General features: G+C 41.8%; 1 protein-coding gene across 1 annotated transcript; it reads left to right on the forward strand.

The window, feature by feature from the left end:
* Positions 1-27081: 27081 nt before the first annotated feature.
* LOC132883501 (C-type mannose receptor 2-like) lies at positions 27082-56371 on the forward strand. The gene is made up of 6 exons (XM_060917208.1): positions 27082-27163; positions 28208-28253; positions 48412-48798; positions 53289-53630; positions 54919-55013; positions 55269-56371. Exons 2-6 carry the CDS (start codon positions 28220-28222, stop codon positions 55374-55376), a joined length of 966 nt encoding a protein of 321 aa, XP_060773191.1. The 5' UTR covers positions 27082-27163; positions 28208-28219; the 3' UTR covers positions 55377-56371.
* The last annotated feature ends 6374 nt before the right edge of the window (positions 56372-62745 follow it).

Raw genomic sequence — 62745 nt, forward strand, 5'->3', positions numbered from 1 at the left:
AAATTCTAAAGGAAAATGTCAGGACATCTGTCCATGAACTGAATCTCAAGAGAAGGTGGGTCATGCAGCAAGACAACGACCCTAAGCACACAAGTCATTCTACCAAAGAATGGTTAAAGAAGAGTAAAGTTAATGTTTTGGAATGGCCAAGCCAAAGTCCTGACCTTAATCCAATCGAAATGTTGTGGAAGGACCTGAAACGAGCAATCCCACCAACATCCCAGAGTTGAAGCTGTTCTGTACGGAGGAATGGGCTAAAATTCCTCCAAGCCGGTGTGCAGGACTGATCAACAGTTACCGGAAACGTTTATTTGCAGTTATTGCTGCACAAGGGGGTCACACCAGATACTGAAAGCAAAAGGTTCACATACTTTTGCCACTCACAGATATGTAATATTGGATCATTTTCCTCAATAAATAAATTACCAAGTATAATATTTTTGTCTCATTTGTTTAACTGGGTTCTCTTTATCTACTTTTAGGACTTGTGTGAAAATCTGATGATGTTTTAGGTCATATTCATGCAGAAATATAGAAGATTCTAAAGGGTTCGCAAACCTTCAAGCACCACTGTAATGTTTTATATGCTAGGAATTTTTAATTCTGGTCTAATTCTATTTATTGCAATTGGATTCCAAATACTCCATCAGCATTCCATTCTGTTATGAATCAGAAAAAAATTATAAAATCACAGCACTTATTTTTTTTTTAAGTACTTCATCTACTTCAACAATGTTACATTGATCCATAACATTGATCCATAATTGATCCATAACAGTTGTAAATGTCACTTCATTCCACAAGGTGTCAATAATGGTGTAAGTGATCACTTATTGACGGCTCACGTGACTTCTCAAATGCGCGTTTAAATACAAGATGCCAATTGTCAAATGAAAGAGTAAGAAACAAAGTAGGTTTTGACAAGGATATCATGAAATCTCGGTCCATGATCTTTCCACCATACTTACCTGTGATGATAATGGCCAGGTTTTCTTCAAGTTGCTGATCGTGCTAAAAAAAATTCCATCTCAGGTAATGAGCTGTGTCATCAGACAAGATCAAGGGGGGAGGGGGTCTTCCGGTTGATTAATTAACCAGTAATAACTGTTGTAACTGAAAGCCACCTTTGTAAAATTTGTTTTTTAATTGGTAAATCTGAAAAAGGTGTTGATAATTATGGACTGCCGACACGGGCGCAGATAGAGGGGGGGACGGGGGGGATTCGTCCCACCCAGATTTAAATTCACCTCGTTCGGTCCCCCCCCACTTATACGGAGGAAAAAACGTCTATGCTGTCTTTCTTTGCATAAGGCAAACCTCACGGACAAATCAAAAGACTAATTACCATTCAGTTTATTGAGGTGCACAGCAGTACATACATAGTTGCAACTGCGCAGACTGCACAGGTTGTGAGCTCGAGCTTGGTTGCTATGGTTACCCACAACAAGTTTGACAGGCATATCAGGGACAGCTCCTCCTAGTTCAGGACCCCAACACGGCATGATGAAGGGTGCCAAAAGGCAGAAAACGATTGCATTGTTTTTTAAAAAAAAAAAGACTGTAAGTAAACTGTGCCTTACTTTATCATATCACCTTGCAATTTTTTGATAGTCTGTTCAAAGTAATGTCGTAGTGAAAGTAAAATCGTACGGAGTAGAGATGCCTTTCTGGTAGCCTCCTTCTTTCGGTGGTAGCCTGTAGATACAGTGCTCAGAAGGCAGTTTTAATGTTTAATCTGGCGTTCCCTGCCATAATTTCAGCGAGCATATTGTTTCATAAGGAAACTTTGCGAAGAGTTGTTGACTGACTGCTGCTCACGCAACACACAGGCAGTTAGAAAGTCAGGATGCACTGGTTTACACTTTACACACATACACGTAGCCCAGCCTCTCGCTATGTTTAACAGTTGGAACTTAGCGGTTTTAAAACTAGTTTTGCAGTTTCTGTGCGTGATGATAATGTGTAAACTTTGGATTTCCATAGGCTATGTACAGGTAGTTCCTGGTGATGGCAGTGAGGGAGGTGAAATAACATGTATACACACTAGCGTTCAAAAGTTTGGGGTCACCCAGACAATTTTGTGTTTTCCATGAAAAGTCACACTTTTATTTACCACCATAAGTTGTAAAATGAATAGAAAATATAGTCAAGACATTTTTCTGGCCATTTTGAGCATTTAATCGATACCCACAAATGTGATGCTCCAGAAACTCAATCTGCTCAAAGGAAGGTCAGTTTTATAGCTTCTCTAAAGAGCTCAACTGTTTTCAGCTGTGCTAACATGATTGTACAAGGGTTTTCTAATCATCCATTAGCCTTCTGAGGCAATGAGCAAACACATTGTACCATTAGAACACTGGAGTGATAGTTGCTGGAAATGGGCCTCTATACACCTATGGAGATATTGCACCAAAAACCAGACATTTGCAGCTAGAATAGTCATTTACCACATTAGCAATGTATAGAGTGGATTTCTGATTAGTTTAAAGTGATCTTTATTGAAAAGAACAGTGCTTTTCTTTCAAAAATAAGGACATTTCAAAGTGACCCCAAACTTTTGAACGGTAGTGTGTGTGTGTGTGTATATATATAAACACACACACACACACATATATATATATACACACACACACACACACACACAATTTATATATATATATATATATATATATATATATATATATATATATATATATATATATATATATATATGTGTGTGTGTGTGTGTATATATATAAACACACACACACATATACATATATATATATATATATATATACACACACACACACACACACACAATTTATATATATATATATTTATTTATATATATATATATATATATATATATATATATATATATATATATATATATATATATATATATATATATATATATATATAAATGGAATCATTTGCTGACAGCTCAGTCCCCCCCAGTTCAAAAATCCTATCTGCGCCCCTGACTGCCGATAATTGTAGCCGCTGATCTATTTTCTTCAAAAATAGCATACTTTAACTCTTAATGGAAAACATCACACATCTTATGCTTCATTTACCTAGAAAGTTGTAACCTGGCTGTTTTTTTTTAAGTTGAGAAACTTGCTCTCAAAATAATGAATAAGTAATTAAAGTCAACGACTATATATTTCAAAAGTCAATCCAAATTTTTTTTATTGGTTTCCTCATTTAAGTAGCTTTATTTAATGTCTGCAAAAGTTCTGTCAATTATTTTACAAACAGAACTCCCTGCTGCAACTCAAAATGGTATGTCCCAATACCATGTGACCACCATGATGTCATTTCCCCCTGTGGCAGTCAGGTTGAACACTCTGTGGGGTGTCCTTTCTCTCTCTCTCTCTCAATATTTTATCTTTAACACATTTTTTCATGAGTATATTAATTGACCCTCAACTATGTCGTATACATTGTTATGGTTTACAAAATTTTAGTGATTTGGATTCAATTGTTTGTTCAAATCTGATGTTAACCCGTTCAAGAAAATGAGATGTGGGCAGCCAGGCAAGGTCTGCTAATGAAATTATGGATCAAAATTGTCAACTACATTATAAGAAGAAGAACAACAACAACCACTTTTCTCTCTTGCAGTTTTCTTCCAATAAAACATGTTTAAAATAAGTCACAATTAAAATAACTGAGCAGCTTATTATATTATAGCCTCTTTCATCATAAAAAAGCATTTTGATGTAAATGTTAATTACCTGAAGTTTGATGAAGAGATTTCTTGTTTGATTGTTTTTATATGCAGTCATCATGTCATGTTTGCTCATCAGTGTGTACCGTTTTAAGAAGGGAAACATCACGGCCTGTCCAAATTATTGCTGTTCTGAACTTGATCATTTTTCTTATTGACGTAAATGTGCTTTTATTTATTTTTTAAACCTAATGAACTGTTCACATCACTTTTGTATGTTCGGGAGCATTATGGACTCTTTCTTGCAAATAATTTATACATTTCAAAGACAGTAAACATGAATTTTGGGCTATTTAAAAGAAAACTGGACCTAAAACCTTCGAGCTGGATCAAATCAGTTCATACATGTCAACCTTTGGTCAATCAAACCTGTATAACCAACCTCCAAAATCCGTATTTCCCTTATAAAATCCTTATAAGATGCAAATTAAAATAATTTACCTACATTTTGAATGATAATTAACAACGATATATCCAAGTTACTTTTTATTCAATATTAATAACAATAAACCTTCAGAATGAATAACTCCAATGTTTGACAAAAACACAAAGTGTCACTCTAATGTTCTGAATTGTACTCCATGCAAGGCCGGATTAACTATGTGGGCCTGCGGCACAGTGCCCAGGGGCACTAACCACTCACAGCCAGTGGGGGGGGCACCACATGACAGAAACTTTAAAAATATTTTTCATGAATGTTTGTACAACCCCGATTCCAAAAAAGTTGGGGCAAAGTACAAATTGTAAATAAAAACGGAATGCAATGATGTGGAAGTTTCAAAATTGCATATTTTATTCAGAATAGAACATAGATGACATATCAAATGTTTAAACTGAGAAAATGAATCATTTAAAGAGAAAAATTAGGTGATTTTAAATTTCATGACAACAACACATCTCAAAAAAGTTGGGACAAGGCCATGTTTACCACTGTGAGACATCCCCTTTTCTCTTTACAACAGTCTGTAAACGTCTGGGGACTGAGGAGACAAGTTGCTCAAGTTTAGGGATAGGAATGTTAACCCATTCTTGTCTAATGTAGGATTCTAGTTGCTCAACTGTCTTAGGTCTTTTTTTGTCGTGTCTTCCATTTTATGATGCGCCAAATGTTTTCTATGGGTGAAAGATCTGGACTGCAGCCTGGCCAGTTCAGTACCCGGACCCTTCTTCTACGCAGCCATGATGCTGTAATTGATGCAGTATGTGGTTTGGCATTGTCATGTTGGAAAATGCAAGGTCTTCCCTGAAAGAGACGCCGTCTGGATGGGAGCATATGTTGCTCTAGAACCTGGATATACCTTTCAGCATTGATGGTGTCTTTCCAGATGTGTAAGCTGCCCATGCCACACGCACTAATGCAACCCCATACCATCAGAGATGCAGGCTTCTGGGGGCGTCGTGGCTCAGGTGGTTAAGGCGCCATACCATGAATGCGGGCGACCCGGGTTCGATTCCGGCCCGAGGTCATTTCCCGATCCCTTCCCGTCTCTCTCTCTCTCTCTCCCGCTCATTTCCTGTCTCTACACTGTCCTATCCAATAAAGGTGCAAAAAGCCCAAAAAAATATCTTTAAAAAAAAAAAAAAAAAGAGATGCAGGCTTCTGAGCTGAGCGCCGATAACAACTTGGGTCGTCCTTCTCCTCTTTAGTCCGAATGACACGGCGTCCCTGATTTCCATAAAGAACTTCAAATTTTGATTCGTCTGACCACAGAACAGTTTTCCACTTTGCCACAGTCCATTTTAAATGAGCCTTGGCCCAGAGAAGACGTCTGTGCTTCTGGATCATGTTTAGATACGGCTTCTTTGAACTATAGAGTTTTAGCTGGCAATGGCGGTTGGCACGGTGAATTATGTTCACAGATAATGTTCTCTGGAAATATTCCTGAGCCCATTTTGTGATTTCCAATACAGAAGCATGCCTGTATGTGATGCAGTGCCGTCTAAGGGCCTGAAGATCACGGGCACCCAGTATGGTTTTCCGGCCTTGACCCTTACGCACAGAGTTTCTTCCAGATTCTCTGAATCTTTTGATGATATTATGCACTGTAGATGATGATATGTTCAAACTCTTTGCAAGTTTACACTGTCTAACTCCTTTCTGATATTGCTCCACTATTTGTCGGCGCAGAATTAGGGGGATTGGTGATCCTCTTCCCATCTTTACTTCTGAGAGCCGCTGCCACTCCAAGATGCTCTTTTTATACCCAGTCATGTTAATGACCTATTGCCAATTGACCTAATGAGTTGCAATTTGGTCCTCCAGCTGTTCCTTTTTTGTACCTTTAACTTTTCCAGCCTCTTATTGCCCCTGTCCCAACTTTTTTGAGATGTGTTGCTGTCATGAAATTTCAAATGAGCCAATATTTGACATGAAATTTCCAAATGTCTCACTTTCGACATTTGATATGTTGTCTATGTTCTATTGTGAATACAATATCAGTTTTTGAGATTTGTAAATTATTGCATTCCGTTTTTATTTACAATTTGTACTTTGTCCCAACTTTTTTGGAATTGGGGTAGTACACTTAAAATGGTTATACACTTGACATTGTTAAATAGTCATATATAATTCATTATGAACACTAATTTCATGAGAACAACAACAACAATAATCATAATTCTGAGCAAGAGTGGCCGATGTGACCATTAACCCCCCTTTCCTCAACCTGTCAGTTGAGCCAGTCCACCTCCGGTGAAATGTATCAATTTTTTAAAAACCGCGGTAGAAATGAAAAATGGACAGACATCAATTGAGTGGTTGTGCGAAGAGAAAATTAAAAAAAGAGAGACTCCAGGCGTGTAGCTGCAATTAAAAAATGTTCCAGTGTTCGATCGTTTTTTTATAAAAACATCAACTGCTGTCACTACCAGCGCTGAAGCCGAAGCTAGTGAAATCAGCGATGCTGGTGAAGGAAATGGCCCTGCTAGCGCTAGCCGGGGAGATGCTACAACCACAGCCAGTGTTAGCCGAGGGGTCAGTGACGACGAGGATCCCCATGAGGAAGATGGGAGCGAGGGAGACCCCGGGGAGGGGTCCGTACTGGATGTTATTTGAATTTATATTTCGAATTGAGACATTTGAATATGTTGCCTAGATCGATGCTATTTTAATTGATACACATTTTGAATTGACACATTTGAATAGGCTGTATTGTATATAGATGGATGATGTTTAAATTGCTGATGTTGTTTGAATTGATACACATTTTGAATTGAGACATTTTAATATGGATAGAATAGAGTATGGATGCTTTGAAGGTTTTTATTGAGACATACAAATATATGCTGCTCATTTTTGAATAAGACATTTCAATATGCCTACATGCATATTGTTGGTTGTTTTCAGTGAATTTGATGGGCTGATGTAGCCTACTTAATAAATTTTCAATGAGGAAGAATGACCTTGTTTATGTGTACTATTGTTTATGTATATGCTACTATTTTTGACAGCAAAGGGCAAGGTTTGAGAGTGTGCAGGAGGTTACTGAACGCGTGCGCGCAGGGTGGTGGTGGTGGGGCACTTGAGGTATAGTGCCCAGGGGCACCGCATTGGCTTAATACGGCACTGACTCCATGACAGCTTTTTTAGCACTCTGCACCATAGACCGCGGAACGCATTTGAACAAGGGGGGGCACAATCGCAAGAGGGTGTCACCGAAATGTTAGGTCGGACATGATGCATATAGGCTACATTATACACGGACACGCACGTAATGCTATCAGTCATGACAGCCAGCACAGAACCGCGCAGATTAAAATGCACAAGAAAAGCACCTCGGTGGTCGGTGGTAACTCAACTTAAACTGCTTGCTTGTACCAGTACTAAAGCACTATAGAGAGAAACACTGAACACAGAGAAGTGCACTCGGCGGTGCTCGGTCAGAGGAAAGTATGGGAATATGCCTGCAGTTTTGTCAGAGCTGTGTGTGTCCGCGAGTGCGCGTCTGTGTGTGTGTGCGTGTGCGCGCGTGTGCGTTTCCACAATATGCCAGCACATAACTGCGCAGAATAAAATGCCAAAACAGCCAACACTAATAACCCCAGCATCAGTTATGACTTTAGTCCACAATATGCCAGCACAGAAGTGCGCAGAATAAACTGCCAAAACAGCCAACACTAATAACCCCAGCATCAGTTACGACTTTAGTCCACAATATGCCAGCACAGAAGTGCGCAGAATAAACTGCCAAAACAGCCAACACTAATAACCCCAGCATCAGTTACGACTTTAGTCCACAATATGCCAGCACAGAAGTGCGCAGAATAAACTGCCAAAACAGCCAACAGCACAGAAGGCTATACATAGATTAATCCATCGGTCATGACTTTAGCCCACAACATGCCAGCACATAACTGTGCAGAATAAAATGCTAAAACAGCCAACAGTACACAACAAAAGCACCTCAATAGTAGGCTAACTCAACTTAAACAACTTGCTTGTATCAGTACCAATGCAGTATAGAAACATTGAAAACAGAGGAAGCAGTGCACTCGGCGGTGCTAATAGAAGTAACCAATGACTTACCCTTAAAACTTCCCAAAGGCCTGCCTGCGTCTAGACCGTGGGTCTCATGGCTAAGTTGAGGTGGACAGTTAGCCTCAGCGAGGTTTGGTTGAGTTAGCCTTTGCTCAGTCGAAGAACATTCTTCTCTTTTGCTTTGGTCCACGGTCGAAGGTTGGGGCACAGCTGTGCCATCGGATGGTGCTTCGGTTTTAATTTGCTTTCCTTTAAAATATTCAAAAATCGGTTTTTGCCTTTTCATTTTCTTGCTCTGTCTATTCCACACTACAAACAATGATGTCTACTACCACAATCACAACTTCCGCGCGGTGTTTTTTCAGCGCTGCGCTGTGCTGTGTACATTTTGCAACATTTCACACACGATGTATACACGTTGCTCAACGTCAAAAAATATTGTTTTAGGAAATGTTTAAGCAAATGCTTGACTAAATTACAGCATGGGTTGGGTTTAAGTTTGATTTTGTCGACATGTTTTGAGTTGAAAAACACTCGCAGGCCAACATTTTATTTATTTTTTTAATAATTTTCAAAAGGTTACCCGGGCCACGGCCCCCCTGGCCCGGGCGGTTCTGCGGTCTATGCTCTGCATCAATACCTCACTAGGCTGCATGTCACAGCAAGTGTCTGTGTTGATCTTGCCAGAGTGCCCATTCAGAATCTTTTCAGTCGCTATTGAAAGTCGCTCAGGTGGAAATACGCTTTTCAAACAAAATGTTACTTCCCGGTTGGCGGGATTCTCGCAATGCGGTGTGCGCATGATCAAAAGTGGAACGAAGTCTCGCTACCACAAGATAACGTGCGATTTCATAAGACTCTTTACTGGCTGTTTGTGCTTTCTGTGGTGTACAGTACGTTTGTAAATGTTATGCGCTCTTTTATCATCGTGGGAATTGATTATAGCTCTAAATAAATATTGAAGTTTTTTTAAAGAATCCATATAACTTTATTTGTACGCCCGTATACTACATTTATTGAATCAAATCCGTATAAAATATGGACATTCTTTATAGGTTGACATGTATGTTAGTTGGATACACCAAAATATTTCCATCCAATCTACTGTAGAGAATGGATTTAAACCGACAACCTTAAAGGGACACACTGGCCAAAATAAAAATGGAACCAGTGACACATCTGTAGTGAACATCTCCACTCAGGTCTTACAGTGATGATCATACAGTAACTTCATACAAGACTGGAACACCAGACTGAACTAAGTGAACAGGAATGGATTGTAACAGAGACATCTTTAATTTAGCCATGAGAAAGCTCTACAGTGTATATATTCATGTATTCATTCATCTAGCTTTATCGTGCATGGCGTGGAATAAAATATGGCAACAGGTCTCGTCCCAGGCCCCCAGTTTGTGAGTATATGATACAACGAGGAGATGAAATGAAGTTCAAACTAGAACTGAATTATTATGTATTATGATAACAATCAGCTTCCATGAGTTTTTTTGCAGTTAAAAATAAAAGAACTGGAATAAATGAAGGAATTTGTAGTGATATCACAGTTCAGTCATCAGAGTGAGTTCCTGCTGTGTAGTGCTAAATTTAGTGTTAAATGTAGAAAGGTTATTATAGTAATACGAATGTGTAGTTCTTCAGTAACAGCACAAATGAATTAAATCCTGATTCTGTTCTTCAGATCAAGCAGAAACTGAAAGAAAGTGGCAGTGACCTGGAGGAGGGTGCAGCTGGACAGAAACATTTGCAAGAAAAGGATAGCTTATACAGTGGTGCTTGAAAGTTTGTGAACCCTTTAGAATTTTCTATATTTCTGCATAAATATGACCTAAAACATCATCAGATTTTCACACAAGTCCTAAAAGTAGATAAAGAGAACCCAGTTAAACAAATGAGACAAAAATATTATACTTGGTCATTTATTTATTGAGGAAAATGATCCAATATTACATATCTGTGAGTGGCAAAAGTATGTGAACCTTTGCTTTCAGTATCTGGTGTGACCCCCTTGTGCAGCAATAACTGCAACTAAACGTTTCCGGTAACTGTTGATCAGCCCTGCACACTGGCTTGGAGGAATTTTAGCCCATTCCTCCGTACAGAACAGCTTCAACTCTGGGATGCTGGTGGGTTTCCTCACATGAACTGCTCGCTTCAGGTCCTTCCACAACATTTCGATTGGATTAAGGTCAGGACTTTAACTTGGCCATTCCAAAACATTAACTTTATTCTTCTTTAACCATTCTTTGGCAGAACGACTTGTGTGCTTAGGGTCGTTGTCGTGCTGCATGACCCACCTTCTCTTGAGATTCAGTTCATGGACAGATGTCCTGACAATTTCCTTTAGAGTTTGCTGGTATAATTCAGAATTCATTGTTCCATCAATGATGGCAAGCCTTCCTGGCCCAGATGCAGCAAAACAGGCCCAAACCATGATACTACCACCACCGTGTTTCACAGATGAGATAAGGTTCTTATGCTGGAATGCATTGTTTTCCTTTCACCAAACATAACGCTTCTCATTCAAACCAAAAATTTCTATTTTGGTCTCATCCATCCACAAAACATTTTTCCAATAGCCTTCTGGCTTGTCCACATGATCTTTAGCAAACTGCAGACGAGCAGCAATGTTCTTTTTGGAGAGCAGTGGCTTTCTCCTTGCAACCCTGCCATGCACACCATTGTTGTTCAGTGTTCTCCTGATGGTGGACTCATGAACATTAACATTAGCCAATGTGAGAGGCCTTCAGTTGCTTAAAAGTTACCCTGGGGTCCTTTGTGACCTCGTTGACTATTACACGCCTTGCTCTTGGAGTGATCTTTGTTGGTCGACCACTCCTGGGGAGGGTAACAATGGTCTTGAATTTCCTCCATTTGTACACAGTCTGTCTGATTGTGGATTGGTGGAGTCCAAACTCTTTCGAGATGGTTTTGTAACCTTTTCCAGCCTGATGAGCATCAACAACGCTTTTTTCTGAGGACCTCAGAAATCTCCTTTGTTCGTGCCATGATACACTTCCACAAACGTGTGTTGTGAAGATCAGACTTTGATAGATCCCTGTTCTTTAAATAAAACAGGGTGCCCACTCACACCTGATTGTCATCCCATTGATTGAAAACACCTGACTCTAATTTCACCTTCAAATTAACTGCTAATCCTAGAGATTCACATACTTTTGCCACTCACAGATATGTAATATTGGATCATTTTCCTCAATAAATAAATGACCAAGTATAATATTTTTGTCTCATGTGTTTAACTGTGTTCTCTTTATCTACTTTTCAGACTTGGGTGAAAATCTGATGATGTTTTAGGTCATATTTATGCAGAAATATATAAAATTCTAAAAGGTTCACAAACTTTCAAGCACCACTGTAAATAAATAAAATTCGCAATTCATCAGGGTTTCAGTACTGTTTCTAATAAAGACTCATCAATGTCCTCATTTCCTCTTGATGAAATGAATACCATTGCTATCTTAATGGTTAATGGTATCTTAGCTTTAATTACTTGTGGGTGAAAAATCAAAGGAAAAAATGCAACATTATGTTGATGTGTTGGTAAGGTTTTCAGCCACCACCAGCCTCATTATGCCTTGGTTTACATTCCACAAGTAAGCAAAGCACTGGAGACCAGAGGTTTAAGCTGAGATACATGAAAGGTAGGGTGAACACGTTGCATGGTGAGCGGTAATGCGAGTCTAATAGAACATGGGTTGATTACCTTCTTGATAAGGAAGGGTCCAAGGAACCTGGGTGCTAGCTTGCGAGAGACGGTCCTAAGTGGCAGGTGGCGCGTGGAGAGCATAACTCATTGACCATAACTTGTTGACCTACTTGGTATGTGGGTGCCTTGGAGTGATATTTGTTGCCCTGCCTCTTGGATGCGAGTGCAGAGCGAATGAGTCTTCTCCAGGCCAATGCCCACGTCCTCCTGCAGTGGCATATAAAGAGCTGGGCTGAGGGTACAGCGACCTCCTCCTCTTGGCTGGGGAACAGTGGTGGTTGGTAACCTAGTGAGCACTGGGACGGAGAGTGTTATGTGCATATTTGATTCAAGGTAGGTACCTGCTCCAAGAACTGGCATCCCTGGATGCCATGCACCTGAGTGCAACCTCCAAAGCCTGGTTCGCCCGTTCTGCCTGGCCACTGGTCTGTGGGTGGAAGCCTGAGGAGAGACTACAGGTGGCCCTGATGAGTTTGCAGAAGGCTCTCCAGAACTGTGCAGTGAACTGAGGACCCCGGTCAGAAACAATGTCGGTAGGCAGACCACATAGGCAGGAAACGTGGTGGACAAGTAGATCTGCGGTCTCTTTGGCTGAGGGGAGCTTGGGCAGAGGAATGAAATGGACAGTCTTAGAAAAATGATCAATAACAGTGAGGATATATGTGTTGCCACCTAAGTTGGGGAGTCCTGTGATGAAGTCCAGGGCGATGTGAGACCAAGGTCGATGTGGAGTCGGGAGGGGTCTTAGCAAGCCAGCAGGGGGTCAATTGGCTGTCTTGTTCTGGGAGCATGTGTTGCAGGCTGCCACGAACTCCTGGACATCCTCCTTGATGGATGGCCACCAAAAGCACTGCTGGATGAGGGCCAGGGTTTGGGCGGCTCCCGGATGACAGGCCAGCTTGGAGCCATGACCCCATTGCAGCACCTGAGTTTGCACATGACAGGGAACAAACAGATGGTTATGAGGAATATTGTTGGGGTTACCTTCACCAGGGTCCTGCTCCAGGGTGTTCTCCACGAGCATCTCAACCTCTAGAATGGCAGCTCCCACCAGGCAGCGTGGAGGAAGGATGATCTCGGGCAGCTTGGACTCCTCTTGGTGGGAAGAGAACATCCTGGACAGGGTGTCAGGTTGGCCATTCTTTGAGCCTGGGTGGTAGGAGAGTGTGAAGTTGAATCGGGAGAAGAAGAGAGACCAACAGGTTTGACGAGAGTTGAGATGTTTGGCAGACTTGAGGGACTCCCAGGTTTTTATGGTCAGTCCAGACTAGGAACGGGAGGTCAGACCCCTTGAGCCAGTGCCTCCACTCCTCCAAGGCTAGTTTCATGGCCAGTAGTTCTCGGTCGCCGATGTCGTAGTTTCATTCGGCTGGGGATAGCCGGCGGGAGAAGAAGGAGCATGGGTGGACCTTGTTGTCACTGGCCCTCTGGGATAGTATAGCTCTGACCCGTGACTCGGAAGCGTCAACCTCAACAATAAACTGCTTGGTTGGATCGGATATGGTGAGAACGGGTGCTGTGGTAAACCTGTGCTTGAGCATGGAAAAGGCCTTCTCTGCTTCCTCCCCCCCACTTGAATTGGGTCTTGGTCGAGGTCAGGGCCTAGAGAGGTCTGGCCACCATGCTGAAGTTGCGAATGAAGTGCCTGTAGAAGTTGGCAAATCCTAGGAAGTGCTGGAGCTCTTGTCTCGAAGCTGGGGGGGCCAGTCAGTGACTGCCTCCAGCTTGAGGGGGTCCATTTGAATCTTTGCCAGAGCGATGATGAACCCCAGGAACGAGACAGAGCTTTGGTGGAACTCGCTCTTCTCTGCCTTAACGAACAGCTTATTCTCCAGCAGGCATTGAAGAACCTGCCGGATGTGACCCCGATGTTCCTCCAGGGAGCGAGAGAAAATCAAGATATCGTCCAGGTAAACAAAGACAAAGATGTTAAGAAAGTCCCTCAAGACATCATTAACCAATGCCTGGAATACCATGGGCGTGTTAGTCAGGCTGAAAGGGACTACAAGGTACTCATAGTGGCCTGTGGTGGTGTTGAAGGCCGTCTTCCACTTGTCCCCTTCCCTGATCCTAGCTAGGTGATAGGCATTGCGTAAGTCCAGTTTAGTGAACAACTTAGCTCCCTGGAGTAGTTCGAAGGCTGTAGTCATGAGCAGTAGTGGGTAGCAGTTCTTGACTGTGATGGCGTTGAGACCTCGATAGTCAATGCAGGGGCGGAGCGACTTGTCTTTCTTCTCCATGAAGAAGAATCCCACCCCTGCTGGGGAGGAGGAAGGGCGGATGAACCCAGCTGCCAGAGACTCAGTGATGTATTTCTCCATGGCTTGTCTCTTGGCGGGGGAAAGAGAGTAGAGACGTTCCTTGGGTGGCGCTGTCCCAGGCAGGAGGTCGATACCACAGTCAAAGGGCCTATGAGGGGGAAAGGACACTGCTCGGGTCTTACTAAAGACAGGCTTGAGGTTCAGATATTCCGGAGGCACATGAGAAAGGTCGGGAAACTCGCTGGCTGAGGGCTGAGGTGGTTTGGTGGGAGGCAGAGTGGAGTTCAGGCAGGAGGCCAGGCAGGAAGGACTCCAGCCTAAGATGGTGTGGTCAGTCCAATTTAAGTGGGGGTTGTGCTGCATCAACCAGGATAATCCAAGAATAACAGGAACGTGAGGGTTGTTCAGGACATGAAGTTGTATAGTTTCGGAGTGATTGCCTGAAATCCTTAGAGTGAATGGGGTGCTGAGGTGAGTGATGGTGGTCAAGCCAGTGCCATTGAGTGTCAGGACAGTGAGACGGACCTCAAGGGCGAGTAATGGGATTCCAAGATCCTTGGCGGTGGCGGAGCAGATCAGGTTCCTGTCCACCCCTGAGTTGACGAGCGCCTGAAGATGGTGATGCTGGTTGTTGAGAGTGATGATGACGGGGAGTAACGGTTGGTCGGCAGGGGACTGGTTCCGAGCATTACCCACCAGGGCCCCTCAGAGGAAACCCACGCAGACACGGGGAGAACATGCAAACTCCACACAGAAACCCAGAACCGTCTTGCTGTGAGGTGACAGTGCTAACCACTACACCACAGTACCGCCCAGCAAATGAACCAATCTGAAGCTGATCCTCGGCCAGTGATTCCTGGGTCCTTGGACAACTGGACCTTCATCAATCCAAGATAGAAAGTTTGGTGTGGTCATGTGTCATGTTGCCTAATAAAATTGGAAAAACAACTGTTTTGTCCTACATCAGACATTTTGTTGGTTACTGCTGAAATTCTATTATATGAATTTGTATTGTTATATTCTGCAGTGGGGCGGCACGGTGGTGTAGTGGTTAGCGCTGTCGCCTCACAGCAAGAAGGTCCGGGTTCGAGCCCCGTGGCCGGCGAGGGCCTTTCTGTGCGGAGTTTGCATGTTCTCCCCGTGTCCGCGTGGGTTTCCTCCGGGTGCTCCGGTTTCCCCCACAGTCCAAAGACATGCAGGTTAGGTTAACTGGTGACTCTAAATTGACCATAGGTGTGGATGTGAGTGTGAATGGTTGTATGTGTCTATTGCCGCTTTTCCACTACAAACGCGGCTGAGTCGGGCTGAGCCGTGCCGTGCTGAGTCGGGCTGAGCGGGGCTATTGGAGTTGCATTTCGACTACAACCGCGCTGAACCGTGCTGGCTGGAAGTGGGTGGACACATTGGGTGGAGTTAGCGAAAGTGGGTGGACGTCACGTGATGTCGTTAAGCAGCGCAAACAGTGACATCAGTGAGCTTTTAAGCGGTAGTCTCACAACCCGAATAGTAAACAATAAACATGGAGGACATGGAGTCGTTAGTGTTGCTGGTCTTGGTGCTGTGGCTTGTTGTCACCAACAACGCGGACAGATACTGGCAAGAGCGTATAGATGAGGCGAGGCGCATAAGGCTTCAGAAATTCTCGTAATTCGTAATTCTTCTCCTTCCGGGTTTGCAGTGTTTACAGATCCCAGCGTGCTCGCGGGGTGTGTGTGGGCATGTGAGGACACTCCTCCTCACCAATCAGTGCACAGGGGAGTGTCTGCTCACGCCCCCAGCCTCACTCGGCACGGCTTGGCTCGCTTCAGCCCCACTCCAAAACGGTGCGAGTTTTAGGGGCTAAGCAGGGCTGAAACGAGCTGAGTCGTGCTGGTTTTTGGTAGTCGAAACGCGAGCCGTGTCGGGCTGAAGTGAGCTGAAGCGAGCTGAAGTGAGCGGAGAAAGGGTAGTGGAAAAGGGCCATATGTGTCAGCCCTGTGATGACCTGGCGACTTGTCCAGGATGTACCCCGCCTTTCGCCCGTAGTCAGCTGGGATAGGCTCCAGCTTGCCTGCGACCCTGTAGAAGGATAAAGCGGCTAGAGATGATGAGATGAGATATTCTGCAGTTTAATTTCTGTGAATGCCATTGTTTATACTTCATGCTCATACATGTCTTTAAGTTATAAGTAGTCTATTATTGTCATTAACTAATTTTGTGTCAAATAGCACATTTTGTGTCGAGTTTTAGGCCTGTTTTTAACACAATGTGTGTAACCAAGGACAGCACATAATGTTTACACATTACACATGTTTAAACATGTTCATGTTAACCTCCCTGACAGTATTAAAATCATTCAAATAACACAAGCGTTGTCCCAAACCTCACTCACTGATGTGTAAGAATTTAGCATTTTGTGTCAGTTTTAACAATGTTTTCTCGAAGAGTGTGCAAAGAAGCTACATATAATAGCAACCATTTAAAAAAAAAAAAGATCTGAGATAGGGGCGGAGCTAATGGGGGTGGGCTGGGCCCTTGCCCCCTGGGCCTTGGGCCCTCCCCCTAGCCGTACAGGGCCCCATCCTTTGACATTCAGGCCCTCCCAATAAATGTGCCTTACATGATTTCATTGGAAATTCCTCAAAACCTACAAGTTTTCACATGATTACAGACTAGTTGACCTATATATCTCTCATTTTTGCTACACATTCTTATCATGGTTAAAAAAAAAACCCTGTGAAATCAGGATAGTTGAGGCTTTTCTTTGATTCGAGATAACTGTGAACACATCCGCTTCTGAACTGGAGGGCCGAATTATTAGCTGCATTGAAGGGAATGGCTTAGATCTCTCCAGATGTTGTGGACAGGGTTATGACGGTGCAGCGAACATGAGCAGAATTTATTCTGGTGTTCAAGCGAGAATAGCGGAGCGGGAGCCCCTTGCTTTGTACGTAAACTGTGCGGCTCATTGTCTGAATTTGGTACTGAATGATTCTGTCAAAACTATCCCAGAGATTAGGCAGTTTTATGATGTGGTTGCCAACAGTGTTAAGAGATGGGCATTACTTGGCAACTTATTGAGCCTAGAGAGCAGGGACATAACCTTGAAACGCCTCTGCCCAACCTGCTGGTCCTCCCGCTACAATGCGCTTGTTGCGTTAAAGTACAGATATGGAGACGTCATTAAAGCTCTCACTTACAAGCGAGAAAACAAATGAACGAGATGAGGCAGATGCACTTAAAAAGGCCATTACTAAATTTCAGTTCATATTTTTAATCAGCCTTCAGACAAAGATTTTGGAGTGCACTAATGCCATCTCAAAGTTACTGCTGGAGAAGACCATTCAGTGCGTTTACATGCACATAGAGAAAATCGAATTTCTGCCGTTGCTCGACTGAAATCGAAGTTCTAAATGCCATGGAAACACCTTAGCTAGGCTGAAATTGAACCGAACTTGATTTCTCGTAATTGAGCTACACGACCTAGATTATGCAATTTTAGCCGAGCTACTTAGTGCATGTAAACCCTATCGAGCTACGTAGTCGAGCTACTTACTTCAGCACTGCCCCTTCCGGAAGTGACGAGTGACAAGACCACAAGCGGGAAACACAACAGCCTCGGTCGGCATGACACTTCACCTTAGCCGCCACTTTATTAGGAACACTTGTGTCTGGGCATGTCTCATCTCATCATCTCTAGCCGCTTTATCCTTCTACAGGGTCGCAGGCAAGCTGGAGCCTATCCCAGCTGACTACGGGCGAAAGGCGGGGTACACCCTGGACAAGTCGCCAGGTCATCACAGGGCTGACACATAGACACAACCATTCACACTCACATTCACACCTACGGTCAATTTAGAGTCACCAGTTAACCTAACCTGCATGTCTTTGGACTGTGGGGGAAACCGGAGCACCCGGAGGAAACCCACGTGGACACGGGGAGAACATGCAAACTCCACACAGAAAGGCCCTCGCCGGCCCCGGGGCTCGAACCCAGGACCTTCTTGCTGTGAGGCGACAGCGCTAACCACTACACCACCGTGCCACCGTCTGGGCATGTACGCACCCATTTCCAATTAGTTGGTAAGTTATTAGCATGTTAGCAGGCTAACAGTTAATATGTTCACCATTACAGATCAACTTCAACTTAGTGGCCATTTTATTAGGAACACTTCTGTTCGTACATACAAACATTCTTCTTGTGAACACGGAATTGATAACTTTGTTTATACTCTTGAATAGCTCTTCTTCATGACGACAACCGGAAGTGTACCAACACGATGGGGCATGTAGCGCCACCTGTGGCTCGGGTGCACAATGTACCTCACACAATAGCTCGATTTCCTTGTGTGCATGTAGAATTGGATTTCTCTGGCACCCCTGCTGGGACCCTTAGCTCGATTACCGACAGTAGCTCGATTTGGATGTGCATGTAAACGCACTGATTGATCTCCTCAGAAGTGTCTGCATTATTGCATTATATACTCTACAGGAGTACAGGGAGCAGTTTGATGAGGCAAAGGCTTCCACTCTGGCATTGGCTGTGAAATGGGGCAGTCAAACTCAATTTGTAGCCACCAGGTTGAAAAAAGTGAAGCGCCACTTTGATCACCTTAGCGAAGGCAGTCGGCTTTCCGATGCAGAACATTATTTTCGGGTGAATGTGTTCTATGCATGCCTTGATATAATCATTCAGCAGCTGTCACAAAGGTTTGTCAGTTTAAATCGGACTGCTCATTTGTTTGAGGCTATTCATCCAAATACACTCCAGCGTGCCAAAGACGAGGAGCTATACGAAGTGGCCCGTCAACTGTGTGATCACTATAGTCGGGATATTGACTCCAGCTTTCCTGGTCAAATAGTGTCATTTAGGGCTTGTTTCAAGCAGCAGATAGCGAGACACACATCTGTAACTTTGAGTTACAGAACTTCTATATGCTGATGATGTTGTTGTTGTTGTTTTCTCTGAAAGCATAAAAGTGAGCTTCAAGAAACACTTGAGATCTACGATAATACTTTCAAGCGATACGGCCTATGTATGTCATACAAAAAAACTGAGACCATGGCTTTTAATGTCAGTGAGAGTTTGAAAGACCAGAAGAGCCTTATTATGGTAGATGGGATTGCACTGAAAAACGTAAGGCAATTTCGCTATCTTGGACACATGATACCAAACACCAGCAATTCTTCGGCCTTTCTTCACCAATGCATATCCTCGGCCTTTGAAAAATGGAATGAACAAACAATTTCTGACGAACCGCGAGATATATCTTTCTACATGTATAAAGATATTAAACGCGTGCGTACGGAGCAGATTACTATATAGTGTCCAAGCATGGCAACTCTCATCAGCAGAGGCCAAGAGACTGGACGTTATTTGGAACAGTTTTCTTAGGAAAATGGTTGCTGGCGGGTTTGCCAGGAAGAACACAGATCCTACTATAGGACAAGTGGACTGGGCCTTTAAAATCTCTAACTCCCATCTCCATGAGATGACCCAGAGCCAACGAATTGAAGAATTTTGCTATATTCAACATCTCCATTATATTGGTCATCTATGTAGAATGGACAATACTTCCCTTCTTAAACAGGTCCTATTCGATAAAAAGCAAAATTAGGGTAAAATGGAGAAAATATGGAACATTGAAAAAAAGACAATTGATAAAAACATGCATGGACAAAAAGGACATCATGCAACTTATACAAATACAACCATCTTATTAAGTTGCAAGCCCCATGACTGTCCATGTGTCAAGTGGGAAAATATGATGATGATGTGCTTAGCCTGGCCAGATTGCTGGTAGTAGATCATCCAGCAGTAACTTTTACATTTAGTGAGGTGTGCAGGGCCCTCTTGCTTTTTCTCACTCTCCTCGTCTCAGTTACGACAGCAGAGCGCTCTTTCTCCAAATTAAAATTGATAAAAAATTATCTCAGGAGAGCAATGGGCCAAGAGAGACTCTGTGGATTGGTCATTTTATCAATTGAGAATGAGCGAGCAAGAGCGCTTAACATCCCTCAAATAGTCGACGAATGCCTTTTTAATGAAGAACGCAGGTTTCCGTGTCGGCTTTGTAGTTGAAGACATGCTTACACAATGAGGGTGTATCATTCATGATTGCTGGATTTTTGTTGTTGTTGTTTAGTGTCTATTTGGAATATAATAAAAAATGAATGGAAAATACAGGCTCTGTAGACCTATAAAAAAAAATAAAATAATAATAATAATAAAAAAAAAAACTTTGAGCAAGTTCTGTTCTAATATAGCCTGTTTATATGCCGCAGGCCTTCTGTTTGTTTGCAATTTCGCCATGGCTAGGTCCAAAGGCTACGTTCTTAAAAACTGCTTTTTGTTAGATATAGCCTGAGTAGGCCTATATGCCGCAAGCCTTCTAATTTGTTTGTCTGCAATTTCGCCATGGGGGGGGGGGGGGGGGGGGGGGGGGGCTGATTGGTGTTTTGCCCTGGGGCCTTGTGTGCAGTTGTTCCGCCACTGATCTGAGACAGATTAAAGGCAGGACCCAAGACAGGGAGAAGCTCTTCTGTTTGAATATATTTTACTAGCAAACAAAAAACTAAAGCTGCTCTCTGATGTTGTCTTCAGCTGTAAAACAAGCCCTTGCAATTGCAACTACAAACCATCTCATATTTAACATACAAAAAAAGTCACCAGTCTACACGGCACAATCAAACATTTATCATTATGCACTTGTGGGCTACATAAAGCAGAGCAATGCACATTCACTCCTACAGTCACTACATTAAATGCAAAAAAACATGCAAAATTCAATAATAATGAAAACTGTATATATTCCACTCGGTTAAAAAAAGATCTTTGAATCAGGTGAAAGGGAAATAAATCAAGTACTGTCTGCCCTGTTCTTCCGCAAGTCAAATTTGGGTGTTGTTGCTGGGACTGAGGAGCGTCCCAATGTAGATATATTTATACCTATATTAATTTTGTACAACCCCAATTCCAAAAATGTTGGGACAAAGTACAAATTGTAAATAAAAACGAAATGCAATAATTTACAAATCTCAAAAACTGATATTGTATTCACAATAGAACATAGACAACATATCAAATGTCGAAAGTGAGACATTTTGAAATTTCATGCCAAATATTGGCTCATTTGAAATTTCATGACAGCAACACATCTCAAAAAAGTTGGGACAGGGGCAATAAGAGGCTAGAAAAGTTAAAGGTACAAAAAAGAACAGCTGGAGGACCAAATTGCAACTCATTAGGTCAACTGGCAATAGGTCATTAACATGACTGGGTATAAAAAGAGCATCTTGGAGTGGCAGCGGCTCTCAGAAGTAAAGATGGGAAGAGGATCACCAATCCCCCTAATTCTGCGCCCACAAATAGTGGAGCAATATCAGAAAGGAGTTCGACAGTGTAAACTTGCAAATAGTTTGAACATATCATCATCTACAGTGCATAATATCATCAAAAGATTCAGAGAATCTGGAAGAATCTCTGTGCGTTAGGGTCAAGGCCAGAAAACCATACTGGGTCCCTGTGATCTTCGGGCCCTTAGACGACACTGCATCACATACAGGCATGCTTCTGTATTGGAAATCACAAAATGGGCTCAGGAATATTTCCAGAGAACATTATCTGTGAACATAATTCACCGTGCCATCCGCCGTTGCCAGCTAAAACTCTATAGTTCAAAGAAGAAGCCGTATCTAAACATGATCCAGAAGCGCAGATGTCTTCTCTGGGCCAAGGCTCATTTAAAATGGACTGTGGCAAAGTGGAAAACTGTTCTGTGCTCAGACACATCAAAATTTGAAGTTCTTTATGGAAATCAGGGACGTCATGTCATTCAGACTAAAGAGGAGAAGGACGACCCAAGTTGTTATCAGTGCTCAGCTCAGAAGCCTGCATCTCTGATGGTATGGGGTTGCATTAGTGCATGCGGCATGGGCAGCTTATACATCTGGAAAGACACCATCAATGCTGAAAGGTATATCCAGGTTCTAGAGCAACATATGCTCCCATCCAGATGATGTCTCTTTCAGGGAAGACCTTGCATTTTCCAACATGACAATGCCAAACCACATACTGCATCAATTACAGCATCATGGCTGCGTAGAAGAAGGGTCCGGGTACTGAACTGGCCAGCCTGCAGTCCAGATCTTTCACCCATAGAAAACATTTGGCGCATCATAAAACGGAAGATACGACAAAAAAGACCTAAGACAGTTGAGCAACTAGAATCCTACATTAGACAAGAATGGGTTAACATTCCTATTCCTAAACTTGAGCAACTTGTCTCCTCAGTCCCCAGACGTTTACAGACTGTTGTAAAGAGAAAAGGGGATGTCTCACAGTGGTAAACACGGCCTTGTCCCAACTTTTTTGAGATGTGTTGTTGTCATGAAATTTAAAATCACCTAATTTTTCTCTTTAAATGATACATTTTCTCAGTTTAAACATTTGATGTGTCATCTATGTTCTATTCTGAATAAAATATGGAATTTTAAAACTTCCACATTGCATTCCATTTTTATTTACAATTTGTACTTTGTCCCAACTTTTTTGGAATCGGGGTTGTACTAATTTTGTGTAAGTGTGTCACACCTGTGCGCCTTGGCATGTGCATCAGAAGAAGACGACTTTGTCACATGCACACTCAAGCACAGTGAAATTCATCCTCTGCATTTAACCCATCTAAAGCAGTGAACACACGCACGCGCGCACACACACACACACACACACACACACACACACACACACACACACACACACACACACACACACACAAAAGTGAGCAGTGAGCACACACACACAGAGCAGTGGGCAGCTATGCTACAGCACCCGGGGAGCAGTTGGGGGTTAGGTGCCTTGCTCAAGGGCACTTCGGCCCAAGGCTGCCTCATGTTAACCTAACCACATGTCTTTGAACTGTGGGGGAAACCCACATGGGGAGAACATGTAAACTCCACACAGAAAGGCCCCCATCAGCCACTGGGCTCGAATCTAGAACCTTCTTGCTGTGAGGTGACAGTGCTAACCACTACACCACCGTGCCACCCTAAAAAGCTCAACTCCGGTGAGACTCAGCCCCACAACCTTTGAATTACTCCTCCAGTGTTTGACTAGAAGGCCAATGCACGATCCATTGCACCATGGAGCCACCTAAGATTGGCATCAGATAGACTCTCGGGCGCAGTCCAGACAGCGCGGGCTGTAAACGACTCGTACCCGCATAGGATTAAGGCGCAATCAGCGTGCCTATATAAAAATTGCAAAAACACGCTTACTTTGCAAAGTATTGACTTGCATTGCTGACACATTACCGAGCCTTATTTCCTTGTTTGGGTTCCTGATCCCTGATTTCCTTTTTCTCGTCTTTGATTCTGCCAAGGCGGCACGGTGGTGTAGTGGTTAACACTGTCGCCTCACAGCAAGAAGGTCCGGGTTCGAGCCCCGTGGCCGGCGAGGGCCTTTCTGTGCGGAGTTTGCGTGTTCTCCCCGTGTCCGCGTGGGTTTCCTCCGGGTGCTCCGGTTTCCCCTACAGTCCAAAGACATGCAGGTTAGGTTAACTGGTGACTCTAAATTGACCGTAGGTGTGAATGTGAGTGTGAATGGTTGTCTGTGTCTATGTGTCAGCCCTGTGATGACCTGGCAACTTGTCCAGGGTGTACCCCGCCTCTCGCCCGTAGTCAGCTGGGATAGGCTCCAGCTTGCCTGCGACCCTGTAGAAGGATAAAGCGGCTAGAGATAATGAGATGAGATGAGATGATTCTGCTGAGTCTATGATAGCCTGTTTGTGCCTCCCTCGACCTATTGCCTGTTTCACTGTTTTACAATTTTGCCTGCCATTCTGGATTGTTTACCTGTCTTCACTTGTATTAATAAACACACCTTCTGCACTTACATCCATCTCCCAACCATCTCTGACAGAATACTACGCACTCCCTGACAAAGAGAATGCACATTCACCTGTTCATACGTTGTGTTCAAGAGCAAACTAATGTTAATTGCATTAGAACAGCCACCGTCAAATGGTGTGGTTGGAGTGTTGGACTCGACTCAAATTTTTTTAATGACTTGGACTTGACTTGGACTTGAACACTGGGGACTCGATACTGGACTCGGACTCAAGGTTTAGTGACTCGACTACAATACTGAATGCAGAGGACAAATTTCACTTTGCTTGAGTGTGCATGTGACAAATAAAGGCTTCTTCTAATAAATTAATAATGCAACAACCACTTTTTTTAAGCATAATTTTTACACAAAGCAATAGCTGTTATCGCAGCTCATTTCCTGTTTCCCCCAAAATAAAATCTATACACTTCCTGTTAAGAAACAGAAGGCTGTAGCTACACATTCTTCCAGACCTGAACTATATTTCCTTAAATGTATTTGTATTAAAAGGATTGCTGTCATGAGAAATAATTGCATTAAGCTCGCTATGGCTATATGAGGTACATCATAGTGAGCTATACAGCAAAGTTAGATAGTTAGCAAGAAGAAAAAAATTATTCCACCTTATGATGCTGAATAATGAGTAGAACTTATAATACCAAGTACAAACTCAATGCTAATGAAAAATGCCACACAATTACATAAAATATCTCACGTTAAATTTCGGTCTTGAAAGCTGAACAACCACACTTAAAAAATTCCCTGCTGGATTGGTGTCATGTAAATTAGCTGCCCGTGACACCTGGACATTAAAGTGAGCAAATTTGTCTAAACATCTAAAGTTAATATGGAGTAAAATATGCAGTTTAACAGCTCTGTTAGAAACCAAATTAAACCAATATTAAAAATAACAGCAGTAGAAAATTAAATTTTTAAATGTAAATATACATTCACCAACCACTTTAACAGGAACTTGTTGTTGATTCTAAGATCCCTGTTCTTGGCTGCAGGAGTGGAACCCAATGTGTTCTTCTGCTGTTGCATGCTAAGATGCTTTTCTGCTCACCACGGTTGTAAAGAGTGATTATATGAGTTACTCTGTCCTTCTTGGCAAAAAAGCTTGAACCAATCTCGCCATTTTCCTCTGACCTCTCTTATCAACAAGGCCTTTGTTTCCACCCACAGAACTGTCACTCACTCAATGTTTTTTTTGTTTTTCGCACCATTCTGTGTAAATTCTAGAGACTGTTGTGTGTGAAAACCCCAGGAGATGAGCAGTTTCTGAAATACTCAAACCAGTCCATCTGGCTCAAACCAATGCCCATACCACAATAAAAGTCACACTTTGAAACCACAGTTTTTCCCATTCTGATGTTTGAAGTGAACATTAACTGAAGCTCTTGATTTGTATCTCATCTCATCATCTCTAGCCGCTTTATCCTGTTCTACAGGGTCGCAGGCAAGCTGGAGCCTATCCCAGCTGACTACGGGCGAAAGGCGGGGTACACCCTGGACAAGTCACCAGGTCATCACAGGGCTGACACATAGACACAGACAACCATTCACACTCACATTCACACCTACGGTCAATTTAGAGTCACCAGTTAACCTAACCTGCATGTCTTTGGACTGTGGGGGAAACCGGAGCACCCGGAGGAAACCCACGCGGACACGGGGAGAACATGCAAACTCCGCACAGAAAGGCCCTCGCTGGCAACGGGGCTCGAACCCGGACCTTCTTGCTGTGAGGCGACAGCGCTAACCACTACACCACCGTGCCGCCCTCTTGATTTGTATCTGCATGATTTTATGCATTGTGCTGTTGTCAACGGATTGCTGATTAGAGAACCACATCAAACAGCAGGTGGATGGGTGTTCCTAATAAAGTGTAGGTTAAGAAGCAATTTCAAGTACAACTTACCTCATGAATTTTTGCTCTAGCTGTCCCTGGCATGAAACTTCTCCCCATCAAAATGATGGTTTTGATGTTATACAACAACCAGATGTTTTTATCTGCAAGGTAACATAACTACAACTACATACAGCCAGCAAGCTCTTTAGCCAAAAAGCAAACTGAAACTGACAGCAACCACTTTTTCACAAAACACAAATTGGACCACAAAAACGTCATGAACGAACCATACATACCATCTGTCTAGGTTTGCATACAGTTTATTTGTGGGCTGCTTTAAAGGGGTCCAAGTTCACACTCTGGCTGTGCTGTTATTGGATTCTACAGAATAATAAATAACTAGCAATTTCAGTGATTTAAGATACTGTATTTCCATATTTGGGTGACACGGTGGTGTAGTGGTTAGCACTGCTACCTCACAGCAAGAAGGTTCTGGGTTTGAGTCCAGTGGCCGACGGGGGCCTTTCTGTGTGGAGTTTGCAAGTTCTCCCTGTGTCTGCGTGGGTTTCCTCCGGGTGCTCTGGTTTCCCCCACAATCCAAAGACATGCAGGTTAGGCTAATCGGTGGCTCTAAATTGACCATAGGTGTGAATGTGAGTGTGAATGGTTGTCTGTCTCTATGTGTCAGCCCTGCGACGATCTGGCGACTTGTCCAGGGTGTACCCTGCCAATCGCCCATAGTCAGCTGGGATAGGCTCCAGCTTGCCTGTGACCCTGTACAGGATAAGCGGTTACAGATAATGGATGGATGGAGTATTTCCATATTCTATTCCTATTGAATCTATTGTAAAAGATGCATGCAATGTTCATTCATATTTATTCAATATAAATAATCCCAGCTTTCTAACAAGCTATGTAAATAAAAGAATTTCACCATGCTGTAATGTCTGTGTGACAAATAAAGGCTTATTCTAATAAACTACAGCTCATCTGAATAACCTCATTTGAACTCTTTCCTTGTTTCACTTGTGATGTGAATGACTGGCAGCATTTCCATTCTCTTTGTTTTTGTTTGAAGAAGGAGACTTATGTTCAAGCCAAAATGGAAATCAGTAAGAACTTATGGAAATCTAAGATCTTAGTACTGCATCAGTCATGCACTCTGGAAAAACAGAACGGGTTTGTGTAAGAGATTATACCCTATAAAGGTTCAGGAGCAACTGAAGAAAGATCGGTCTTCAAATTTGACAGGTACGTTTCAGTGTTGCATGCTTGTCTTTATTATTGCTAGCTTGGTTATAGTTTGATGGCTCTGTTTTGCTTTAAATAATATGGTTATAAATATGTTGTCAGTGCACTATTAATGAAACTTTTCCACCAATTTTAGTCAAATATGCTGTCATGGAGGAAGACTATGATGACCTATGTCAATTATCACTTTCCTGATATTTCTCACTAAATTTCTCACTTTTATCCTAACACAGATGTGTCTGTCAACGTAGAAAGCTTTTATCTTAATGTGAACTAACCTACTAGCTAACTTAATTAGACCTGTTTATAAAAGAAAAGAATAGCATTGCCATCCCTGCTCTGTTACAGACTACGCGCACCATCGTTCTTTGGTTTTACTGCTCTGATATTCCAACGTGCTAGTGTGTGAGGGTATAATCATCACACTTTAAACAAGATCACACAATTTAATCACACAATTTCCTCAATCTGTGACCCACAATCATGAATTAGTTACACATTATTTATGAATTTCCTCAGGTCATCCCAGAGGAACAATGAACTGCAAAACTAGAAACTCCTATGGGTTTAATGTATACTACTGCAGCCCTGCTGCTGTTATTTTCCTTTGTGTCAGATTAAATTAAATTGTGAATATCCTGTTTGAAAAGACAACATTTACCCTGTACTGTACAGGCAGGACAGAACCTTCAGATGATTTCACTTACTTTAGTTCTTTACTGTGATGACTTGAATTGCATTCATTTTAATGATCACACTTGTTGAAATTATACATGCTAAGGTCGGCCATCCTCACACTCTCTATTAAACATTTAAATGCCATAACATATTAAATATGTGCAAGGAGTTTGTTGCTCGCTATACACAGCAGCAACCAACATAAACAGAGTTATAAAATGTTCTTTGATGCTCTGGATTGATTAATATGAAGTAGATATCAGTATTGGTATCAAGAAGTACCAAAAACATCAGAGTACTCGTGCTGAAAAAAACGGTATTGATGCATCCCTTGTTTTAAACATCATTCTCTTTTCTATTCTCCAGCCAGTCACCATCATGAAACCCTGGCTTTTTCTTCTGAGTATCAATGGTGAGCATTTTTTTTTTAATGCTCTTAAAATGAAATAGATGAACTATTGAGAATTATTATTATTATTATTATTATTATGAGTAGTAGTAGTAGTAGTAGTATATGTAGAATAGAATAGATTAGACTTTTATTGTCATTGTCTCATGTTCCCCACTGTACAATGTTCTCCATTCTACAAGCATATGGCATCCCTTTTACCATGGTCGATGCAATCAGGGCGATGTATGTTGAAAATTCTGCAGTGGTCATAACTCCAGATGGTTTAACTGAAGAGTTTTCCATCAATTCAGGCGTCCTTTAAGGGGACCCTTTAGCTCCCCTGCTCTTCATCATTGTCCTAGACTATGCACTGCGTCTAGCAATCCGCTTGAACGATGGCCTCACACTCAAATGCTGAAGAAGCTCTCACCATCCTGCTGTCCACCTAGCTGACCTCGACTTCGCCGATGATATTGCTTTGTTAGAGGACTCTGTGAGCTCTTGCGAAGATCTTCTACACCGAGTAGAATTAGCTGCCCAATCAGTTGGCCTCCAGCTAAATGCAAGCAAATCTAAATGGATGCATTTTAATCCTTCATCAGAGCAATCTCTCCATGCATTGGACAGCTCCGAAATCGAGAAGGTAGAAGACTTCCAATATCTTGGCAGTTGGACAAACACTGCGCATGACATCAACACCAGAAAGGCCAAAGCTTGGGGTGCCCTTAATTCTTTAGCCAAGGTTTGGGCTTCCCCTCTCTCTAGAGAAACAAAAACCAGGGTCTTTAAGTCCTTGGTCGAATCTATCCTTCTCTATGGATCTGAGTCATGGTCTCTTATGAACGCACAAGAGAAGTCTCTGGATGGCACCTACACATGTATGCTTGGCAAAGTTTTTGACATCAGTTGGAACGAACATTGGACAAATGATTGGTTGTATGGCTCCTTACCGCACCTATCAGCACCCGCCCACCCGCCAAATGCGGGTAAAATTTGGCTTTGGCGGGTAATGGCTTTAGTCTCACTAGCCACTTTGGCGGGTGGGTATATTCTGTGGTATGACAATATATTTTAATTGTAGTTTTCTCTGAAGGCATCTGATATAATAAACGCATTGCAATGTAATATTACGTGCCTACAACTCCCATGAGCACCTGCATAAACATTCTGACACAACATGTTAGAATTGTTTAGAATGTTCGTTAACGTCTCAGATAAAATCAATGATACAGTAACCTGCGGTTAATGAATGAAGCAACAAAGTTGCTGACGACTAACAAGCGCACTATGTGGCAGCATATAGCTGGAGTTTCAAACCCTGCTGCTCAGGAAAAAAGGGGCAGAGATGAGTAGGGCTGGAGCAGCATTTTAAAATCACCGAGGTCCGTGATGTGCACAGCGCGCGCCGAAAAATGTTCGACATTTTTAAATGAGAGGGGTGAATTACACGCCACACAAGAGATCTATTCCTGAAATTACTTTTAATGGTGTTTGAACTGAATATCATCAGTTTTGAAAAAAAAAAATCATGTATGTGGCAAGAGTAAGAATAATTTAAGCTTGTTTAATGGTTTGATCTGGCCCAAGCAATGAGGATAAAAGATACCCTAACCATGTAGCCTATGTAACTAAGATACATTAACAATGTGGCATCCGTTACACCTCATCTCATTATCTCTAGCCGCTTTATCCTTCTACAGGGTCGCAGGCAAGCTGGAGCCTATCCCAGCTGACTATGGGTGAAAGGCGGGGTACACCCTGGACAAGTCGCCAGGTCATCACAGGGCTGACACATAGACACAGACAACCATTCACACTCACATTCACACCTACGGTCAATTTAGAGTCGCCAGTTAACCTAACCTGCATGTCTTTGGACTGTGGGGGAAACCGGAGCACCCGGAGGAAACCCACACGGACACGGGGAGAACATGCAAACTCCACACAGAAAGGCCCTCGACGGCCCCGGGGCTCGAACCCAGGACCTTCTTGCTGTGAGGTGACAGCACTAACCACTACACCACCGTGCCGCCTCCGTTACACCTACACAAAAAAAAATTCTGGGAAAAAAAAATCAGTATACACCACCATGTTTTAGGCAAAGTTATCCAAGGCAAACATAAGTTGAAACTTTCCACTCTATTGCTTTGGCTTATCGAATGATGTATTTTTTAACTCACAAACAAGGTAGGCTACAACTGCGCTGCTTCGAAAATGTAAATTTAACAGCTTCATGAAAGTGTGATGATGGTTCCCATGAAAAGCACGTGTCTCCTGCACTGTGTTCCTCCCCCAAGTTGCGCACTCATTAACCCCGCCGACAGTAGTCGGAGGGGTTATTATTTTCACCTGCGTCAGTCTGTGTGTGTGTGTCTGTCTGTCTGTGTGTCTGCAAGATATCTCAAGAACCAATGGATCGATTTGGACCAAATTTTGTACATGTGTTGCCAATCACCCAGGAAGGAAACCTTTAAATTTTGGAGGTCAAAGGTCAAAGGTCAAGGTCATGGCAGAACTTCGAAATTTTCGCCCAATGTATTTTAATAGGGAAAAGGCGGGGTTTGCACTCGTTAGAGTGTCCCTGTCTAGTTCATTTTTGTGTTCTTGGTCTCAGAGCCGCACGAAACAGACACAGAAGACAGAATCAACGTTTAACATAATTAACAATGCACTTTTTACGGAAACATTTTAATGTTATTCTTTATTTTTTTATCCAGTTGCATATTTAGCCTACAAATATATTTTCAGCTCTTAAAAATGACCGAGGTCCGGACCACGGGGGCCTCATAGCTGGCTACAGCTATGGAGATGAACAAGACACTAATAGGAAGATAAGACAGTTCAATGACAAATGGAAGTTAGGGTGAGATTGGCTAGTTCATCGCAAAACCGAAAATACCATGTACTGCGAAGACTGTAGAAAGTACGGCAAAGACAGGCACCAGTAATTTTAAACTCAAAACTATAAAGGACCACGAAAAGTTAAATGCACACATCAGTAGTATAACATCAAAACCGGCGAAGATGGCTGGTTCACTAGAGGAAAGCATTGCTTTCAAGTCCCTGGCTGTCATGAAGTCGGCTGAGCTGGAGAGGATGGAGCTGCTGTTTAGAAACGTTCACACGATTGGAAAGAAGTCAAGTCAAGTTTATTTGTATAGCGCTTTTAACAATAAACATTGTTGCAAAGCAGCTTTACAGAATTTGAACTACTTAAAACATGAGCTTATTTTATCCCTAATCTATCCCCAATGAGCAAGCCTGCAGTGATGGCAAGGAAAAACTCCCTCAGACGACATGAGGAAGAAACCTCGAGAGGAACCAGACTCAAAAGGGAACCCGTCCTCATTTGGGCAACAACAGACAGCATGACTATAATATTAACAGTTTTAACATGAAGACAGTTTCGTTGATGTTGTAACTCTTCATTGATGGAAACTTGAGTGCAAAACTGTTCATGACAACTGCAGTCCTAAAGTTAGCAAGTCAACTGTAGGCCTCAGCCATAAAAGCATTACTGTAAGAGTCCAGAGCGTCCTCCAAGTGTGACTTTCAACTGTCCTCATGGGGCCATCCTCCACAGGAGCGATGTGATGAGACTCCAACCAGACACAGGGCACCAGGATGGATCAAGCAGGTCCGAGGGGCAGAAGAGGTCAGCATCTCGATCCCAGGACCGACATGTAACTCAGAGGGACAGATTGGGGGGGAGGGAGAAAACACAGGTTCTTAGGTATGCTCTAAAAATGACACAAGTATTAAGTCTGTGTGGTAGGCTCGCAGAGACGAGAGTCTTGACATCAGGCATAATACACAACAATGGCATGTTAATATGGTTAAAAAATATCATGACCTGCTTTGGCTGGATGCTTGATTGGGTGATGGGAGCACACTCCTCAGCAATGATGGGATGCAGATGGGACCCTTAGGGCTGGCCAAGACAATTCAGTTACATTTCACCGGGTCTGGGACATGCGATAGAATGTCTGACGGCCGATTCCCTGCAGGCTACGATAGCCAGTCAAGGTCTCCACCCTCTCCACCAAAAGATTTCCTGTTGACTCCATGTAACTCAGAGGGACAGATTTGGGGGGAGGGGGGGAGAGAGAGAGGGAAAGAAAATACAGGTTGTTAGGTATGCCCAATGTCACCTGAATAAGTAGGAACAGTATACATATTGCACTGAGTACAAGCAGGGACTCCGGCAACTAAGTATGACAGCATAACTAAAAGGGGAGAGCCAGAAGATAACACAGGCATGAGGGAGCCCCGGGACATAAAGCAGCTAGCCACTACACCGTCAACAAACTCGAGTGAGCAAGCGAGTGGGGACTGACAGCATCCATACATCCCAGTTAACCAAACACACTATGTCTGAGGACCCTCCAGATCTACACCTTTACCTCATAAACACCATTAACAAAAGGCTTGACTAAACAGATATGTTTTCAGCCTAGACTTAAACACTGAGACTGTGTCTGATTTCCGAACATTACTTGGAAGGCTGTTCCATAACTGTGGGGCTTTGTAAGAAAAGGCTCTGCCCCCTGATGTAGCCTTCACTATACGAGGTACCAGCAAATAGCCTGCATCTTTTGATCTAAGTAGGCGTGGCAGGTCATAGAGGAGCAGAAGTTCACTCAGGTACTGTGGTGTGAGACCATTCAGTGCTTTAAAGGTCAATAGTAGTATTTTATAATCAATACGAAATTTGATTGGGAGCCAATGCAGTGTGGATAAGACAGACGTGATGTGGTCATATTTTCTAGTTCTAGTAAAGACTCTTGCTGCTGCATTTTGAACTAACTGGAGCTTGTTTATGCACTTATTGGAACATCCAGACAGTAAGGCATTACAATAATCCAACCTGGAGGTAACGAAAGCATGAACGAGATTTTCTGTGTCATGTAGTGACATTAAATTTCTTATCTTAGCAATATTTCTGAGATGAAAGAAAGCTATCTGGGTAATGTTATCAATGTGAGTTTCAAATGAAAGACTGGGGTCAATAATCACCCCGAGATCTTTTACTGCTGCACGTGAAGAAACAGAAAGGCCATCCAGAGTCACTGTGTAATCAGAAAACTTACTTCTAACTGCATGTGATCCTAGTACAAGTACTTCAGTCTTGTCAGAGTTAATCAGAAGGAAATTAATAAGCATCCAGTGTCTAATGTCCTTAACACATTCCTCAATTCTATAAAGCTGGTGTCTCTCATCAGGTTTTGCAAAAACATACAACTGTGTGTCATCAGCATAACATTGGAAACTAATACAATGTTTACAAATAATATCACCCAGAGGTAACATATATAGAGAAAAAAAGCAGTGGACCCAAGACAGAATCTTGTGGAACACCAAACTTTACCTCAGTACGTCTAGAAATATCACCATTTATATCAACATACTGATAACAATCAGTTAAATAAGAGCTGAGCCAAGAGAGGGCCATTCGCTTAATTCCCACAACATTTTCTAGTCTATCCAGAAGAATGGAATAATCATACAGCGAGAAGTTGATCTCGCCCCCGCTATCAACTTATGGCCTGCTGGAAGCCTCAGGTCACGAAGACCATTTTTCATGGACCATTCAGACTCATCTGATGATGAATGTCATGAGGACATTTAATGTCTCTCTCTACACATGTTCACACATGCATCACACTCACTCAGTCACACACACTATTATTAGATTATACATAATAATACTTGATAATACACACATATCTCATCACATTATCTCTAGCCACTTTATCCTGTTCTACAGGGTCACAGGCAAGCTAGAGCTTATCTCAGCTGACTACAGGCGAAAGGTGGGGTACACCCTAGACAAGTCACCAGGTCATCACAGGGCTGACACATAGACACAGACAACCATTCACACTCACACCTCCAGTCAATTTAGAGTCACCAGTTAACCTAACCTGCATGTCTTTGGACTGTTGGGGAAACCGGAGCAAACCCACGCAGACAACATGCAAACTCCACACAGAAAGGCCTTCACCGGCCACGGGGCTCAAACTCAGACCTTCTTGCTGTGAGGTGACAGCGCTAACCACTACACCACCATGCCGCCCTACTTGCATATCGAAACATCAAATGTTTTTTAATGATAAATGCTTTGAATTGGACTTTTTATATCAGAATCAGTTCAGTTGTACTGAATGTTATTTTTCATATTATACGATATTTCATATTGTAAGGGGCTTGAATTTGAGTTCAATAAACAGAATACTCTGTTTATATTTTTGTCTGAATTGGTTGCATGTTTTCATATAGGGAGCTACCTTAACAGCACTGAATACTTGAGTGCTACTGTAAAGATACATTATATGCTGCCATTCATAATTAAATCTAGATCTTCCAAACTTTAACGTATCATGCTGAAGAAAAAACTACGATTTCCTGGCAACAAAATTGTGGTTAGTGAAAAGGCTGAATGGCTAGTGACTCTGGGAAAACCACTAGCCACAGTGGCCGGTGAGCAAAAAAGTCAATGTAAAGCGCTGGCACCTATCATCATTAATTGCCAAGTGCCGTCTGGCATTGTGTGGTCATGTACTCCACCATGATCAATCCGCAGCTCATGTCCTCCTATGGGAACCTGAGGCGAGGCATAAAGTTGGCCGGCCTCGTACGACCCTAACGACAGTCCTCGAACGTGACACTGGTCTACCATCAGATCTGCTTGGGATGGCCATGCTCAACCAGCAGGCCTGCCATGGAATATCGCTTCAAGTCATTGGCTTGCCGGATGACTAATCTCAGTGGGGTACAATGAAATTGTGGGAGCTCTACCCAAAACAGTGTACAGAAACAAATAATAGAGTAAATAAAAACAATAATAAAATAAATTAAGAACACAACATATAAAAATTGGTGGCATTTTCAAATGTGCAATACGAGTTAAAACTTTAGATAATAAAAAAGTTCTTAAAATAGTGCAATATTCCTTGGAGCAGGTGAAGGGGGGGGGGGGGGGTGCATGCGTGTGTTTGTGTGCATGTATGTGTGAGTGAATTGAATTGGGGGGGGGGGGGGGGGGGGTGTTATGGTACGTATGGCCCAGGGGAAGAAACTGTTAGAAAGTCTGGTGGTGTGGGAATTGATTGACTAGTGCTTCCCAGAGGGCGACAGGTTAAACTGGTGATGGGCTGGATATGAGGAGTTTGTGGTTATTGAATCAACCCTTCTGAGGCAACGGGGCCTAGAGATATTGTCCAGGGAGGGCAGAGAGTAGCTGATGATTTTTTTTGTGCCATGTCTATCACTCTCTGTAGGGCTTTGCTGTACAGCCTGCATACCACACACAAACAGTATATGAGCACGGTCACCACAGAGGAGTGGTAGAAAGCCAGCAGCAGCTTCTTTTTGGGGGCCAAGCAGCAAAGCTGCGAAGGCACCCATAGGGATTCTACTGTTTCTTATTATTATTATTCAACGTTCTTCCGCCTCTGCAAGTCTATGGCAGCCCATAGAACCGTCTGGTAAAAAGTTGGGAAATTTTGCACACCGATTCTAGACAGTGTCAACATTACTCTCAGCAAATTTCAGGCCTCTCCCTCAAACCCCCTAGCGCCACCAACAGGTCAAAGTTGCAGGTACATTTCTGCTTGTAACTTTTGAATCGTTGGTCCGATTTTCAAAAACTTGGTATCCCTGGAATCCTTGGGTCAAGACGAATCCAACGCACCCCATGACGTCATTTTCCGCCCATATAGTTTTCCCGCCATTTTGAATTTTGTGAAAATCACTTAAAATGCTTCTCCTCCCTCAATTTTTGAACAATTTCTCCCAAACTTGGTAAATCGCAACTTTGGACTAAGCTGCACAAGAAACCTACCCAGTTTTTAGAATTTCTTAAGCGTTTGGCCGTGGCAGCCAATCAAATTTGGCTGCGAAGACGCGAAACAGGAAGTGTGCTCATTTCTCGGCCACCCTTTGGCAGATCTTAACGAAACTTGGTGGCATTATGCAAGACCCCTCCCCAAAGGGCACCAAAACATTTGGAACAAATTGGCTGCTAGGGGGCGCTATAACTAGGAAAAATGTCTTTTGGTTCATATCTCATGATGCGTTTTGGCTAGAAACAAAATTCCACTATGTCAGGAATCCTTGGGTCAAGACGAATCCATTGCACCCTATGACGTCATATTCTGACTTGAGGATTTTCCGCCATTTTGAATTTTGTTAAAATCAATGAAATTCTATGGCAACGCATAGAACCATCTGACTAGAGGCTTTTAAACTTGGCACACTGATTCTAGGCTGCCTCAAGGATCTTGTCACCAAATTTCAACTCAGCACCTCAAACTCTCTAGCGCCACCAACAGGTCAAAGTTGCAGGTACATTTCTGCTTGTTACTTTTGAACCATACGTCTCATCATCAAAATCTTAGTATTGCTGGAATGCTTGGGTCAAAAGGAATCCAACGCGCCCTCTCTCGTCATATTCCACCCAGTAGATTTTCCGCCATTTTGAATTATGTGAAAATCAATTTAAATGCTTCTCCTCCCTCAATTTTTGGAGAATTTCTCCCAAACTTGGTAGATGGCAACTGGGGACTAACGTGCACAAGAAACTTACCCGGTTTTTAGAATTTCTTAAGCGTTTGGCCGTGGCAGCCAATCAAAATTGGCTTGCAGATGCAAAACAGGAAGTGTGCTCATTTCTCGGCCACCCTTTGGCGTATCTTAAGAAAACTTGGTGGCTTTATGCACCACCTCTCCCCAAAGGGTAGCAAAAAATTTGGAACAAATTGGCTGCTAGGGGGCGCTATAACTAGGAAAAATGTCTTTTGGCTCATATCTCATGATGCGCTTTGGGTAGAAACAAAATTCCACTGTCTCTGGAATCCATGGGTCAAACCAAATCCATCGCATCCTATCACGTCATATTCCGACTTGAGGATTTTCCGCCATTTTGAATTTTGTTAAAATCAATGAAATTCGATGGCAACCCATAGAACCGTATAACTAGAGGTTTTCAAATTTGGCATACTGATTCTAGGCTGCCTCAAGGGTCTTGTCACCAAATTTCAACTCACCACCTCAAACTCTCTAGCGCCACCAACAGGTCAAAGTCGCAGGTACATTTCTGGTTGTTACTTTTGAACCATACGTCTGATCATCAAAAACTTAGTATATCTGGAATGCTTGGGTAAAACCGAATCCAACGTGCCCTGTCTCGTCATATTGCACCTGGTAGATTTTCCACCATTTTGAATTTTGTGAAATCAATTAAAATGCTTCTCCTCCCTCAATTTTTGACCAATTTTTCCCAAACTTGGTAGGTGGCAACTATGGACTAAGCTTCACAAGAAACTTACCCGGTTTTTAGAATTTCATAAGCGTTTGGCCGTGGCAGCCAATCAAATTTGGCTGCAGAGACGCGAAACAGGAAGTGTGTTCATATCTCGGCCGCCCTTTGGAGTATTTTAACGAAACTTGGTCGCATTATGTCGCACCCTTCCAAAAAGGCCCACAAAAAAATTGCAACAAATTGGCCGCTAGTGGGCGCTATAACTAGGAAAAATGTCTTTGGGCTCATATCTCATGATGCGTTTGGGCTAGAAACAAAATTCCACTATCTCTGGAATCCATGGGGAAAGACGAATCGACCGGACCCTATGACGTCATATTCAGCCTTTAGGATTTTCCGCCATTTTGAATTTTGTAAAAATCAATTAAAATGCTTCTCCTCCCTCAATTTTTCACCAATTTCTCCCAAACTTGGTAGAAAGCAACTTTGGACTAAGCTGCACAAGGGCATTACCTGGCCCAAGTGCATTCTGCTGGCCTTACAACTAGGCTCATATGCTGCTTGGCCCCCACATTGCTGCTTGCAGCTATATTCCAGGTTGTTTTTTCTGAGCTCAGGCAGGAAATACAGCCACTGCTGTGCCTTTTTCATGACAGCTATGGTGTTAATAGTCCAGAAAAGGTCAGCAGAGATGTGGGTGCCCAGGAACTTGAATGAGCTAACAATTTCCAAACATTCTCCACTGATGAAGAGAGGGGCAGGGGTCTGTTCTGTTCTTCCTGAAGTCAATGATGAGTTCCTTTGGTTTTTTTTGGTGTTCAGCAAAAGGTTGTTTCCTGAGCACCAGGTGGCCAATTTTTCCACTTTGTCTCTGTATGCAGTCTCATCTCCATTGGAGATGAGCCCAGCCATGGTGGTATATTTCACTAGGTGTTATCGAAAGACCCGTTGACCTGTCTTTTTGATGGCCAATACTAGAAGTCGACGGGTAATTTTCTGCAATGGCGGGCGTGGGTACAATAGTACCATGCCTCACGCGGTGCACCAAAATTATGTAGGTGCAATTGCACTCCTCACACAAGGCACCAAATTATGTAGGTACAATACCAATCCTAACATGAGGCACCAAAATTATGTGGGTGTAAGTTATTAAATCAGTCTCATAAAATATCAGTTCATTAATTTTACTAATCAATATTTCTATTAATTATTAAATTAATGAATGAATTACTCTAGTGATACACTAGATCACTGAAAGCAATGTGAACTCTTTGATGGCAGAGGATGACTTCAAGTAATACTGCAGCACAACAGACAAGACAGTCTCTTGTAAATATTTAATTTATTAAAATGACAAAATAAAACGAGAATAATACTGATCAGGCACATTCACTAATACTAGCAGCAGGTTAACAAATCAAGGCCCAAAAATGGTGATATGAGATAATAAGATTTTTTTTAATCTTAGGTATATATAGGCACATAAATAAATAATTATTGGCCCATGTGGGGATCAACCCCACAATCTTGGTGTTATAAGCACCACAGGCTAACCAGCTGAGCTGACCAACCCTTAGCTTAAAGTCTGAATATTCAGATGTGTATAATAGTGTGCGCGGTAAGAAAATGTTGGAGGAAAATTAAAAAAAGAGATAAGAAGAGATAAAGCATGCAAAATCTATCTACCAGAGTAAAACTAAGAAATACAATAACATATGATCAAACCAAAGTTATGTGATTATTGTGTGCACGCTTCAAACAACCTTAGGTTTAAATAGCACTTTTCACATAAACTAATCAAACTAAGACTAACATTGCCCAAAATGCCAGCCTTAGTTGGGACCACTCTCACATAGCAGCGTGAAGGAGTTTCTCAGTGATTCTCCATTTGGTGTACTCTGCTAGAAGAGTGGAGCCGTTTCAATGTAGTTTAAATCAGCTTTGCTGTGTTGCAAAAATCCTTCCCAGGTGGGCTCTCATGATTCAGAAGGTCCTTGGTCAGAAGTTCGTTGGTTGAAGACGTGGAGGAAACTTTGTAACAGTGGCCAGTGGCTCATACAACCACACGTTTGTTGCTTTGTTCTTCGCTTCCATTTTGCAGGCTGCAGTGTCTACTTTGAAATACCGACAGGATGTCGATCAGAGAGAGCGCACCAGTCCAAGAGAAGAAGCCTGAGTAGCGAGGCACGTCTGTGGTGCCAGTCCGAGAAGATAACTGGAGGCAGAGAGCACGAGGCCAGAGAGTGTGAGGCGCATCTGCACACGTTGGAGAGGCAGAGAGAGCAGCAAGTCACGTCCAAATGCACCCGTCTGAAAGAGCCAAAAAGCCGAAAGAGAATGAAATTCACTAGCTCCCCCATTTTATGGGCAAGCTTGCATCACAATCTGCGTGGCGCAGTGAAAGATGAGATGAAGTGGATATCATCCGGGGCAGAAACTGAGGGAATTATGGGAAATGTAGTTGCGGAGATGTGCCGTACCTACACAGGCTTTAAAATTCCCATTCGGGGATCCTTCTGAACGTGTTGTGCACGCACGCTTGGGACCCAGTCATTATGGGAAACACCTGATGATGATTTGAGCGCAATCAGCATGCTGTTTTCACAGAGACTATGTGAAGTATTCTGTCAGGTATGCAGCGGTAGACGGGTCTAAGTGCAGGAAGAGTGTTTGTTAGCAGGCGTGATATTTACAAAAACGAAATCGAAAGCAGAGTCATAAACATGACTACAAACAAATGTGACAGTAGCTGTGTCTAAAATCACTCACTCTTTCACTACTCCATACTCACTATCTAGGGAATTCTATATAGAGGACAAAATAGTGAGCTCATTGGTAAAATTAAAAAACGCTTTCGGACACTACTCCGCCGCGCCATTATTTACATCATTACTGTTGCACAATTAAAACGTGCCGATCAATCGGCTGGTGGGTTTTCAAAATGATAAATACATGCATGTATTCTTGTGATAAATACATATTATACTGAGCATATTTCCCACATTAATAAATACAAAGTACTCTGTGTCTGCTGCATCTTTCAGTTCTTTTAAATCAAGGCTAAATACTTTCTTCTTTGCCGCTGCCTTTTATTAAATCAAATTTAAGGCTTTTGATTAATTCCTTGCTCTGCACTGTAATGTTTATTCTTGTATTTTATCTGTCATTCTATTTTAGCTTATTTTCTTTTGTCTTACTACAATGTATTTTTAATTGCACTTGAATGTCCATTTATAATGTGTTTCTTCCTCCATCCTTTCACCCCAACACACTACAATATTATTGCCATTTTCGCACCATAACTTATAAATTTGTCTCATGCCCATTGTCATAAGAAAAAATAAATTACTGCTATACTCAATCTAAAATACTTAACAGTCCTTATGAAACAGCTTTTACAGCTTTTCTTTCAGTGCAGTGGAAATGGTATATATTGCTTGGTTAGTGACCATCGGTTGTACACTACTTTTCACAGTGCATTGTGGGATACTAGGAGTCCATTATATTGGGTGTAATAATTCTCACTATACATTCAGACAGCACCACAAAATGGCAAACTCACTATATAGTCCACTATATACTGAGTAGTGAGTGATTTTGGACACAGGGCTTGTTTCATACAATAGCCAGGTTCAGCTGCGAGCCCTGCTGCCCGCCATGTTGTTTCTGAGGACGCGATGGCAATGTACATGTAAAGGTTAGCTTCTGTGGTTGGGACAGCCATTACCAATTTACCACACCATTCTGATCAGGACTGAGCATTGTAAAATTAAGCACAAAGGCTAAATGTGCTATAAAATGGTAGAAAATAAAGAATTTTCTTGAAATTACTGTATTTGAGTTGACTGATTCCTTTTTCAGAAATTCACTACCTAAAACACCTTATTTTAAGAGCTTCTCCCAACTGCTTTTTCATGCCAAGATTGCATGAGAGGGCCCCAAATTTGCTTCAATATTTCAAATTTTCCTGGGGTAGCATGCCCCCGGACCCCCCTAGCAGCCCCAGACCCTCCTAGCAGGCACCCCCACTGACACCCTTCTCTCAATTTCTAGATAATACCCTGATCATCCGTGAACTTGATGATGATGTTAGTGGAGTGGGACGGAGTGCAGTCATATGTGTAAAGTGCATAGAGTAAAGGGTTCAGCACACAGCCCTGTGGAGAGCCTGTGCTGAGTGTGAGGTTGTAGGAGAGGTGGGGGCCAAGTCTGACAGATTGTGGCTGGTTGGTGAGGAAGTCTTTTATCCAGGCACAGGTGGTGGAGGAGATTTGTAGGTCAGACAGTTTGCTGACTAATATGTCCAGGATGATGGTATTGAAGGCTGAGCTATAGTCTGCAACAAGTGTCCTCACATAGCTCTTCCAATGTTCTAGGTGGCTCAGCACTGCATGAAGTGCTATGGTGATGGCATCCTCCGTCAATGGGTTTGCCCTGTAGGCAAACTGGTGGAGGTCGAAGGAGGGAGGAAGGCAGTCTCTGATGTGTTGTGAGACCAGCCTTTTGAAGCACTTCATGACTACAGATGTGAGAGCTATGGGTCTGTAGTCACTGAGACTGTCAATGGCTGTTTTCTTGGGTACAAGGATGATGGTGGCAGACTTCAGGCAGGATGGGATGGTAGCATGCGTCAGGGAAAGGTTCAAGATCTTGGTGAGGATTCCTGACAGTTGGTCTGCGCATGCTTTGAGCACCTTCCCTGGGACGCCATTAGGTCCAGCAGCTTCCCTTGGGTTCACTGTCCTCAATACTCATCTCACTTCATGTTCCTGAAGGGAGAGCATTTGGGTGCTGGGATTGGAGGGAGGTAGTGTGTTTACATATCTGTGAGCCTCACAGTGGACAAAGAAGCTGTTCAGCTTCTCCGCCAGCATGGTGCTGCCACTGGCAGTCACTGGGGTCTGGCCTTTGTAATTGGTGATGGCCTGGATGCCCTGCCACATCTGCCATGGGTTGCTGTCTGTGAGATGGCCCTCAAATCATCTTCCTGTAGGTGTCTTTTGTGCATTATATGTCTCTCCTCAGTGCTCTTGCAGTGCTGTACAGTGACCTATCTCCCGACCTGAAGGCAGAGTTGCATGCTCTAACCACAGCCTGGACTTCACACATCATCCAAGGTTTCTGGTTAGGAAAAATCCAGATGCGTTTGTCCACTGTGACTGTCTCCATGCAGCTCTTGATGTAAAATAGGACAGTCTCTGTGTATTCCTCCAGCTGTTCAAATACACTCCAATCTGTACATGCAAAGTAGTCCTGTAGTTGAGGGCGTGCATTTTTAGGCCAAGTTCTGATTGTCTGAGTACTTGGCTTTGTTTGCCTTCTGCGGGGAGTATAAACTGGGATGAGGAGCAGCGAAAGGTATTCTGATTGTCTAAGGTGAGGCAGAGGAGTTGTGCTATAAGCATGCTTAATGGTGGAGTAGGCATGGTCAAGTGTGTTGTTTCCCTGGTAGAACACTTGACATGCTGGTGGAATTTGGGGAGCACTGCCTTTAAGCATGCTTCATTAAAGTCCCCGGTGATGATGTGGAGGCCGTCAGGATGAGCCCTCTGATGTTTGTTTATGATGTGCAGAAGGTGGCCGAGAGCCGTGCTAACATTAGCGTCAGGTGGGATATAAACAATAGCGATGATGACTGCTGTTAGCTCACGCAGCAGGTAGAATGGTCTTTACTGAACTGACATGGCTTCTAGGTCAGGTGAGCAGTGGCTGTTTGAGCACCAGTCTTCATGCACATAAATACACAATCCCCCCCCCCCCCGCTCTTAGCGGAGGCTTTGTTTCGGTCATAGCAATAGAGTGTGTGGCCTGCTAGCTGTACTGTAGCACCAGGGATTAGCGGGTGCAGCCAGGTTTCCATGACAATCATCAGACAGCTCTTACAAAGAAGGCAGTTGGAGACAATCTGTAGTTCCATCTCATCTATTTTGTTCTGCATTTGATCTGGCGTTTGTGAGGAAGATAGATGGTAGCAGAGGTTTGAATGGTTGCTTCCTTAGCCAAGCTAGCAGACCTGCTCTACATCCCCATTTCTGCTCTCTGCTGCCTTCATCGCCTGCTGGACCTGACAACAATCCACAGAGATCCTGGCAGTGGATGTTGTGAGTCCGTATAAAGACACTTGTAACTGCAGTGTTTAGCTGTAGTCCAATGTCTATCAAGGCCTGATAACTATATGTTTTGTGTCCATGACAGAACATAAGAAACAAGAGTAGAAACAGAAAAAAGTACACTGTAATAGAGACCCTCGAACCACTGCATCCGCATGTGCCGCCATCTTACACGATGTGTTTTACTGGGAAATATGTCACTTGCATTTTTCATGCGAACTACATCCGGGACATTGAGTAACATATTTTCCAATATCTTCACTCTTGATGAAATCAATTAATTGTTTTGATAAATTTGGGTACTTTTTTTTGTGAATATGATAAGAAAATCACACATTGGATTGAAGATATGAAGCTTATCATCTCATGTTGAAAAACTCACATTTTTCATATGAAATACATTGCAGCTCTGAGTGACATTTAAATAATATTGGCTGGCATTGAGTGGTTTATCAGATATATTCCATTCAGCTAGCATGATATTGAGTGAGTCAAAGACGAGTTGCTGAATAGAATATATCTGATAGACCATGAAAAAATAGCCAATATTATTATTATTATACATAAACACTCTCTGTTCCAGTTTTTTTGATGTCCTTTGATATGTTTTTCTCTTGTAAATTACAAGATTATCTTGTAAATTATTTATAAATTGTAAATGTGTGTGAAGAATATCTAACGAAGTTTTGGTAGCCTTTTGGGTGTTCAACGCGTCTTTCTCTTTCCCAGCGAACAATGAAAGTTTTCTGCTTTTGTGCATGCGCAGCAGAAAACTCTCTCATTGTTTATTCGCATCAGCTCCGACATGTGACATCGTGTTGTCTTGACAACCATGCAATATCGTAAACCATATTCAATGCTCATTCTCCACTGGGTAGAATGATGTAATACACGTAGGATAAGTGATATGCAAACAATAATCCATGCTATCAAACCAAATGAATGAAACCCACTAGAAGGGAATAGAATACATGTGTTTATTCCATGGAAAAAGTGTCCTTTATGTATAATATTTAACAGTTATTCAATGAAATCGAGTTGTACATGAGCTGACAGTTGACTAGGCATGTAGCGTCAAGTTGGCTATAGAGATCTTGCATGTAACGTCACAGCCGATCCAGATTGTGACAGACGCCATCGTGTCGGTCAAACGCCATATTCCACCTTCTACTTCTACTTCTGGTCCTACTTCTGCTTTTACTTCTACCTTTTCTTCTGGAAAACCCTACTATATACAATTCTACTACAACGGCTGCGGCTACAAGCTCTCCCTACCTGTGCACGTTTTTTATGTTTTTTGTGTGTATTTTTGCGTGTTGTTCGTCTGTACCGGACTTCAATATCCACTACAACCGTATGGACTTACTGGACATTGGTTTCCAGCAGAAAATGACGGTTTGTAGCGATTTCCATCGCATGCACAACATTCCGGACGAGAAAAAAAAAATAATAATAATAACATTCCGGGCGAGACCAGCGGGGTCTCCGTGGATTGTTATTGGAAGCAAAGCGAAGGAGGCGGTGCCGGGAGCAGAAGCGAGGCTACAGGCAGAGCCGGCCTGTTGACTAAAGGCCCGGTCCCACTGGCCGATGGACACAAAACGTATGCAAAAAGGACACAGCGGACGAGCAAAATTTCGGGGGTGGCTCTATCCGTTTTCATCCGCTCCAGAAATGGACAAAATTGGCGAAAATTTGCGAAAACAGAACGGAAAAGAACGGACGTGGGTAGTATATAGCGGGGATGTTAAACGCATGTTCATAGGAAGCCTAGCGGATGAAAGCGGATGGAAGTGGATGACAGCTCCAAAGGGGTTACCGGTGATAACTGAGAAGCGGACGCATAGCAGAAAGAGCGGATGCATAGCGGATGAAGGGGATGCATCACGTACGCCTAACGGAAACAAAGGGGATGTTGCACGGATGTATATCGGATGCAGACCGTTCACTGCGCATGCGGGGGGTATGAATTGCGTCTGCTCCGCGGATATAAAGGGATGCAGCACGCACGCCGTCAGCATAAAGCGGAAAGACGTGCTGGCGGCTACATCGATACATCTCTACTACTAGATGATTTTCTCCCCCTTTTTATACAAAATATCGATTGTCCGCTAGGTGTCCTTCTACATACTCTAGACATCCTAAATATACGAGATACATCCCAGATATAAACGCTTTGTCCGTTTTGAATACTTTATATACGAGATGCATACGCTTACATCCTTTCTATTTCCGTGCTACTAACGATGAATAGACGTTTCATGTACCTTATCTTTCCTCCCTCTTTCCGTTTTCAGCTGCAGCGGATGTGAGTTGCGAGGATGCCCAGAGGATGCAGAGAGGATACAGCAGACGTTTAACGGATGATAACGGACATAGAACGTTTGTTGCTCGTATATGTCGCGGATTTACATCGTACACGGCGGAAAGTTCATCCGTTCTAAAAGTTTTGTGCAGCTCAAAACTTTTTGCGCGGATGAAATCACAGTGGACGGATGCTCGATGGATAGAGCGTATGAAGCACATATGCAATGAGTACACAACGGATGCATAGCATTTTCCAACGGATGGCAAAGATTTTTTTACGTTTTACATCCTCTTTGCATCCGTAAGTGCAGTGGGACCGGGCCTTAAGCTCAGAAAACAGCCACTCAAATCTCCACTGCCAAGCCTCTACCTCTCCAACGCCAGATCCATGTAAACAAGACGGACGATTTGGAATTACCTTATTCTATAATCGGCTGGTCAGTGCTATACTCAATACTTAAGTGACTTACCCATCCAATGAGGATAGTTATTTTCTTGTTTACAAGATGCCACATCTGAGTCGCTGACAAATCCTGAATTTCTGTAAAGAAAACTGTCCAGAGATTTATAAGCACGCAGTGCTTCACCACTGAACAGCGAGGGAAAGTTGATGAGGTAATCATACACGTCCGGGTATTCCGCTGGCAGTTCAAAATCCGGTCGTGAAAACTCCGTCCGGAAAGCCATAAGGGTCACAAATCTGTAGATCGTTTATTTTAGACATATATCTAGTTATCTGTTCATTAGAAAAATGAGCCGTGTAGTCCGTCAGTTGAAATTGATCCATTCTGTACACAAGTGCAGCAGTATTCAGGGGTGTTTTTGACCGACAAGATGGGGGTTGTGTACTTTCCGGTCACGTGACTGCAAGATCTCTATAAACCATGTACAACGAGATTGAGTGGAATAACTGTTTTATTCTATCCACATTCACTGGATTTTGAGAAACAGAACATTTTTAGTTTTTGCAAATTTGATAAATAAAAACTTTATACAAAATGTCAGACAAAATCATTTTTGCTTAGAATGTAAACAAACCAGCAAAATGACAGTAGCAATTTGTGAAAAATGCTATAATAATAATTCTTGAAAAAAAGATAAGTTCTTACCATAAAATACTTTTATTCCATATTTTGTTGTGGGCGGCATGGTGGTGTAGTGGTTAGCGCTGTCGCCTCATAGCAAGAAGGTCCTGGGTTCGAGCCCCGGGGCCGGCGAGGGCCTTTCTGTGTGGAGTTTGCATGTTGTCCGCGTGGGTTTCCTCTGGGTGCTCCGGTTTCCCCCACAGTCCAAAGACATGCAGGTTAGGTTAACTGGTGACTCTAAAGTGAGTGTGAATGGTTGTGTCTATGTGTCAGCCCTGTGATGACCTGGCGACTTGTCCAGGGTGTACCCCGCCTTTTGCCCGTAGTCAGCTGGGATAGGCTCCAGCTTGCCTGCGACCCTGTAGAACAGGATAAAGCGGCTACAGATAATGAGATGAGATGAGATTTTGTTGCATTTTTTTTTTTTTTTTGGGGGGGGGGGGGGGAGTAGAGTTTTTATTTTGTCCTCAGTTGATTCGACAATATGTGCCACCATTTTGTTTTTGTCTACTCACAGTATACAGTATGAGCTGATAGCCTTGTAGTAGAGCAGCCAATCAGAGCGCACAATTGCTCATATCCAGTGAGTGTGAATATTTCACTCTGATGACATCACTCCTAGTGTTTTCCCTGCTGATTAGATGTGCATTGTCAAGATGGCAAACCAGTTCAAAATTAAAATTCTTTTGATTAACTTGAGTATTTTCACCACTCGAAGATAAATTTCATATCTTCTTACCACCATGTAATATCCTCTATATATTTATTCATATTATTGTGGTTTTGTATCTATGTATGTTCAGGAGGTTCAGCACGTCATATCATTCTCACTAGCCCAGACTCTATATTGATCAACTCTAAATTGATATGATAAGATTGATGAGATTTACTGTATGCATTTTGATCATGGGTGTTCATATGTGATCATCTTGAATGCAGACTACTGAGTTTACAGGAAAATCCTCATAGGATAGGATATATACACCACTCTTCAGATTTTCAGGGTCGGTTGCCAATGTTCACCTAAAAGAACTAGCTCAAACCGTTGATGGAGCCAGCTAGCTGGTTAACACTCACTAAAACCTGAATACTTGATGAAGGAGGAAGACAACTCTTCGTCTTGATCAGCATGCGCACTGTTCAGAATGGGTCAAGGTTGATGATAAAGCTAGCTGGCTAACAGTAAAGCATATCAGAAATTTAGCAGCAGCTTTCTGGTTGCATTTCTTTCAGGTGTGAAAACTCCCATCATTTTGAGTAACACTCTAAACTGTAAACTACCATGATTAGTATGATTGGATTGCAGTGACAAATCACAGCAGCTCAGAACATATTATAGATGATATTTATTTAATTTTGACCAAAAGCAAAATCGTACTGTATGTACATTGGGTTTTACCATCTATCACCAATAGGTCTCGTCCCAGTTTCCATCCTGCAAAATGTCACTCACTTGTATCACATGATCATGACACCAGCGACATGGTCCACTGCACAGAGTTACTGCAGGGAGCTGTACAGTGACCTGGCAACAGTAGAAAGTGCCGATGACTGGGTAAGGCTAAACAGATTATTAACATGGCAAAGTATAAAAGATCCTTTCTGGATCGGACTCTACAATGACATCAACAATTGGCGCTGGTCCTTTAATGAAGTCCCACTGAAGAATACCAAGTTTACGATGTGGGGTACTGGAGATCCTGATAATAACTATGGAAAGGAATCATGTGGTCTTATAAACTCAGACGGATACTGGTGGGATGCATACTGCTATGATCCGAGACCCTTTATATGCTATGATGGTGAGTCATGATCCTGATTTTGATTTGCAGTTTTGATTTGTTGGCTGATTTTAAAAATATGATTTAGGATCACTAGCTTCTCTTGTGACTTTATTAAGAAGTACAACCTACTCAAACCTGTTAAGTTGGTTAAATAGGTTATATATAACCCAAGAATGTACTTTTTATGTATTTTTGTAATTTCTAAAGCCCTCAGGTGATTTTGTATGTGGAAGAAAAAAAGAGACTATGATTTTCATTTTGAAACCTATCGAATTCTGAATTAATATTGTGTGACTGTGAACACGTTGACACCAGCGGATTTAGAGTACAATCTGGCAAGGCCTCATTCCTGACTCAGAAAAGTGATTACATTAATGGCATTTAGCAGATGCTCTTATCCAGAGCAGCCTAGGGGGGTTCCATGCCTTATGTAGTAATATATACACGCACACCACAAGTTGGCCTAGTAGTTAGTGTGTCCGCCTCTCAATTGGGAGATTGTGAGTTCTACTCACGGTTGGGTCATACCAAAGACCATCATAAAAATGGTACCTCCTGTCATCTGGTGAGGCATGCTGCAATACAGAGTCAAACTCTTGCAGTTACCAGAGGACTAGCCCCCCCACTGTAACCTTAACTATGCAATGGGTGAGAGGCTGAGGGCTATGGAGATTGACACCACCCTATGTGTCACATGGCATGGGAAGGGACTTTGAGATGTATATAAAAAACTATGTGGTAAACAAAAATGTGTTTAAAAACAAAATATGTTTATTTTAGATTCTTCAAAGTATCCCACAATACACTGTGCGGTTGGGAACTTCTGGTGGCCAGCCCCAGGCTGCTGATAACAGTACAAAAACTAACATTGGGCTATATAATCAGTTTCTATGTTCAAATATTATTATAGGTTTACAAGGGTTTCACAGATTTTTTCAAGATTAATATAGCTTGAAATGACTGCATATTTACAGTTTGTCATCAGTGTAAATTTGTCATCAGTTTGGATGTTCAAATATTGGATGCAAGCTGAAACGTGATGTTATTAAATTGCGTTTATGTGTCTAGTTACTGATTCCATAGTATTTTTCGTCAGCACAGAAGCTTTTAATCAGTCATCCTTACAGTGGTAATTGAAAGTTTGTGAACCCTTGAGAATTTTCTATATTTCTACATAAATATGACCTAAAACATCATCAGATTTTCACAGAAGTCGTAAAAGTACATAAAGAGAACCCAGTTAAACAAATGAGACAAAAATATTATACTTGGTCATTTATTTACTGAGGAAAATGATCCAATATTACATATCTGTGAGTGGCAAAAGTATGTGAACCTTTGCTTTCAGTATCTGGTGTGACCCCCTTGTGCAGCAATAACTGCAACTAACCGTTTCCGGTAACTGTTGATCAGTCCTGCACACCAGCTTGGAGGAATTTTAGCCCATTCCTCCGTACAGAACAGCTTCCACCCTGGGATGTTGGTGGGTTTCCTCACATGAACTGCTCGCTTCAGGTCCTGCCACAACATTTCAATTGGATTAAGGTCAGGACTTTGACTTGGCCATTACAGAACATTAACTTTATTCTTCTTTAACCATTCTTTGGTAGAACAACTTGTGTGCTTAGGGTCATTGTCTTGCTGCATGACCCACCTTCTCTTGAGATTCAGTTCATGGACAGATGTCCTGACATTTTCCTTTAGAATTTGCTGGTATAATTCGGAATTCATTGTTCCATCAATGATGGCAACCTGTCCTGGCCCAGATGCAGCAAAACAGGCCCAAACCATGATACTACCACCACCATGTTTCACAGATGGGATAAGGTTCTTATGCTGGAATGCAGTGTTTTCCTTTCTCCAAACATACTTCTCATTTAAACCAAAAAGTTCTATTTTGGTCTCATGCATCCACAAAACATTTTTCCAATAGCCTTCTGGCTTGTCCACGTGATCTTTAGCAAACTCAGGGATGCAAACGGCGCGCCTTTTTCACGGCGCCGCCTTTTTCACGGCTGAATCGCACAGATCCGATTTTTTTTTGGGGGGGGGGGGGGGGGCGTTGGAGTGTCTGATTATAATTTCAAAGTAAAATCTGTATTAAAATTACTAAATAAGCAAATGCCGTTACACTCCATGAAACATAGGAAGTACAAGTATGAGAAGAAAACAGTAAATCAGAAAGCTGCGCACTTTTGCGCAGCTTTCGCGCAAATGTGCGCAGCTTTCTGATTTACTGTTTTCTTCTCATACTTGTACTTCCTATGTTTCATGGACTGTAACAGCATTTGCTTATTTAGTAATTTTAATACAGAATTTACTTTGAAATTATAATCAGACACTCCAACGCCCCCCCTAAAAAAAAAATCGGATCTGCGCGATTCAGCCGTGAAAAAGGCGGCTCCGCCAAAAGACGCGCCGTTTGCATCCCTGAAACTGCAGATGAGCAGCAATGTTCTTTTTGGAGAGCAGTGGCTTTCTCCTTGCAACCCTGCCATGCATACCATTTGTTGTTCAGTGTTCTCCTGATGGTGGACTCATGAACATTAACATTAGCTAATGTGAGAGAGGCTTTCAGTTGCTTAGAAGTTACCCTAGGGTCCTTTTGTGATCTTGCCGACTATTACACGCCTTGCTTTTGGAGTGATCTTTGTTGGTTGACCACTCCTGGGGAGGGTAACCATGGTCTTGAATTTCCTCCATTTGTACACAATCTGTCTGACTGTGGATTAGTGGAGTCCAAACTCTTTGGAGATGGTTTTGTAACCTTTTCCAGCCTGATGAGCATCAACAATGCTTTTTCTGAGGTCCTCAGAAATCTCCTTTGTTCGTGCCATGATATACTTCCACAAACATGTGTTGTGAAGATCAGACTTTGATAGATCCCTGTTCTTTAAATAAAACAGGGTGCCCACTCACACCTGATTGTCATCCCACTGATTGAAAACACCTGACTCGAATTTCACCTTCAAATTAACTGCTAATCCTAGAGGTTTACATACTTTTGCCACTCGCAGATATGTAATATTGGATAATTTTCCTCAATAAATAAATGACCAAGTATAATATTTTTTGTCTCATTTGTTTAACTGGATTCTCTTTATCTACTTTTAGGACTTGTGTCAAAATCTGATAATATTTTAGGTCATATTTATGCAGAAACATAGAAAATTCTAATGGGTTCACAAACTTTCAAGCACCACTGTATATTATCGCCCATACAGCCCTTTCACTTTCACTCACTCTCTGCATTGTTTACACAAAATACATGTTCCAACTACTCAGTACTGTAACTCTGGCCATGAACATTAACAGTGTACATTTACACTGATGACAAATTGTAAATGTGCAATCATTTAAAGCAGTATTAATCTTGAAAAAAATCTGTGAGACCATGTAAACCTGTAATAATATTTGAATATCTGATATTTGAACATAGAAACTAATTTTATAGCCCAATGTTGGTTTTTGTACCGTTATCAACAGCCTGGGGCTGGCCACCTGAAGTTCCCAACTGCGCAGTGGATTGTGGGATATGGTAAAGGGGTGAACTGGCATTATTTTAACCAGCTTCATGGGGTAGTCACCTGGTATGCTTTTCAATTCACAGCTGTGCCTTATCGAAAGTTAATTAGTGAATGAGTTTCTTGCCTTCTTCGTGCATTTGAGATCAAACAGTAAATAGTAAATAACAAAAATACAGTAAATAGCCCCATTCCATCCACAGCTATAGTATATATTGTCAAGAACCACCTCAACTAAGTAAAACATTGAATTAGAAGGTGTATCCAAACTTTTGACTGGTACTGTAGATTTTATTGAAAGACAAATGATATGTGCTGAAACTGAATTCCTGAATTGGAATCTCTGAACACAAAATTTTAAAGTGTAAATTACTGAATACTGAAATGCATATATTTTGAACTTCAAGGAGGTTATCATCTATCTAAAGTAGAATCTTTGAAACATTTGCCTGAATTTCACAATTTTTTTAGTATTTGGTATGTCCTGGTTTTGCTTTAATGACAGTTTGCACTCGAGCTCAAGACTCCACAAGTTTATATAAAAACTGGCAGTCTGTGTTACAACAAATCCATCAGAGTGTCATCTGAATAGGTGTTTCAATGGAAGGGATAAGACTCAAGAAAAACTCCTGTGTATAACAGGTCAGGTTAAGATGATCAATATTACAATTTTGCTTCAGTTTTAAATAGTGTCCTGAAAATAGTTCAAAATCTCAAATACTAAAAATATAGAAGATACTGAAATTTTACTTTGTTTTCAAATTTTCAAACTTCTAAAATTGTGGTCTCAGATTTTCGGAGCCCAAAATGCAATATATTTAAAGTCAAATTATTATTATTATTATTATTATTATTATGCTTCTACATATTTTAACAATTTTCATTAAACAAAGGTACATATTTAAATTATCTATCTATCTATCTATCTATCTATCTATCTATCTATCTATCTATCTATCTATCTGCCTGCTTGCAATTCCTCAGGTGGTGACAATGGCACTGGCAGATTCATTGGTGTCACTCATCCTATATTGAGCTGGTCTGAAGCTCGGGCTTACTGCCGAGAATTTCACACAGATTTGGCCTCTGCGACCAACAGCGAAGACAACAACGTGTTAGCAGGAGTGGCATCACAAAGCACTATTTGTTACTGGACTGGCCTATATAGGGACACTTGGAAGTGGTCAGATGGGACCAAAATTTCAAATCTCCAGTGGGCTCCTAAACAGCCTGATAACCTTTACAAAAATGAAAATTGTGGTGCACATTATACACTGCTGGAAGATGAAAGCTGCAACACCCAGCACTTTTTTATGTGTCACACCAGTAAGTCTACCAGACTGAAAACAGTTCAATTTTTATCTTTATGTTTATCTTTGAGAGGAAGAAAGAATATGAGGTTTGTACAAATTCTTTACAACATAAGTTTTCAAACTTTTTTTGCCACCAGGGACATATTTAAATGCTAAATTAATTCTACTAACTGCTCAGAACACATTTTTAATCCAACTCATCATTATTTAAATGCATATAATAATAGGCAATTTGGAGCTTTTCTTCCTGAACTTTCCACAGGTTTTCCAAAATGCTTTTGAGTTACTCAAGTTTTGATTCGGCCTGTTTAATTCAACTGATTATTCAAACCTATGAATAACTGTAAGAAATCAATAATAAATATATTAACTTTGATCATGGTGGTTGGCCAAGATGGAGTTGTCTTGGTTCCTTAATCATAATGTGTTTTGAAGTTTCCATGTGAATGAAATATACAGAAAAGAAAAAGGAAGAAATTTGGGTTAAATTGGCACATGTAATACTTTTCATGTAATATATATATTTAACAAGGGTGGCACGGTGGTGTAGTGGTTAGCACTGTTGCCTCACAGCAAGAAGGTCCTGGGTTCGAGCCCCGGGGCCGGCGAGGGCCTTTCTGTGTGGAGTTTGCATGTTCTCCCCGTGTCTGCTTGGGTTTCCTCCGGGTGCTCCGGTTTCCCCCACAGTCCAAAGACATGCAGGTTAGGTTAACTGGTGACTCTAAATTGACCGTGAGTGTGAATGGTTGTCTGTGTCTATGTGTCAGCCCTGTGATGACCTGGCGACTTGTCCAGGGTGTACCCCGCCTTTCGCCCGTAGTCAGCTGGGATAGGCTCCAGCTTGCCTGCGACCCTGTAGAAGGATAAAGCGGCTAGAGAAATATATTTAACATAATATGGTCTGTAAATTAATCTGTCATCTGCATCCTAATATTATTTGGAAATTAGACTTTTCAGCCCTATATATGGTGACAGAAAACCTATTGTGTTTACTAATAAGGGCACATGACCTGTGCATGTGACGGTCATGTGAGTGCGTCATTGACAGATTCTCCCGCATAAAACTATACTGGAGTTCAACTTGGCATGCAGCATAAGACAAGAAAATGACACAACATTCTTATCAATATCATTAAAACTTCAGATTCATAAACCTATGAAATCCATTTGTCTAACAGGTTTTGCTGAAATGCTCTTTTAACTGGATGGTAACTGAGCTTTAAAATGTGCTTGCAATGTATTAAAAGTCTTTAAAAATGCTGAATCAAAGTTTGTGTGCATCTGTGGTGTGATCCTCACAGCACCACCAGTGAGGGAGCAGCAGATAGTGAGACTGCAAGTGAAGTCTGATAGGAGTGTGTTTGAACCTGATGCACAGTTGTTCATTTTGGAGATGGTGAGTTTTATATGATAGAAATTGTTCCTACAATGATCCCTAACCTCATGAAGCAGTTCAGTAGCTCATTCACTGTGCCTTTTTTACAGCAAGTAAACAAGGTTTAGTTGTACAGCTGCTAACCCTGCCTCTTAACCAACCATAACCATTCAAAACGTTCAACAAGTAGTCCTGCAAACTTTCTTACCTGTAAATGTCTGATTAAGACGGAATATAGACTGGAATCCAGTAATTAAATCCTGTTTTGTCCTACAGATCAAGCAAAAACTGAAGGAAAATGGCATGTTGGAGAACACCACAGTGACTTGGAGGGTGCAGCCAGACGGAAACATCGTCTACAAGAAAAACAAGAATGACCTGTAAGGTCCCAATGCTCACCTTCATGTCAAGAAGATTGCAAACTGACAGAAATTTTATTTAAACTTTTAATCAACATTTAAATTTTTAATCAGTAGGGGATATCAGATGTAAAGACTAGCTATAAGGACTAGGAACAGCATTTTATTGAGCCATGTTCCAGGACTTTTTGTAAAATGTGTCCCAGTCAGGTTCATGTCCTTGGTTTCATCCCTTGGTCATGGACATTATTATTATTATTATTAACATGGCCCTGCTAATAATGAAATATGTTCCAATGTACTGGAATTAATTACACACAACAGCAATATAGCATAGCATATAAATCTACTTTACAATAAGAATAAAATCACAGAAAGAATAAATACTGTAACATACCACCAAATGTGCAATATTTTACCATAGCACTGAAGAGGAGACCTTTCTGTGTACAAACATTTTGTCTCTGCAAGAGTACAGCATAGTTAAATTACAAATATAATGTATCTAAAAATACGTTGGAAAAAACTTACAGTTTTGTGTAGCATTTTTTCTCAAGATTACATAATATATTTCTGCTTCATAAAGATCTGCACTTTTAAATCATGAGACTAGCTAAAGATGCCTACTTTAACTTACTGTTGGAATCCAGGGTTTAATATAGCAATTAAAATGGTAGATAAATATAAATGTAATGTTGAGTGAGATTTCAATTTCAGAATCAGAATCACTTTTATTGCCAGGTATGTGAACACACACAAGGAATTTGACTCCGGTTCCACTTAGCTTTCATAGTAGAAAGTATGAGAGAGCGAAGTACCGAGGCAGCCATCCGCGGCGCCATCTTGGTGGAAATTTAAGTACCAGTTAAAAACTGTGTACCTTGAATGGTTATATTTACTCTCTTCTATTATTGTAATTTTGTCTTCTATGAACTCAGTACGCATTGCGTAGTCAGAAATTATATTGTTAATAGTCGCTATTGGTTTTATCTATATTAATAAAATGTCTCAATAATAGAAGTGTGTTTTGTAGTCTTTTATTGACTTTCGTTAGTTATATTTAGAATAGTTTTTAAATCAAACTATACTACTATCAATCTGGTTTAAATTTTTATTTTAGTAGTTATTACTAACAGTACATTATTACAAATACAGCATCATACAAACGGTCCTCATGTTAGTGCTACTACCGGCAGACATCATGGCAATCATGTTGTCCCACACACTCATTACACACATCAGTTTGCAGGAAATGGATTTAAGGACTCATCTCAGTGGGGGATACTGGATTCACTGCCTCATGGTAAATGTTTTGAATGTTATTAGTGCAGACACCTTGTTTGGATACTGCTATTTTGTTGTGCTAAATAAATAAAGAAAGAAATTGAACACACATTGGAGGCGGCACGGTGGTGTAGTGGTTAGCACTGTCGCCTCACAGCAAAAAGGGTCTGGGTTTGAGCCCAGTGGCCGATGGAGGCCTTTCTGGGTGGAGTTTGCATGTTTTCCCTGTGTCTATGTGGGTTACCTCCAGGTGATCTGGTTTCCCCCACAGTCCAAAGACATGCAGGTTAGGCTAATTGGTGACTCAGAATTGATTGTAGGTGTGAATGGTTGGTTGTCTCTGTGTGTCAGCCCTGCGATGATCTGGCGACTTGTCCAGGGTGTACCCTGCCTCTCACCCATAGTCAGCTGGGCTAGGCTCCAGCTTGCCTGCAACCCTGCACAGGATAAGTGGTTACAGATAATGGATGACTGGAACATCCACTGGGCAGCGCAGTGGTTATCACTGTCACCTCACAGCAAGGAGGGTCTGGATTTGAATCCCATGGCCTTTCATTGTGGAGTTTGCATAGCTTATTCAGCTGGGATTTGCTCCAGCTTCCCCCATAAGTGACCCTGATGAATAAGCGGTATAGATAATGGATGGATGTGCAATATTTAAGCACAAGTAGGTAAATAGACTTATTTCACACCGTAAATATTTAAATGCTTAAGGAAATTATTGACAATTAAGGAAAATACTAGCCATTCACAGGACTTTCAGTTGTTGGCTTTTGTCCACTTCTCATTAAAAATAAATAAATAAATGAATAAATAAAAATGTTGGCCTCCACCTCTTTGGTCTGTGTGTCTGCTCCTGGGAGGTTTTCTCTGCGGACGTTAACCCCTGTGATGTAATGCTACACTGTTTTGTGTTTGTTTGCTGAAACATTAGCCAAGGCTGCTTGACCTGAGGTGTTTCATTTTAGCATTCTATGCTCAAGGTGCTACACTGAATCACAAGTCTTCTTCTTTCACTTGGACACTGTTTCCTCATCATAAAGTATCCTAATGAAACAAGCAGACTCACTATTCAATCTGCATTGTGGAATGTCACAAATAGTTCTCTTACAGTTGCATCATTTGTTTGTATATGCTCGATTTATTTACCTGAACCGTGGCTGAAGTTGAGCAAATTCACCTGCCACTACACAAGATCACCTGCATTTGGCAGGTAATGGATGCTAATTTCCAATCCTGGAACAAGGTTGGATTTTGCTGTTTGACCCTGGCACTTTATCTCTTGTGTAAAACAAAGTACCATATTTGCATGCAGAGTTAGAAATAAAGGCTTGTAATAACTCCTTATTCAAACAACACTGAAGATTTTCTATTTGTTAAGGATTGTTATTTAAATTGTGATTGTTTTTGTTTGTTCTTTGAAATTGCTGCTGTTTGACATAGTATAGCTTTCAATAAACTATATAATTTTGTTTTGTTGCAAATATGGATGAATAATGATCTGCAAATGCTGGCACATTTTCTCAACTTAGGTTTTGGATTATACATTTTAGCATTTCTCTTGGTTCTACTGAAACTCATGGCTTAGTGAAGCCTAAGATGAAAAGGAGTCTCTGCAATGTATAACAACATCTTCATATCTCTCCATAACAGTTCACTGTGCCTGGTGCACATATCTCTCCTGAGATCAGCCAATACAAATTCACCCTGGTTTTGACAAGATTTTATCATGACAAATTTTCAGCATCAGGCCCAAATATGAATAATTGGGTCTTATAGTGTGACATAATCGCAGAACAGAAATGTGGTGTCTAAGACGCCCCATAACACCCCACTAAAAAGTCTAGCATGTCAGAATTTTTGTATTTTCTCAACTAGTTTAACAACTCCTACAACACGTTCCTTGACATTTATAAATAGGATGACCGTGCATGAGCTCTCTGGCGTACTGTACATATACATACAAACATGGCCAAGAGAAAGAGGGATGCCTCTTTTGGTTTGAATCTGAACCGCCTTGTGCTCCTCCACCACAGACGTTATTGGGAGCTGCAGCTTGCTCCCTGTGCTGTAAAGGTTGATTAAACAAAAACTTTTAGGGAATGATGACAATCTTCTCGGGAAGCTGTTAATTTTCCTCTCTAGTGCTTCAAATCTGGGAAGTGGCACTTCAAATTAATTCAGTAATATGATGGACAGATGAAAATTTACAGTATAAAAAAATTTATAAAACAAGTGCCTCTGTGTAAGTATAGTCCCTCTTGTTACTAATTGGTATGTCAGTATACTTCAGGCAGGGAGGAAGCGATTGAAGAAAACAAGAAGACAGAGTCATCTACAGTAGTGCTTGAAAGTTTGTGAACCCATGCGAATTTTCTATATTTCTGTATAAATATGACCTAAAACATCATCTGATTTTCACACAAGTCCTAAAAGTACATAAAGAGAACCCAGTTAAACAAATGAGACAAAAATATGATACTTGGTCATTTATTTATTGAGGAAAATGATCCAATATTACATATCTGTGAGTGGCAAAAGTATGTGAACCTTTGCTTTCAGTATCTGGTGTGACCCCCTTGTGCAGCAATAACTGCAACTAAATGCTTCCGGTAACTGTTTATCAGTCCTGCACAGCAGCTTGGAGGAATTTTAGCTCATTCCTCTGTACAGAACAGCTTCAACTCTGGGATGTTGGTGGGTTTGCTCACATGAACTGCTCACTTCAGGTACTTCTACAACATTTCGATTGGATTAAGGTCAGGACTCTGCTTGGCCATTCGAAAACATTAACTTTATTCTTCTTTAACCATTCTTTGGTAGAACGACTTGTGTGCTTAGGGTCATTGTCTTGCTGCATGACCCACCTTCTCTTGAGATTCAGTCCATGGACAGATGTCCTGACATTTTCCTTTAGAATTCGCTGGTATAATTCAGAATTCATTTTTCCAGCAATGATAGCAAGCCATCCTGACCCAGATGCAGCAAAACAGGCTCAAACCATGAGACTACCACCACCATGTTTCACAGATGGAATAAGGTTCTTATGTTGAACCTGCAGTGTTTTCCTTTCTCCAAACATAACGCTTCTCATTTAAACCAAAAAGTTATATTTTTGTCTCATTGTGGCAGCGGGGGCGTGGTCAAGCGCCGGTCTGTGACAGGAGGGGGGAGCCGGGGAAGGTGAGTGGCAGAATCGCTTCACCTGACGGTAATTAACCTGTGTTTTGTGTGTGTTTTCCCAGTAAACCGCTCCCTATTTAAGGAGGCTGAGAGGGAGCGCAACCCGGGATTGGAGGCTGCGTGTGTGTGTCTGTGTGCTTACGCCGTAGTTTAAACTGAAAGTTATTTAATAAATACGCTTCCTCTACCTCCAAACGTTGTCCTGCCGTCCTCTGTGCTCCACCCACACATCATCCGCGCTACAGTGGGCCTCCTTAAATAGGGAGCGGTTTACTGGGAAAACACACACAAAACACAGGTTAATTACCGTCAGGTGAAGCGATTCTGCCACTCACCTTCCCCGACTCCCCCCTCCTGTCACAGACCGGCGCTTGACCACGCCCCCGCTGCCACACTCATCTGTCCACAAAACATGTTTCCATTAGCGTTCTGGCTTGTCCACATGATCTTTAGCAAACTGCAGACGAGCAGCAATGTTCTTTTTGGAGAGCAGTGGCTTTCTCCTTGCAACCTTGCCATGCACACCATTGTTGTTCAGTGTTCTCCTGATGGTGGACTCATGAACATTAGCCAATGTGAGAGAGGCCTTCACTTGCTTAGAAGTTACCCTGGGGTCCTTTTGTGACCTCGCCGACTACTACACGCCTTGATCTTGGAGAGATCTTTGTTGGTCGATCACTCCTGGGGAGGGTAACAATGGTCTTGAATTTCCACCATTTGTACACAATCTGTCTGACTGTGGATTGGTGGAGTCCAAACTCTTTAGAGATGGTTTTGTAACCTTTTCCATCCTGATGACCATCAACAACGCTTTTTCTGAGGTCTTCAGAAATCTCCTTTGTTCGTGCCATGATACACTTCCACAAACATGTGTTGTGAAGATCAGACTTTGATAGATCCCTGTTCTTTAAATAAAACAGGGTGCCCACTCACACCTGATTGTCATCCCACTGATTGAAAACACCTGACTCTAATTTCACCTTCAAATTGACTACTAATCCTAGAGGTTCACATACTTTTGCCACTCACAGATATGTAATACTGGACCATTTTCCTCAATAAATAAATGACTAAGTACTAGTGCATCTCAAAAAATTAGAATACCATTAAAAAAAATTTTCATAATTTAATTCAAAAAGGTAAACTTTCATATATTCTATCATTACATGTAAAGTGAAATATTTAAAGCATTTTTTTGTTTTAATTTTGATGATTATGGCTTATAGCTCATGAAAATCAGAAATCCAGTGTCTCAAATTATTAGAATATTCACCAAGATCAATTAAAAAAAAGGATTTACAATACAGAAATGCCCAACTTCTGAAAAGTATATTCATTTATACACTCAATACTTGGTTGGGGCTCCTTTACCATGAATTACTGTATCAATGCGGTGTGGCATGGAGGTGATCAGTCTGTGGCACTGCTGAGAGGTTATTGAAGCCCAGGTTGCTTTGATAGTGGCCTTCAGCGTATCTGTATTTTTGGGTTGGGTGTTTCTCATCTTCCTCTTGACAATACCCCATAGATTCTATATGGGGTTCAGGTCAGGCAAGTTGGCTGGCCAATCAAACACAGTAATATCATGGTCAGCAAACTATTTGGTAGTAGTTTTGGCACTGTGGGTAGGTGCTAAGTCCTGCTGGAAAAGGAAATCAGCATCTCCAAAAAGCTTGTCAGCAGATGGAAGCATGAAGTGCTCTAAAATCTCCTGGTAGATGGCTGTGTTGACTTTGGACTTGATAAAATACAGTGGACCAACACCAGCAGATGACATGGCACCCCAAATCATCACAGACTGTGGAAAGTTCACGCTGGGCTTCAAACAGCTTGGATTCTGTGCCTCTCCACTCTTCCTCCAGACTCTAGAACCGTGATTTCCAAATTAAATGCAAAATGTACTTTCATCTGAAAAGAGGACTTTAGACCACTGAGCAACAGTCCATTTCTTTCTCTCCTTAGCCCAAATAAGACACTTCTGACATTGTCTCTGGCTCAGGAGTAGCTTGATATTAGGAATGCGAAAGTTGTATCCCCTTTCTTGAAGTTGTCTGTTCGTGATGGGTCTTGATACACTGACACCAGCCTCAATCCACTCCTTGTTAAACTCTCCTAAGTTCTTGAATCAACTTTTCTTGACAATCCTCTCAAGACTACGGCCATCCCTGTTGCTTGTGCACCTTTTCCAGCCACCCTTTTCAGCAATGGCCTTTTGTGGCTTACCCTCCTTGTGGAGGGCATCAGTGATCATCTTCTGGACAACAGTCAAGTCAGCAGTCTTCCCCATGATTGTGGTTGTGTGTACTGAACTAGACCGAGAGATACCCTGTGTTCATACTGTTTTACTCAAACTCGAAATGAAATATTCTAATATTTTGAGATGGGTTTTTTTTATGTTTTTGTACTGTATGCCATACTGATTAAAATTAAAATAGAAAAATGCTTGAAACATTTTAGTTTATGTGTAATGAGTCTATAATATATAACATTTTCACTTTCTTAAATAACTGATGGAAAATATTGAACTTTTTCACAATATTCTAATTTTTTGAGATGCACTAGTATAATATTTTTGTCTCATTTGTTTAACTGGGTTCTCCTTATCTACTTTTAGGACTTGTGTGAAAATCTGATGATGTTTTAGGCCATATTTATGCAGAAATATAGAAAATTCTAAAGGGTTCACAAACTTTCAAGCACCACTGTATATCCTCTGCCCTATATACAAAGTTTCAAGATATTATTTGTCACATTTTTCAAGTTGGTCCAGGTGAGCTAAAAATTAAAATGTCTCACATTTCTTAGTATCAAAAGGCACATATACATTACTTAAACAACACATATACCAACTTTCAAGACCATACCACTTATAGTTTTCAAGTTCTGCTCCAGAAACAAAACCTACCCCTAAGACTAACCTGAGAGAC

The sequence above is a fragment of the Neoarius graeffei genome, chromosome 3, assembly GCF_027579695.1.
Source record: "Neoarius graeffei isolate fNeoGra1 chromosome 3, fNeoGra1.pri, whole genome shotgun sequence".
Lineage (NCBI taxonomy): Eukaryota > Metazoa > Chordata > Actinopteri > Siluriformes > Ariidae > Neoarius > Neoarius graeffei.

Bases quoted from the DNA above. Each gene is read 5' to 3' on its own strand.
- LOC132883501 (XM_060917208.1), top strand. From the start codon at position 28,220: ATGAAACCCTGGCTTTTTCTTCTGAGTATCAATG. The intron at 28,254-48,411 runs GTGAGCATTTTT...TATCACCAATAG, and splicing joins TTTTCTTCTGAGTATCAATG to GTCTCGTCCCAGTTTCCATC. The intron at 55,014-55,268 runs GTGAGTTTTATA...TTTGTCCTACAG, and splicing joins AGTTGTTCATTTTGGAGATG to ATCAAGCAAAAACTGAAGGA.